The sequence below is a fragment of the Candoia aspera genome, chromosome 3 (genome assembly GCF_035149785.1).
Source record: "Candoia aspera isolate rCanAsp1 chromosome 3, rCanAsp1.hap2, whole genome shotgun sequence".
Taxonomy (NCBI): domain Eukaryota; kingdom Metazoa; phylum Chordata; class Lepidosauria; order Squamata; family Boidae; genus Candoia; species Candoia aspera.
The window spans coordinates 43,193,474-43,265,562 of NC_086155.1; the positions used below are offsets into that span (position 1 = coordinate 43,193,474).

Sequence of the window (72,089 nt, forward strand, 5' to 3'; positions counted from 1 at the left end):
CCCCAGTAGGCGTCCCAGCCTTCCTCTGGTGTTGCTGTGGCTCCGGTCATTCGGCGGTGAGGGGGCGGCGGCGGGTTAGGTGGCTTGAGGCTACTTTTCGGGGCGGGTTTAGGCACACTCCCCGGCGGTCAGTTGGCGAAGCAATCTGCCGTCTTGTGCCCCAGTTTTCCACACCTCCCGCAGGGCCCGCGATTAAATTTCTTCCTTGGGTATGTGGGACCGGCCGTCCCCACGTGTGGCGCGGGTACCTTTTGGCAGGTGTTGGTCGTGTCTTCCGTCGTTGCCATGAGGAAGGTGCGGTGCGCGTGTTCTGCTTTCCCCGCGAGGTGGATCCACTCGTGTAGAGTCTCTAGGTCGTCGCGGTAGAGGGCCCATTGGAGTACGTCGCGGTTGAGCCCCCTTTTGAACATTTCCAGCAGGGTGGTCTCAGACCAGTCGTTGATCTTCCCTGCGAGGGCTTTGAACTCGAGGGCGTAGTCCGGGACAGTATGTGCGCCCTGTTTGAGTCTTTGGAGTGCGCTTTTCGCCCTCACTTTGGCTAGTGGGTCCTCAAAGTAGCTCTTCATCTCATTGATGAAGGCGTGGAAGTTGGCGAGGGTGGGGGAGCTGGACTCGTACAATTGGACGTACCTGTCCGCCGCCCGGTCTTGTAGTTTGATCGCCACGGCTGCGATCTTGTCCACTTCGGAGTCATAGGAGCGTCCGTGCCTCCCCATGAACTCCCTGGCGTTCGTAATGAAGAACGACAGTTTCGCGGGGTTCCCATCAAAGAAGATGGGGAAGTCTTTTGGGGCCCGGGCGTTTTGTAAGCCCCCTCCTCTCACTTCCCGGCCTGTGGCGTCGTCCGCCCGGGCCGTTTGTTGACCATCATCTGGCCCATGGGAGTTCGGCGCCTCGCTCGGGGTGTGGACCTGTGCGGGGACGTCGTTGGGCAGCGCGGGGGACATCAACGATTGAAGCATGGTCCGGAGTTCCTTCAGTTGGGTCTCCATGGCTGCGAGTCTGGCTTGTGCGTCCCCGTCCGCGATCCGCGCCGCCGCTGGGGCCGGTTCCATCGGTGTGTCGGCGGGGGTGGGTCGCCGGTGGGGTTCAGGCACTCCCGTCCGTTGGCCCGCTTCCTCCGCCATCGGCTGGGTTGCTTCTTCGTCCTCCCCCGTGCTTACCGCCGTTGGGTTGCCGCTCCACGCCCGTGGCTGGGGTGCGATGTGGGGCGCGGGGTTCTCCGCTGGTCTCGGGAGGTATGTTGCTCCCTCCCGTGGCCGGGTTGCCTCCGTCGCCATCTCCCCTTGGGGTTGGAGCTGAGGCTCGGGTTGGGCCGGGTGGGCGTCCATGGCTCCGGGAGTCCGCGGTGCCTCTGGCCTCGATCGGTCTTCCTCTGCTTCTTGCCGTGCGGCTCGCCCCCCTTGTCCGCGTCGCGCCGGCCTCATCGTTCCTGGTCTTCTCGCCGTCTACTCCTCCCGCGGCTCGTTGTCGTCCGGTGGGGCTCGGCGAGGCTGAGTTTGTGACTCTCAGCTTTATGTCATGCACTGCCTACCGCCGAGTAACACACAGACACTGGTTCAGTTGAAGCAGGCTCTGGTTTATTCATAGCGTAGTTACAGTTGTAGAAAAAAGCTGAGAGTGACAGGAGCGCGCCGGTGCGGGGTTTAAATACCCCGCGCCGGTCAGCGCCCCCTCACTCGAGGTTACGTCACCCCCCCTTTGTCCAACATGCTGTCTTGCCGGTAGGTGAGGGGTTGCGAGGCCCCGCTGGCACTCCGGGATCGCCCATCATCGGTTTCCCTATTCATCCGGTGATTGCTGTCAGCTGGGCGATCTCCGTTGCGCTAGCGCTAACAGCTTGGGTGTGCCTCGCGATCCGCTTAGCCATTGTATCTTCTCCTTTCGTCTTTGTGAGTTGATGGCTGCTTATCTTGAGCCCCTTCCCCTGTTTCCTCGTTATTGTCATGTGTGCCATTGCGCTGATGTCTTCAGCTCAACGGCACTCATGACAGGGATGCCTCAGGGCTCAGGTATCTCCCCTCTCCTCTTTAGCAACTGCATGAAACCACTGGGTGAGGTGATCTGATGGCACACAGTACGGTATCATCATTATGCTGATGATACCCAGTTATACATTTCTACCCTTGCCCAGGCAAGTGATGCTGTTGTGATGCTGTCCAAGTGCCTGGCGGCTGTAAGGGTCTGGATGGGAATGAACTAACTTTGGCTGAAGCCTGGCAAAATGGAGTGGCTTTGAGTTTTTGGCCCCCCAGGGTCTGGTGATTTGTCATCTTTGACTTTGGACAGGGTTGCAGTCCCCTGGAACAAGTTGGTACGCAATTTGGGGGTCCTCCTGGACTCACAGCTCCTGCTTGATGAGCAGGTGGCAGCCATGGCTGGGGGTGGGGGGGCTTTGCACAGATCTGTCTTGTGCACCAATTGTGCCTTTTCCTGGAGTGGGAGGCCTTGCTCAAAGTCATTCATGCTTTAGTCACTTCCTGGTTGGATTATTGCGATGTGCTTTACATGGGGCTGCCCTTGAAGACCACTCAGAAGTTACAACTGGTACAGAAAGCAGCAGTGCTCACAGTATTGGGTGTTCATAGGTTTGCCCATGTTACACCTTTATTGTGCGAGTTGCAGTGGCTCCCAGTTTCTATCCAGATGCAATTCAAGGTGCTGGTTAACACCTTCAAAGCCCTACATGGCACAAGACCTGGTTATTTGCGGGACTGCCTCTCCCTAAGAATATCTGCCCATCCCACTAGATCAGAGTGGGTAGGCATGCTCCAGGTCCCTTCCCTGAAATCCTGTCACCTAGGGGGACCTTGGAAGTCCTGTCACCTAGGGGGTCTTTGAAAGCGTGCCTTGTCCATGGCTGCCCCTACCTTGTGGAACACCTTCCCCCCAGCAATTTGGCAAGCCTCCACCCTTTTAGCCTTTCAGAAGACCATTAAGACCTGGCTTTTTACTGAGGTGCTGGGATAGGATGGTATAGATAGAAAGTATGGAATGAGGGCAACTGGAGCTTGCTGCAGGGCATCCCAAGGGGACAATTAAGGCACAGAGTCTGTCAGCCCTCCCAGGTAAACCAGACAGGAAACACAACCAGATGAGCTAATTCTACTTTATTGTAAGGCTACATTAACAGAATCTTGCAAGTCTGAAAGTACAAATCTCCCACCCTCCCTATTTACTGCCTGAGTAATTAGGGTGGGTCCTTCCTAAGTTTCTTTCTGTGGCTGTTACTCTGTTGTGGGCTCCTTTCTCTTTTATCTGATTGTTCCCTAGGCAGCATCTCCTTCCCCCTTTCTTCTACGGTCACCCTCACATTCAATCACAGGGTTTTTGTTTTATCGTTTTACTGTTTTAGATTGTTTTATAGTTATTGGTTTTATTGTTGTTGTCAGCTGCCCAGAGTTGCTTAAGACGGGCGGCCATATAAATCTTTTAATTAAATAAGTATCAAAAATATAACTTCTATGAGACAGAAACAACAGCAGACCAGAGGAAATAATTTCCTAAATATTTGGTAGAATAAGAAGGTCTTAGCTTTTGAAGAACTAGAAGTTTCAGTGACAGAAAGAGAGTCACATGGACCATCTAAGGGGATATGTTCCCCAACTAGGGTGCAGAATCCCCAAAGGCTCTGTTCTTTGTGGGCATCAATCTCACTTCATCCAGAGCATCAGTAATCAGAGTTCTCTGTCCCTATGATTGGTTGCAGGGGTTAAGACATTTGCTATAATATTATGGATGCAAGCCACTTGGGAATTTCACTATCACTACTGTAACGGTGGCTTTATTTTAGCCTCAAAACAAGCTGGCTATTGATGCAATTCTTCCAATAAATGCACAATATATTCTGTGCAGTTAGCACCAGTAAGTGACAATCACATTTCTGACCAATGGAATTTCCAAACTGTCTCCAATAACAGTCTTTCATTGAGCACTACAGAACTCTAATCTAGAAGTTACCAAATTATAAATAATAATTCTGAGATCCCCAAACAGCAAGGCCTTAGTCAAAGAAAGGAAAAAAAGAGAGAAAAGAGGAGAGGATTTAGGTGTAATGATATTCCTAGGTGTGATCCTCTAGACTGCATAAAATTATGATACTTTTAAGTTGATTCCTAGCAACTGAACACATGCAATGACCTTGGCAAACCAGGTTCTTATTTGAATAGGCAGAGCACCTGCATCTGGGTTTGTCAAGTCAATTTAATCTTAGTAAATAGCTTCAGTTGGAAGCTCTCTGCAAGAGGCAGGGAAATATTTTGAATTATGTTTCACTGTTAAATAACCAAAGGCAAACACAAATGAAGTATTTCTTCTCTTTAATATGAAATATTTATTTAAGAAGTGGTTCTACTAGGAGCTTTTGGATCAATAAACAGGGTTCCAAAGTTTGTTTTTTGTGTGACGTATTTATTTCATTTCTTCCAAGTAATAATGCAGTATTAATAGAACAACCTTACCATTCTTCATGGGGATGTCTAACATGAGAGGTCTTAAACAATCTGTAACTCTTCTAGGCTCATGCTAGAGGAAGGTGACTGAAGCCAATTTTTCTGCTACTGAGAGCAACTGAAGGGATTCTTTAAACTTCCAGTTATGGTTCTGGAATTTTGTATTTTGAGCATAGTTGTAGCTAAAATTATTTGTAATCCCACATATGCCACTCCTCAAATCTTTTCACTTTTATTCTCTTCCAGTATGGGAAAATAAAGAGCTGCAGATGTTTTTAGAACAGTCAGGAAAAGAATTTGAGGTTATAAGCTGTTAGGAGGTTAATGAAATTGGTGGTATACAGATTTGATGGACCAGTCAATTCTCCAGCTCTGAAATCAGACCTCTTTTTTATTTCAACAGTGCATCTTAGAAAAATCCTCCCATTGATTGAAGTATCACAGTCTAAATTATGTAAAGATGACAAAAGCTTTGAATCATAGTCCATGTTGATAAACAGAATAATTTAGAGCTCTCTCTGATGGCTCTTGAAAGGGTGTCCAAGAGGGTAGCATGCAGAAGCTTCTTCCCAGTGTTTGCAAAACCAAATAAATAAATAAAATAAGTCACAGCTGCTTATCTTAAAATTGTGCTTTAGTGGTAGAGAGGGCAAATGGACACATTCTGAGCATATGTATGGGGTGAATTAATGGAGGCTAAGAATCAGCTTAATCCATTCCCCTGACAAGTCCATGGAACAAGGAGAAAAATATGCCAACCATGGAAGTGGCCTGCATATTTTCCTTCCAGCTTCTCAGCTTCTCCATCTTCTAAGTCCAGCCTAGCACAGCTTTAGATTTTGAATTTCTTATGCCTCAACTTCTCTTTTTCCCATCCCCTTCAGATTGTCCTGGCTAATTGCTGTTGTTATCATTCAGACACCTGCTACAGAGAAATGGCATTTTAGAACAAAAGCTACATTTGCAAGCACATATATACTTAGTTATTGCATTTTTTAGACATATTTTTGCTGCCAAGTCTGGCAAAAATGGATATTTTCAAAGACTATATATGCATGTGTGTATGTGCACAGACATGGGTGTTTGTATTGGTACATGTGTGAATGTGCATATATATGCATATGTATGGTTTGTTCCCACATTTCAAGACAAATCAGGATGCAGTAATTTTATTATGTTATCCCAGTGTTTAATGGATAAAAATGTAAGTATCTGTTTTCTTTTTTAAAGCATCACATAATATTCCAAAAAGTCCTAAAGGAGAATTGCCATTGACTAATCAAAAGTGTTTGCAGGAACATCCCCAGAATGATAATAGAAATTCAGCAGATGAAGATGAGTCTGCTCTAAATGCTGATCAAGGTACAATATTTTCATCTCTCTGATTTAAGGGTCCTTCATTCAATTCATCTGAATAGCAATAATTCTCACCTCAGAATTCCCTCCATCTTCTGCTTCCTTACTGAATAGGCCTACTATTTCTGGGCTGCAAATGTCTGGGCTAAATGGAAACAAAGAGATAACAAAACTCTCACTCTTTGTTGTCATCTAGTAATCATCTGCAGTAGCTTTTCAGAACCAAGCAATCTGGTGCCAACCAGCTGTTTTGGACAACGAATTCTACAATTTTTGCCACTTGCCACGTTGCCTGGAACTGATGAACGTTAAGTCATCTGGAGGGTACCAAATTGCCTATTCCTTACTTAAACAAGACATTTTGAATAATATGCTGCTACTATTTCTTTTCTAATAGAAATAACAAGAACAAGAACAATATTTTTCTTCTCAATAATTCTTGTGTTTTTGTATTTATGCTTCCTTTTAAGAACTTTTGCAGCAATAGCACTCTTTTAGTCAATGCAATTGTTTTATGATGAATGGCTTCCATAGTACAGCCATGGCCTTACTTATCTTCTGTTCATTTAAAGTTCAAACTGAAAAAAACCAAGAGATTTGTATGGGACTTTAAGATGGTATTATAGTTTACATTTTTTAAAAGCTAGTAAATTCAAAATTGATATAAACATATATTTATCAGCTAAGATTATATACCTGAAATGTAAAGCTACAGAAAATAATAAATTAGTCTGTCCTTTTTAAAATTTAAAATATTACATGGGATAGGTATTTCCATTATCAAGACTTCTTTTCAGGTCCCTTTGTATAAAGACAGTTATGCTAAAGTGATTATAAGTGTTTAAACCCATAGAATGCCAAACTAATTCCTCTTTCCTTTTTTCCTCTTTTTTTAGCAGAGGCCTCAGTTACTGTCTATTGTTTGATGAGTCATGGGCCAAATCCTGAAGACTCAAGTAAAAATGACTGACTGCTTTTGAAATAACTTTGCTCATAATATATATAGAACCTATGGAGATACCCATTAGATTATGCATATATGATTAGCGTTTTTGTATTAGCTTCTTTCCCCACCCTATTTTGTAATGTAATCCCTTCCCATGTCCATCCTACTGGAATGAAATTTGCCAAGATTTAGCCGTATGCATAGGAATCTAGAAGTAATGGCAGAATGATTACCCATGTGTGATGATGTCATTGTGCAAATGATGTGATTTGCTTACTTGTATCAGTCTTCAAAATGTGACTGATGGAATTGCATAATCGTATCATTTGTGTGATGTCATGATGCATTGGGGCTTGTGTTATAAACTGCCCAGAGTCCCCCCTTGGGGGAGATGGGTGGTGACAGAAATTTGAAAAATAAATAAATAAATAGGGGCTTGTAAGAGATGCCTCTTGCTGTATGCATGCATGTAGATCTATCTCTGTCATCTCTATCTCTATCTCTATCATCTCATAGAATTAAACCCACCAGTGGTCTAAATCTACTCACACTGTGTTAAACTAAGCCAAACATTTTTGTAAAGAAAGGCAGTTCCTGATTGTAATTTTATTACAGTCTCCTGATTTCTCAAATTGCTGGCATGTTAATAGTTCATTTCCTGGCAACTGAGTTCCAAGGAATAATAACCTAGCCCTCACTTAAGCTGATAAGAATTCATAAATTATTATGCAACTCACCATCAATCAGCTCCCAAGTAGCAAGTCAACACTTTTTCTCTTCAAGTTGCCCCATAAATGATAAGTGCATCCTAAACTAAATAGTTTGTGAAGATTAAGGTAGCACTTGAGTCAAAGGCAGCCTTAGGCAGAAGTGTTCTGATAATCTCTAAAGTAATGGCAAAGAGCCAAATAATTCTGCAACTGCAATTATGCACTCCAGAAGACTTTGCTCTTTTGTGTGTGGTAAATAGCAGATTTTAAGCCATATGGCACAACCCTAAAAACTGTTTCACAAACAATTCATTATATGACATAAACATAATGAGAAAAATCAGGAATAAAACCAAGTATTTCCACTCTCTTGGACTACATTTTTTTTTGTCTCCTGGCATTTTTGATCCAAATTAGTACTGATCCTTATTATTATTATTATTATTATTATTTTATCCCACCCTTTTTATATATAACTCAAGGTGGCGAACATACCTAATACTCCTGCTTCCTATTTTCCCCACAACAACCACTGTGTGAGGTGGGTTGGCTTGAGAGAGAGTGACTGGCCCAAAGTCACCTAGCCAGCTTTCACACCTAAGGCAGGACTAGAACTCAGAGTCTCTTGCTTTCTAGGCCAGCACCTTAATGCCTACACCTATACTATTTTTGTATATAGTAAGATATTTTTTAAAAAGGTGGGTGGTTGACCACTGTTTGAAATGTTCATCAAATGCAAATCTTGCTAAAAGGCAAATGATGAGAACCAGCTAAAGAAGAATTTGGTCCAGGTTGGAAAATATCAACTCTCAGCATGTAAAATAAATATTGTAAAAATGTCTTGTGATAACATTTTGAAGGAACAAAAATCTGTAAATAACAATTAAGCAATCTGGTTTTTTTTCCCTACAAGTCATTTTTTTGGTATAATCATTTAAATCTTTATATGAAAGACATATTTTCAAGTTTAATTGAACATACATAAATATGTGAATATTTTTTCCCTTAAATTGGGAAAATACTACTGCAAATAGTTTTGAAGATTCCTGCATAGTAACAATTTGTTTCATATCTGTTCCAGACCTTTTATGATAAATTATGTAGTAACTACAAATAATAGCAGGGCCAACTGATAATGCGCTACTATTCCTTATATAAAAGTTATATGTAATCGAAAAACTGAACTACTTCAAGTTGTAGAAAAAGGAAAAAAAAAACTTATTTTTAGCCACCTGACAAAATAAGCATTAAGACCAAAAGACGGAGTGCTGTTAATAAGTAATAAATATTGTCTTGGAATTAAACTTACCTTCCTCTAACTGAAGTACTCATTTTCATGAAATAAATAGTTTGTACACAATGGTTATTAAATAGAATAATAATAATAATTGTGGATTTTGCATGTCTTTTCTTGTTTTATAGTTTTGAGGGTTAGAAAAAATAAATGCATGCCTGCATCACATCAGCTGAATACTTAAAGGATATTTAGAACCAAAATATTTTCTATTCAGTGTGAATGTATGATGGCAATGTTTACTGAAGACACTAATTGTGGAAAGTACATCTTAAACGCCAAACAGAAAACCTGATATTGTTAATATGGTATCTTTTTAAGCATCAGGTACAGGAGATGTGATTTATGGTAAACAGAAACTATTCTTTTGTTCATTCTTGTGGTGAGAAACAGCTGAGAGGTTTCTGTTACAGAAATTCCTTGTCCATCCGGTTGTTTCACTTTCTCATAAAGCCAAATGACAGAAGAGGCTGAAGTTCATGTCTCGGGTTCCAGAGACAGCCTAGACAGAGAGCTGTTAATAATCTACTACAGTACATTATAAATCTTTCTGCTGCGGTGTGTGATACGTTGGACTATCATTTGCCCAACATTTCGTTTCCCAACCTGAATAATAGCTCTAGTTAGAGGCAAAGGTGTCTTTAGGGAAGGGGTAAAAAAAGTAAAGATGGCAGCCACAATCACATGATTGTAGCCCTGCTTCTTGTTTGCAGGGGTCACAACACATGCAAAAAGGGGGCAGGGCTTCAATTGCATGGTTGTAGCTGCCATCTTGACTTTTTAAAAGCCATTCCCTGCAGACACCCCTGGTTAAAGACCACTGGACATTTCTTTAGCTCTGTTTTTGTGGCAGCAGTCATTGTATGATTGATGGCTGGGCTTTCATAGAACACTGACATTTTTGCAATTTGTATAATGTTGTGTTGCGTTGTGGTTCAGGGCCCAATTCACTGAAAATTCAAAACAGACCCCAATCAATGAACTTATATAGTGTATATAAGGATGGATATGCGTATGCGAATAACTATATTCTTCCTTCCCAAAATAAGATTCAGAGAATGATGGATTTAATGTGTAAAGCTGTAGGGAAAAATGGTCAGTTTTAAAAAATGTGTTAGTATTTTTTCACCTAATAATTATTTGCAATAACAAAATCATTATTTTTATATATTTCTAATAAAAAAGAAAACAATTGTCTAGAGAAATGACCAAAAACAACATTCCCAAGTTATTGGTGATATTTGTTTTGACACTGAAGACTCAAGCTAAGACACAGACCTGTATGGGTGCCTTCACAGCATGGGTGTGTCCGTTGGAATGGCACTTTCCCATTTCAATATTTATTGCTATATACATATATCTATACAGGCTGTTTCTGGCATCATGGCCCTGCCTTGCTTTCACAAAGACAAAGTAGTTCAGAGAAATGTGCTCAAAAAGCAAATAAAAAGTCAAGCACAATTGTCTGCACTGTATAAAAAGCAAATTAACCAGGTCAGAACACAAGGCATAGTCAGGGGACAGGAATCACAATGCAGAACTATGGTAGACCTAGGAGCCAGAGCTGAACAGGCAGGAGCCAAATTAGAAGCAACAAATCATGCTTTAGTACTGGACTGCTGATGTTTCACTAGGCCTCAGCTATGAGACTTAGGAAGTTACACTTGAGAAGCCCTTCTCTAAAATCTAGTATTTATCTGTGTATTACCTCTTCATGACCCCAAGGCACCTGCATTCCCAAGGGCTTAGGACAGCCTCATAAGCTCTTCTGGATATCAGCTTGGCTGGAATTTGTATCTCCCTATAAAAAGTCTGAGCTGTTGACTTCCCGAAACTCAGTTTTGTCTTTGGAGGGCAACTAGACTGTGCAGCCATAACTGGCACTATACCCAATTAGCTAGATGTTCTTCAGGTTCCTGATTTACAGTTCTCATTCAGATCCTCGTGTGTTAGCAAAACAAGAGCAACAAGAAGTTTTGGTTTAATTGGGTTGGAATTGCAGTACAAGTTTTATCTGATGTAACATCAACCCAGTTCACAAATCAAGAGCCCTGCTAAGTATTCCGCTCAATAAGACCTTAGAGTCTTGTGTCTTGAGTTTATACCCAAGTGAATATCATGTGGGTTGACTGCATTCTGGTATCCACATTTCTTCTATGGAGTTGACAAATATTACCCAGAAAAGTTGTGTTTTCTTTCTTCCATTGTTCTTTAATATTCCCTACTGCCATTATGAAATCATTGCTAGCTCAATAACATTGTCAGGGTACAAATCATATCTCCTACACAGAAGTGTCTGCAGATTATATGCACAATAGCTATACTGCTGTATTCATTTAGGAGGCTGATATTCCTTTAAGAAACTCAACAAGTGGATGGATGTGCAGGGCTGGAGCTAAGAGGAGGTCTTTAAACACTTCCAGTTCTTAAGAAATTCAGTATTGCACTAGCTGTAGTTAGTGAGTCCAGGGACAAAGAGCTACAAAGATAGAAGTGTCTCAAGATTAAAAAAAAAAAACATAGTAGGAGAATTGAAAAAAGGAGGATTTGGATCAGTAACCTACTCTGCTCAGTGAAACCTGGACAGTGAGTAATGCTTCTTTACTATTCAATAGATGAAATTATATTACTGCATGTAATAGGGTCCTGCAGAACCAACATCAAAATCCCACATTAAAAAACAAAACAAAACAGATTTTTTAAAAAAAATTACTTCCAAGCACTAATGGGTTAGGACTGAGACTCAATGAATTTCTAGAAAGGATCAGCCTGTACACATACTAAAATATTTAAGACTGTTCCAGAGCTATTTTCTGTAATAATTTTGAGCATTTGTATATAACCATTCTGCATCAGACAACTTTATGAGGAAGTAGCAACTCAGTTACCAGTGGTAAAGGACTTTTGATGTAAGTATTTGCAATAATTTCCACTATGCTTCTTTGAGGTAAGCCTACCACCTTCCATGTAACTCACTTCTAGTACTTCCACTTAGGAATTCAGCCTAAGTGAATAAAGAACTAGTGTTTAAACCATAGTTGCCTTATAAGGCTGATAGAGATTTTTATGGAATCTTAATGTACCTAGTATTTATTACTCTGTCACAGATCTGAAACCTGGTGTCTGGGGAGCCTAAAACATCATTCACCCATTTGCTCGGATGACTTACAGGGGGGATGCTGAAGGGGTGCCTGCTATAGCCATAACACAGAGGTCAACAAGTAACTTTCCAAATGTTATTAGACTGTAGTTCCTGTTATATTTTACTTTTGATGCTATTCACTAGGTCTGGTGAGAGTTGGAGATCACTGTATCTGGAGGGTCATAAATCAACTTCTAAGTGCACATTCTGCAGCCCAGGTCAGCATGTGGCTTACAAGGGGTTTGGGTATAGCCTCCAATGTTTTTCCAGATTCTGGGCATACATGAGAGATTATTTTGTTTTACTCACATATTTCTTAATGTAGATTAAAGCTAAATATCAATTGTGATGCAATAGGATCTACATCGCTACAACTGTGGGTTAAAATCAACTCAATATTTTAACTAGATTTTGTCCTGCCCCCCCCTTTTTTTTTTTAAAAAGTAGCCAGAGTCTCCTACAGTGAGGCCCCCAATATGCATTCAAAGGCTGCAGAGACTTTCAGCCAGCAAGCACTGCACATCTTGCATCAACTCATTTCTGTAGTAATCTAGCACTTGGAAAGAAGAGAGGAGTCCAGCGCTGCCTAGGCTGGAAAACAGTGCCTAAAGATTTGTTGGAAACGCTTAGGAATTTCTCAGAAGGAATTTTCTCAAGCTGCAATTTCCACGTCCCATTCCATTTTCAGTACAAGCGGAATGCAACAGAAACTATAATTGCATGAAATTTAACAAGTTCTACACATTTTAAATGTTTTTGTTGAACTTTCTATAGTATTGTGCCAGAACTAGAATCTACAAACAGAACACAAAAATTGTTGAAGTTTCCACCAAAGATAATATTATATACTAATCTGTTTCCATACCTACAAATACAATCTAGGAAAGGTGCAATTTTATAGTGCAATTTCATCAGAGACTAATTACCCCCAGGTAGTATTTTCATGGCCAAGTCTTGAGGATTGACTAAAACAATTCAAATGAGAGTCATCAGGTTCAGTATTCAATTCAACATCTCAGGGTTTTTTTAAAACAAAAAACTTCCAAAAGAATCTACTATGCTTGGTCTAAGAGTTTATATAATTCTCAGATTATTATATTAAATGAATTAGGTACACACCATTCTTCAAATATTGTTAAAATTTTTGACTTGTGTAACCTAGATATTTTGCAAAGGAATGGTTGAATTGGCAGATTTCTTTTAAAGAGCTATCAGGAAAGTATTAGTTGCAGACTAACACAGCTCTCCTCCTGCACTGCCTACAAAATATGACTATATATCTATCCTTCAGTTCTGTATGCTGGGTAGAGACTATCCAAGGCTGAATATTATTTGCAGGAAGAGAGATCCAAGTGTTCAAATGCTATAGTGCAATATTTTAAACTGGACACTTGCTATTCCTTCTTTCCTTCCATATGACTTTCCCTTTAGGGGAAACACAGCACTTTTAGAATACAATTTGTCTGGAATGAGAGGCTGTGCTACAGTTTCCACCTAAACCCTTTATTTCCCAGCAGCAGGAAGAGAAAATAGAGACACAGGGTAGGCACAACTGAACAAGAAAGTTCCCACCCTCCAAGCCGAGCAGCTGAGATGGAAGCTGAATACTTATTTCAGTTTCAGACTTGGCTTTGGACACTTCCTTCCCTTCAATACTCAAATGATGTTGATAAAGAGAACTCAGTGAAATCTACAAATGCTATCTAACTAATAGTCAAACAGGTAGTGCTTGTGGGCACTGTATGAACAGGAGGGTATGTATATTCCATGTCAGAACAGCCATGGGAAAATATCCCATGCATCTTTCTACAGAGAGGATGTAAAGACCCCGCCTTTGGCAGGTTGTCAAAGAAATATGGGAACATGATGCACTCATTAACACTTCTATTACTGATTGGTGTACTTCAGCACTGTGCGTGATTATCCATACATTTCTCTTCTTCACAGCTATAACTTTGATTCTTCATCAGTTTACTATAATGCATGGCCAAGCAAGCTTAACTCAGTTGAAACCTATTGTCTACCATTTCATTCCTATAGACAGTAAGGGAGATGACCTTACAGTACAGAAATATACAAGGACTGTTACCTAGGTAAAGAGGGCTGAAACATTCTTTAAGGTCTGGAAACCAAGATAATACTCAGAAGCAGCTCAGGTAAATGTCTCTCTCACTCACTGAGGTATACAAAGGAGAGGAGGCATGGCACAGTCAGACTTGCAAGGTTCTGTTGTTATAGCCTATCTCAGTAAAGTATGGTTCTGAACTGGTCTATCTAATGGGGCTGACAATTCCTAAACAATTCCATTTTTATTTATATTCTGTGGACACTATTTCTTTGAATACAACTGGTAACACCAACACACTTCTTTCCATGGATAATTTAATTCCAAGAGTTGTATCACTTCTCAAAATACAATAAATAGAATTTTGTAAGCAAAAGAACATAATCCCAACTTTAAAAAAAAATAGACTGCAAATTGGTCTGTTCCAACACTGATTTATTACAGCCAACTCATGAAACCTAGATAGAATATCCCCTTTGAGACAGGATGGATAATTTGAACTGTTGCTATAATTCTGAGAGAATGAATGTTCTAATTCCAGTTCCATGTATAAGGCTTTAGAACATAAGAAAATAGGATGAATGTTTACTTCTGTTCAGATTTATACTGTTACGAACGAATGACAGTCTCAGCTTGACAGCTGGATGGATACCGTATATCTGAGAAAGAAAGAATCCTTCTTCCTGAACCTCTCAGGTACATAAATACGTTCCTTAACTTTCAAGAATATGAAGTTGGGATTCTGGCATTCAAGAAATGGCAAACACTCCTTTAGGTTTAGTTAATTCTTTCATTATTTGGATTTATTTCTTTGTTTGGGCTTTGGAGACCTAAAATAAAATGATGTTTAGTTCGCATGAATCATTTAGGTGTATTTCATAGTGCAGTGCTAGAAGAGAAAAAATCCTAGTAGCAAAGAAAGGCAATATTGATTTATAATCAATGAATAAGCCATTCACACTGTCATTATAACATCTATGTAGACTTAGCCATGCTTTATAGAAAACTATGACACAGACTTTTGATTTTATAACAAACAGTATTCATAAGTGACAAGGAGGATTAAAAATGTCAAGATAGTAGCTGCAGCTAGGCATTTAAAGCCTCACCCCTTTTAATGTGCACCTCATGGCCACCATCTTAACTTTTTTGGCTGACCCCCAGGTCAAACATGGCCTAGACGCTTGGTCTTGAAATACTACATTAGGCTTCAGGTCTAATTAATTTTAGTGGGATCAACCAAAGGAATCCTAGTGGTTTAATGACCATTTACATGTACACTGTGGTGGAGCGTAAACAAACCAATATTGCAGACCATGCTATGTGTGCAGCATATTACACACATAAACTCCTTTCCTGGATGTCTTCTTTTCCAGCAATAATAATCTTATCAGAAGAGATGCACTGAAATCAATAGGCCTCAGATATCTGTGACAGATGAAGCCCCCAAAACATTTTTCCAGTGGAAAAATAAAGAAGTAAGATATGCTAAACCTTTGGAAAGACTTAGTGTATGCTTAACATCTCCCCAAACCCTAAGAACCCCCTTCATTAAAATATAATGCCAACAAATGGACCTGTCAGCTTGCATGACATCAGTAGCCCTGCAGCTGAAATACAGGAAAATGTCTCACTTCTCAGCCTTTTGGCTAAGTTCATGTGCAATCACTGGCCACCAAAACTTCGGTCACTCTCTCCAGAAATCTAGTGTACAGTAATTACAAGATGTCATGGACATGCTTCTGGATAATACTTACAAGGGTAAAATCGTCTTACTGAACACTCAGATTTAATTGGCAGTTTTCAGCCCTATAGTTGGATTTAAATAACCAGCTATAAGTTGCAGTTCTATAATCTGGTCAGTTTTTTTGCTTAGGCCCTGCAATAAAATAATGAATGATTAATAAAATAATAACCTGACAGTGATACAAAAGTTTCATTGTCTCTTATCTTCTCCTTTAATCACCCCAGCAAATATTTCCTGAATAGTTACAGCAGGAATGAGTACTTATAGTTTTATTCAGGATTTCCTGATTTTGAAAAAAATGTTCATCAGAATCAATCAAGTCTTTTCAGTTTGCTCCCATTTGCATACACTGAATTACAGATTTCATCTCTCCCAGATGGCATGGCCATTGGGAATTTCCCCCAACTATAATTGTAATGCAACACATTTGGAGGACACCCAGGTTGCAGAAGACTGATGTAAGCCAACTAAAATAGTTCTCACTCACCAAAGTATAATCAGAATGTCAGTATTTAAAATGCACAACTCCTCAAGTTAGAAGGAGCGTATAAGTTAAGACCTGGAGGGAAGGAGAGAGGGCATTAATTTCTAGAATACAATGAGCATGTTTTTCTCTCTCTCCTTTTTTGTACGCTAAGGTTGAAACAAAATTTTCTTTTCTGAAGTGATTTGCATTGAAAAAGAAACTCCTCATGGTGCCAATACAGGCTTTGACCTGAATTGCAAATACCACTTTTCTAGAGTTCTTTATCTGGACCATTGCAAAGATGGTCCAATTCCTCCAATTCTGTTATGTAAAAAGCCAGGGAAAGGAGCCCTTTCCACCCAGGTAGGATGATGCCAAGACTACAGACACACTTAAATAAGAAAAAAAAAAAGTAATAGATTTTATTTAGGCTGACCATACGTCCCGTTTTGAACGGGACAGTCCCATTTTTTTAACATTTCCAGACCATCCCGTCATTTTAATATAAATGTCCATTTTGTCCCGTTTTCTTAAAAACCTTACTTAAAAATTTGAAAGTTCCCACAAACTTGTCAGAATTCAGTCTGACTTTGAGTGAAAGGAGGGGGAGCTCAGCAGAAACAGCAGGAAAAAAATGCAGAGCTCAGCCTGGCAGGAAACCTAAAAAGAAAAAAACAGGATCAGCTGATAGGTGGTGATCAGAGGGTGAGCTGATTGGCTCCTGCCTTGAAACAGTGGGAAGAAAAGAACGTAAAAGCACAGCCAGAGGAGGAACGGCTTGTCGGGGACAACCGTTCACTAGACTCTCCAGCTCAGCCTTGCCTCTCACAAACAAAGGAATCCAAAGATTCCCAGCCCAAGAAAACTGGAGACGTTCCTGCCTGCCAATCCAGCCTGTCGCCCAGCCTTGCCCCGTTTTGCCGTCCCAATGTCCCATTTTTGTCACAAGTAAATATGGTCAGCCTAATTTTATTGCATGTAAAAGCATTACCCCTTTTTGTCTAGCAAGGAAGATCAAGACATGATAACCCATGTTGCTGATTTACAACAGGTTGATTTTGATGTTACTACTTGTTCATATCAGCGGCATGGGAATAGCTTACTTCCAATTACTTCAAGATTTAGCAGCCATCTCATGATGAGATTTAGGTTGATTGTCAGGTAAACTTTTAATCCTAAAAGACATAATCATAATCACTAGCTGATCCAGTATGCTTTTTCAGTCATCAAAAATGCTTTATTATTTATTTATTTATTTATTTATTTTATTATCCAATTTGCCCCACCCATCTCCTCCCTTCGGGGGACTCTGGGAGGTTTACAGTAATCAATTAAAACAATTATAAAATCCACAATATAAAATTACAATAATAAATAATATAAATAAAGTAAAAAATAAAAAAGTCCATGTGGCACAAGAATCTAAAGCAGTCCAAGTGTGGGAGGAGTGGTCTATAACAGCCATCCCCATGTAGATCTATTCCCTCTCCACCCCAAGCGAGGCAGTAGAACCAGGTCTTCAGACTCCTCCGAAAGACCAGGAGTGATGGGGCCAATCTCACCTCTGGGGGCAGCATGTTCCATAGGGCGGGCGCCACTGCAGAGAAGGCCCGCTTCCTGGACCCCGCCAAACGAAGTTGTCTTAGAGACAGGGTCTGCAGCATGCCCTCTCTGCACAATCGGGTGGGACAGGCTGATGTAATGGGGAAGAGGCAGTCCCTCAGGTAACCTGGCCCCATGGCATGTAGGGCTTTAAAGGTGATAACCAACACCTTGAATTGGACCCAGAAGCAAACTAGTACCCAATGCAGCTCACACAGCAGCGGTGTTATATGTGCCCTTCTGGGGGCACCGAAAACAGCTCGTGTGGCTGCATTCTGGACCAGCTGAAGCTTCTGGATACTTTTCAAGGGTAGCCCCATGAGGAGTGCATTGCAATAGTCTATATGGGAGATAACAAGGGTGTAAGTGACTGTTCGAAGGGCCTCCCGATCTAGGAAAGGGCATAACTGGTGCACAGCACGTAGCTTCGCAAAGGCTCTCCTGACCACGGCTGCCACCTGCTCTTTGAGCAGGAGCCATGAGTCCAGGAGGACCCCCAGATTATGCACCGGGTCTCTCTGGGGCAGTGCAACCCCATCCAGAACCAGAGATGATAATGTTCCAGATATGGAAGAACCATTAACCCACAGCCACTCCGTCTTACCAGGGTTCAGTTGAAGCCTGTTTTTCCCCATCCAGACCCCTACAGCTCCCAGACACCGCGAGAGGGCAGTCACAGCATTACTTACCTCACCTGGGATGGAGATGTACAATTGATTAATATCAGCATATTGATGATACCTCACCCTGTGGTGATGGATGATCTCACCCAGTGGTTTCATATAGATGTTGAAAAGGAGCGGAGAGAGTACTGAACCCTGTGGGACCCCACAAAGAAGAGGCCAAGGGTCAGACCTCTCGCTCCCTATCACCACCAACAGGGACCGGCCCTGGAGGAAGGAGGTGAACCAGTACAAGACCATGCCGCCCACCCCCAACTCCCTGAGCCGACCCAAAAGGATATCATGGTCGATGGTATTGAAAGCTGCTGAGAGATCAAGGAGAGCAAGGATGGATGCACTGCCACCATCCCACTCCCACCAGAGATCATCCGTAAGTGCAACCAATGCCATTTCTGTCCCATAACCGGGTCTGAAACCTGACTGAAAGGGGTCCAGATAATCCATTTCCTCCAGGACCCTCGGGAGCTGCACTTTTTATTATACTTTTATCTCACCTTTATTGTTAGACAATTCAAGGTAATATACATACCTAATGCTCCACCTCCTATCTTCCCCACAACAACAGTGCTGTGAGGTGAGTTGACTAACAGAGAGTGTCTGGGCCAAACAGCTGGCTTTTATGCCTAAGAGAGGAGTAGACTTCATGGCCTTCTGGTTTCTAAGCTAGCACCTTAACCCAGTGTTTCTCAACCTTAGCAACTTTAAGATGTGTGGACTTCAACTCCCAGAATTCCCCAGCCAGCAGTGCTCATTTTCTGGACTCTGTAAATTTTCACAAATGAGGCAGAACAACAACTGCAATGCTGGCTGGGGAATTCTGGGAGTTGAAGTCCACACATCTTAAAGTTGCTAAGGTTGAGAAACACTGCCTTAACCACTACATCAAACTGGCCCTCCTGTTTCCAAGGCTCTATAAAGCTACTGTCAGCTGCAATATCCTAATCTGAATTGTAGGTACAGGGTTATCACAAATAAAAGGCGTAGTAGCAGTCTCAAAAGGAATGAGAAAAATGCCCTCAAATCTATTTTATTATAAATTATATTTTAGACATAACCATATGTAAAATGATAAAAATGAGTTTGACTCCTGGTGACTACTTGGACATGTCCAGATTGTTTTTGTGGTATGATTAAGCAAGTGGTTTACCAGTGTCTTCTTCTGACATGTTTCTTTCGAGCTCCCAATCTAATCTACAGTTTTGGGATTTTTAGATTGTCTCCCATCATAATCATTACAAATCCTGAGACCAAGCAAGATCAGCTAAGAGAGGCTCCTGATGTAGAATAATCGTTTATAATATGCTCCCTAGATATTTTTTTTCATTAAAAAATAGGTATAGTTGAAAAGTGCAACTTTAAAATTAGTATTCAGATTATTTTCTCCCTGGACATTTGTTTAGAATTGCCTTCTTAAGTGCAAGCAAAGCCAGACAATTTGCTGCCTCAGGCAGAAAATCCAGATGAACTCAATGTGTAAATATATTACAAACAAATATTGTACTCTTTATTGATCCATTTCATATTTGTTGCCTGCCCTGTGATTTAACTAACAGTAGGACTGGTTCTAAATTATGATTCCATCATTTTTTAATATAGGTTGGGTTGTAATTTGTGGTTGGAAACACACCATTACTGCACCAATTTAATCTTGAATCTTTCAATTAGTAGCTTCTCTTAGGGTTGCAAAGTAACTGGATTTCTGTTCCTGAATGGTTACAGTCACTGTATCATCACAAGGTTTGAAATGTGCTTTGAGGAGTAGCATTAACAACTATGGTTTAAGGCAGTGATCTCACCAGACAGCACACTGATATTCAGCAGCAAAACATAGGAATTCAACTATTTTTAATAGAAAAAAGTCATAAGATAGATGCTTTAAGCCTTCGTTATGCTTAACATACCTAACTTGCTTGTTTTTAATAGCCTCCAAACTCCAATATACAGTATATTTGGAAAAATGTATGAATTTTTCAAATAAATATATAAAAAGGCTGAAAATTTCAATTGATGTCATATTCAGGTCTTTTGTGACCTTCAAGAATAATGAAAAATTGTGGACCCTTTTTCTGGCAATGAAACATAACATAATCTAGGATGAAAATATAACTTAGGATGAAAAAGTGAATGATACAGTATAAGTAAAACAGTTTTGTGAACTGGTAGTTACAGTGCCCAATAAATTCTCCTTCCCTTGGCAGTCTATATATAATGTTTACTTGTTTACAATATCTCAATTTTAACCCCTTTTCAAAATATAATAAAAGAGACTTAATTTAACCATATCTTAGCACAATAAAAATCAACAGTTACTATACACAGAACTGTTAGAATCTGTTTCTATTTCCATGGGCGTGCTTGGAAAATGCTTTTGATTTTTGAACAGAGAAGCATGCATTAACATTGTGAAAACATAAACAGACTCTTTTCAGAGCAAGCTTCCATTAACCAGCATACAAATAATTACGCAATTTATTTCAAGGGCCCAAGGGAACTTCTGTATTGATTGCCTATCCTAACATACTCAGACTCACAAGCAAAGGCTTAATAAGATCTGATTTATTAAAGAATAGTATGCAAATACAAAGAAAGCTGAGAATGAGCAAAAGCGCACCAAATACAAACTAAAAACCCTCGGTGCAAATGTAATCCCTCCCCTCGCCCAACCGTTTCAAATTCCCCATCCCAGGTGCTGGCAATGAGTTCTATTGATCTCCTGGGAATACAACCTTGAACACACTCTATAACCCAAACACATTCCATTCAGCTGAATACAGAAAACAACCCCAGTGCAAGGACTCCTCACAGCCCCTCCCAAACAGAACACGCATCAGCAACTTGACATGCGAAGTGTTACGATGTACAATGAACATTGAAACGGTGAACATGACATACCGCCCCCCCAAAACAAAGGAAAACATCAAGGAGCAGGTTTCAAAGGGTAAGCCAGATGAAAGCGCCTAACTAATACAGGAGCATTGACGTTGCGAGCAGACACCCACTCAGGGTGTGTGAAGTGCTTCCAATGGATAAGGTACTGAAGGGTGCCACGAAGCCGGCGGGAATCAAGAACCTCCTTCACCTCAAAATGCTGCTGCCCGTCAATCATGATCAGAGCAGGGGGGGGGAGGCTGGCCATGCCAATGAGAAGAGTGGCTGACAGCCTTGAGCAAGCTGCAATGAAAAACAGGATGCAAACGTTTCAGATTGTGAGGTAAATCTAACTTAAAAGTAACAGGATTCACAATGCCAATAATGGGGAAAGGACCAATAAATTTCGGGGCCAACTTTTGTGATGGTTGTGGGGACTTCATGAACTTGGTGGACAGATACACTTGATCACCAACTTTAAAATCAGGCTGAACATTTCATCGCTTGTCCGTGTGCAATTTGTAAGCAGACTGGGCATCAGCCAAAGCCTGCTGAATCACCGCCCATGAATCAGCCAGTTGAGCAGCCCAATCAGAAGCAGAGAAGGGCTGGGTAAGGGGTTGTGGCAGCTCAGGAATGGGCACGAAATCCCTCCCAGAAACCACACAAAAAGGGGTGTGCCCCGTGCTCTGATGGACCGCATTGTTGTAAGCCACCTCAGCAAAAGGGAGCAAATCAACCCAATTGTCCTGTTGGTAGTTTATAAATGCCCTCAAAAATTGCTCAAGGGTCGAATTTAAAACCTCTGTAGATCCGTCAGTCTCAGGATGTGAAGCAGTGGACAACGCCTGCTTGGTGCCAATCAATTTTTAAAAAGATTTCCAAAACTGGGAAGTGAACTGTGTCCCGCGGTCCGTGACCAAACGGGCTACCGTGGAGCCGGTAGATATGTATTAGAAAAAGGCGTGCCAACTGTTGGGCGGAAGGAATAGAAGCACATGGAATGAAATGGGCTTGCTTGGAAAAGTAATCCTTGACTACCCAAATCACAGTCTTCTTCTGGCTGGGAGGAAGGTCAACAATAAAATCCGTAGAAATCTCCTCCCAAGGGCAGGATGGGCTCGCCACTGGCTGCAAGAGTCCCTGCAGTTTACCCCCTTTTCATTTGGACATGGCACACACCGGACAGGAAGCAACATAGTCTTTCACATCGCGCCTCAGAGTGGGCCACCAAAACTGGCACCGCACCAGGTGCAATGTTTTCACAAACCCAAAATGCCCAGCAACCTTATCATTGTGAGAACGGGTTAAGATTTCCCCCCGCAACTGTTCAGGCACATAGAGGCGGTTCTGTTTCCAAGCTAAACCACCGCCAAAGGAAACATTGTCTCTGTTTGCCTGCAACCAAGTGTCAGATTTTGGTGTCTGGAGAAACTGCTGGTGCAATTGAGAGGGAATTGGCGTCCGCCTCCCTACCGGCGAAACCAGGGCCGGAGGCAGCTGTGCACGGGTTTGGCTGTGAGTGACAGCCTGCAGACCCAGCTGTGACTCCATCCACACAGTACCACACAGTACCACAGTACCACAGTACCACACAGTATCTCAGCAGCATGGACAGAATCTTGGGGCAACCTTGAGAGAGCATCAGCAAGGAATTTTTTCTTCCCCGGAATAAACTTCAGTTGGAAATCAAAACGACTAAAAAATTGAGCCCAGCGAATCTGTTTAGGACTGAGTCACCAGGGGGTGCAGAGTGCTTCCAGATTCTTATGGTCAGTCCAAACTTCAAAAGGGCATCTAGCCCCCTCTAAAAGGTGGCACCATGCCTCTAAAGCTGCCTTAACTGCAAAAGCCTCCTTCTCCCAAACATGCCACCTCCATTCGGTCTCAGAGAATTTCCTGGACAAATAAGCACAAGGCTTCAATTGATTGTCAGAATCTTTTTGCAGCAAGAGTGCCCCAATTGAAAAATCAGAAGCATCCACTTGAACGACAAAGGGTCTAGTGGGATCAGGGTGCTGCAAAATGGGTTCACCAGTGAAAAGGATTTTTAGCTTTTTGAAAGCTGCTTGGCATTCAGGTGTCCAATTGAGCACTGCCCCCGGGTTCTTCACCTTGCACGTGTCCCCCAACCCCTTGGTACGTAGTAAATCAGTGAGGGGCAAGGCAATTTCAGCGAACCCCTGGATAAACTGGTGGTAGTAATTGCTAAATCTGAGGAAACTTTGTAGTTGCCTCTGGGTACGTGGGCGTTCCCACCCCCAGATCGCTTGAATTTTTACAGGGTCCATTTCAATGCCCTTGTCAGATATCCTATACCCCAGATAGTCAAGTCGAGTTTTGTGAAACTCACATTTAGAAAGTTTGGCATAAAGTTTGGCACTCCTAAGCTTGCTTAACACCTGTTTGAGGAGGTGTTCGTGCTCCTCCTCAGTTTCCGTGTAAATCAAAACATCATCTAGATACACCAGTATCCCTTTAAACAAATGATCATGCAACACTTCATTAATCAATTGTATAAACACCCCGGGTGCCCCCACCAACCCAAAAGGTAGGACTTTGTACTGGAAAGAACCCAATGGACAATTAAAAGCAGTCTTCCATTCATCCCCCTCCCGTATGCGGATGCGAAAATAGGCTTCCCGCAAATCCAGCTTGGAGAAAATTTTGCCCTTTGACAAATGGGCTAACATGTCTTTTATTAGCGGCAGAGGGTACTTGTTCGATATTGAGATGGCATTTAACCCCCGGTAGTCTGTACAGAGTCTTAGCGTGCCATCCTTTTTGTCACGGAACAGCACAGGGGCTCCCACTGGAGAATTCGCTGGTTCGATAAATCTCCTGGCCAAGTTCTTATCAACAAAGTCCCGCAGTGCCTCAAGCTCTTTTTGAGTCATTGCATAAATCTTCGGCTTGGGCAGTTGAGCGTTGGGGACCAACTCTATCGCACAGTCAGTTTTTCGATGAGGGAGTGAACATGACAACTTCACACTGTAAAACCACTTCCAAAATGCATGGGTCTTTCAAAAAAAAAGATAATGCTATAACAGGCAATAGTTCTGATGCACAAGAATAAATGATCAAAATTCCTCTGGGTATGGTTAAACCTCTGATTTCATTACCTCCTGGTAGCAACAATAGAAAATGTTGATTCTGTTTTGGCTCTGTTTTTTGATATCATAGAAGTTGGAATAAATCTGTAATCTATAGTGCAATTTGATAATTTTCAGTGTTAGAAGTAATAGTTACATGAAGAAAGCCTCTTTAGAAAGCTCTCATCCTTCCAAAGTCCTACTGGGAATTCACTATGAAGTTTAAATTCAGAAGCTTTAGAGATGAAAGCATCTGAAGGAATAGGGCTATGCAGCACTGCAGGTTTGAGTTTTTTAAAAAAGCTACACTCACATCTGCACACAACCCAAAATTACTTTTTTAGAAGTAAATCCAGAGTTTTGCATCGCCCTAGTGTGTGTACGTATGTAGGCAACATACAATTCTGGTTTAGCAAGTAACTTTTTGTAAACTACAAAAAAAGATTTCCTTTTGCAGGAATTAAGATTGGGTGTGAAGTAATTGGTTACATTACCAGTTTCAAGTAGGTTTAATACTCCAACAAGCTCTGTTAAATGTTTATTAATAGCAGAAGTTAGTCTGGGAACATCAGTAAATGTTTTTCTCATAAATCATTACAAATGTGAACAATGAGATTTTTAAAAATACTCTAAACCACTGCATAGCCAGATGGTAAAAGAGCAAACATGCAAATTTACTTGCTCAGAGTCTGTCTGCCTATACCACAAGTTCCTGTAGCTTGATACACATCCGTGATTTATATTAGTTAGTCAAATGTCGCATACTCACTTTTTCCCTGTTGCAATAAGCAATGATCAACATCCTTGAGATGCCACCATCAGTTTTCTTTCATGCTTGCTCTTTGAATATTTCAGACACTTCAATCTCATGTCTAAGCTTTAATCTCATAAGGGCTACATTCTAAGATAGATTTACATTGTATGTATGTATGTATGTATGTATGTATATGAATGAATGAATGAATGACATTTATTTTAGAATAATTTATCATATTTGTCTTGTCATGAGTGCATTAAGGGAAAATAACAGAATTTCAGTAAATAAAAGTTGACATTTACTGGATGATTGTGATAAATTTTACAGAATTCTATATATATTCTGCAGAAGAGTTGCATATTGTGGAGGTCTGGAGGCACTAACTCTGATCTTTCTAGGGATATACTAGTTGCCTCATTCTCCATTATAGGGAAGCGTCCACAAGCACTATACAGGAGAGAATGTTTGCAGCAAAAGCTAGTTTGCAGTAGAACCAGATTCATGAACGGTTGCAAAGAAGATATATATTAGAGCTCTGCAGTCAGTGTTGGTCAGTGTCCAACTGCACAAGCAATGTATAATCATTGTGTGATAGAACTTATAACCTGAATCCAGCAGGTACATCAAGGGACCCTCCTCATTCTCTTTTAGTCAGTTCTAATGAAGGTATTAGAGAGCTAGTTTGGTGTAATGGTTAAAGAGCTCAACCAGAAGTGGAGGGAGTTGAGTTCTAGTCTTCCCTTAGGCATCAAGCCAGTTACTTTCTCTCAGATTTGAAAATCGAAAAACATCTTGGAAGAAGGTACTGGCAAGCCCCTTCTGATAATGTTATCAAAAAAACTACCTGGACCTGTCCATGAAGTACCAGGAGTCAAAGATTGACTCAAAGGACCCTAGCAAGACAACAATGAAGATATCATTCTGCTTTCTGTTCTCTTACCTGTCCAAGACAGAGCATAAAATTAAGCAGAAGTAGCAGCCACTACATACATTTTTTGTTCTCTTCTAGACAGGTTGAACCAAAGGGAAAAATAATAGTAGAATGGAAGCAGGATTACTCAGGGAGGAAGGACCAATGAAAATGTCTTGTCAAAACAAAAACCAGACCAAACCCCTGCATCCAACATTCAGGGAAAAAGTAAGGAATGACATTATACAGATGACTTAGACTGGAAAAGAATCCTAGATGTTTTTAGTTTGAATTTGGTGCGCTTTCATCATTCTCAGCTTTCTCTGTGATCCTGCATACTATTCTTTAATAAATCAGATATCTTTGAATTCCTGCTCATGAGTCTGATGTTTAGAATAGGCAACCGTTACACTAGAAGACAGGAAAACAAAGGGAAAAAAACCAGGGCTCAGAGGCCAGGAGACCAAAGGGACCCTTGAACTAGAGAGAATTTTCTTTCAAAGGAGAAGAGAATTTCTCAGAAATTTTCATAGGTAGCATGTGGTACTCTTGTCCCTCTTTAGGTATGAAATGGCCAAGTGTGAAGATCTTTCATTCATTGTACAGTAATTCTTCCGGCATTCTGGAGCCTAGCTTCCCACACTTTAATTCAGTCCCAAAGACATCATGAAGGAACTCCTTCCATGGGGCTTTGGCACATTAGGAAATATGGGCAGCTGGGGAGTCTTCGGAGTGATGAAAAAGTAAGTAACAAGAAAACAGCAACTGCAATTGCACCCTCTAGCACTGCCAACAACAAGGTAAGCTCAAAAACACAAGAGAAATGTAGAAGACCCAGCCACACAATCTGAGAATAAGGTAGACAAAGAAATACATCTTTGGGTGAATAAAACACCTAAGAATGTGCAGTGGTCAAAACAATGACCTGAACCTAAGTAAAAAGTAAAACCTAAGAGACAGTAGAGGAAGAAGCCAAAGGTCTAAGCACCTGGGAAGAAGCAAGGACTAATAAGAAACAAGTACATTTCAGTTGATGGAATGCCTTCCAAGAAAGGAACATTATGGGTTGTGAATCATCATCATCATCACCACAAATTTATTTGATCAATGATCAGAATGACAGAAGACTTGGACAGCAACATTGTATTACAATAATATAGCATAATAAAAACCAGTTGAAAAAACATTGTGAAATTTTTATGACATAACATACAACTTTACTCACACTGGGCATAGTATCTATTCTTTGTTACAGCGTATCTAATTATGTAGTAATTTCATAGCTATGACACAAAATTTAGCTACGTAATATGTGACATTAGGCTTATTGTCTGATGAGAGAGAAGCAAGATAAAACTTACCTGATTGTCCTGACATATCAAACAAGGGAGACATGAAAGATTGAAGGCTACCTTGATAATATGTCGAAAAAATAGCATAAAACCAAATTGGATTGACCATAAAATGGCTGTAACCAAAAGGGCAAGGAGTGAAAGCTTATTAGACATTACATTTAAATAATTAGGATCCACTGAACTTCTTATGGGGAATCTTCTGATTTTCTTCAGCTGTAGTGCTTCCTCAGAACATATACCCCTTTATTTATACTGTATTAACTGGATAGAAAGAAAATATTTTTCCCCAAATAATTACTGGGAGGTTGTATTACATTTGCTCAGAAGCTGTTGAAAACAGTGGAATTAGAATGAGGTGCAAATGGCTGCAGAGTTTTGTTCTGCAAATCTTGGATGCTTTTTGAAGATTAGTTTGGGGAGAGGGGATGTTTGCTAGGCCAAAACAAGCTTTTCTCTCTTTTCTTTTCTTCTCTATCTACTTACCTCTTCCCTTCCATCTCATTAAGCTTTGTTTTCCCCTCCCCCTTTCTTCCCCTTCCCAGTTTAATCAACCACTCCCTTTAGCCCATCTCCAGGTTGGTTTTTCTTCCTTCTTTTATGTAGTCTCTGCTGGATGGAGGGAGGGGAAGTGGTAGCTTGTGTGTGCAAAATAAAGGTTGGTATAAGCAAATGGAGCTAAACTGATTTTGTAAATAAGATACATTATTTTACAGGTAATATATTTAATAATTATTAATTGCATTAATATAAATGTCTCCCCCTTGGGTGGCTGGGCGGGTAAGGTTTCTAGAAAGTCATGGTGACCTGGGCATTGCACAGAATTTTTTATCTGTTTGTGTATGTATGTTTATTCTGTAATGGTGGGGATCATCTTAAATTCAAGATACCTTCCTTTCCTGTGAATGTGATGGTCCCTTGATCTACAAGAGCATGTCAACAAAAGAGAACTAGCTATGAAAAGAACTCAGAGTTATATGAATTCATAAAGACATTAGTATAGGAAAAAACACTAATCACACTTGTCGGCAACTCTCATGATGTAGTACATAGGATGTACTGATTCTTTCACAAGACTTATTTGATCAACCATATAAAAAACTCTAGTAACAGAATCAAATGACTCATGTTAAAATATACACTTAAAATGCATTATTTGTTTTATTTATTCTGTTTATTTAATATAATGTTTATATGCCCCCAGCAACAGAGACTCTAGGCAACACCCAGGAAATCCCAATAATCCTAGTTTACATAAAACAAACCACAACAACTGGTTGGCCATGCAATCCAGTATGGGACAAAGGTGCATTGAAAAAAAAAAGTTTTAAATGCAAGTTCAGTTGGAGCCCAGCTTACATCTGGGGGCAGAATATTCCATAATATGGGGGCTACCATGGATAAGGCCTGCCTTCAGGCCTATGCTCCTTTTAGCTTTCATGAGAGAGGGATCCTAAGTTGACCTTCTCTAGATGCTTGGACCAGAGAAGAGAATCATGTTTGGTGAGGTTATCCCTAATATGTATCCTGGCCCCTCACATAACCAGCACTTTTAACTGGGCCCAGAGGTATACTGGAAATCAGTGTGGTGACCTCAAGATGGGCAGAGCTCTGCAATAATGGATTTCCTAACCAGCAGTTTGGCTACCACAGTCTGCGCCAGTTGCATCTTCCAAATCATTTTTAAAGGCATCCTCATGTAGAGTGCATTGAAATAATCCAGCATTAGGTAAGGCCATAATTGGCATATCATCCAAAGCCTGGCAAACCTACACACACACATCATTGAGGCTACAGCCTCCACCTTCTGTTCAAGCAGGAACAGTCTGTGCACAAGGACTACCAAGTAATGGATCAGCTCTTTAGGAGCAGCATGACCATATCAAAAGCAACCACCAGGATTGAAGTTATCAGATAGCCAAGATGTTTATGGATGAACAGAAACTCTGTCTTGCTTGGGTTTAGTCTGAGCTTGGTTCTCCACATCCAATCTCCTGTAACCTCCAGATATCAGGTTCAAAACTTCCTTAGCATCTCAAGACCAACCTGGGGTGGCAGTGTATAACTGAGTATTATCAGCATATTGATGAGACCTCACTCCAAAGTGACTTGCCTAGCAGTTTCATATAGAAGTTAACTAACATGGAACAGTCTAGAAGAATACAATATTCAATGGTACTAAGTGCTGCCAAGATATCTAATTAGTTGATAAAGGGTATGGTCCTCCCATCCTGAACCTAATGAAGAACTCTGACTGAAAGGGATCCATATAATACAATCCTCTCCTAAATCTGTTCCGGAAAGTTCCTTCAAAATTCTGGAGCATATTTTATCCCCTCCTAAGGCTTCTAATAGAAAAAAAAAAAAGTGAGTCACCAAAAATAGAACATTACATTCCACCCCAGATAAGTGTCCGTGGGTTCACATTTATTTATTTTAATGGAGGCAGTAGCTAGGATGGGTATTGAAAGTTTACTTTGGGCTCAACGATTTAAAAGGCATTTTTCATTGCCTAGCAGTTAATCAACAGCCTGAAACATTTAGTCATTGGGCAATATCTCAGCAAGAGGAAGAAAACTCACTAAACATTATTTAACCAAAGAAGGAAATAAAAGACTTTTGTTGCTGGGAAATACCCTTTATAACAAAGTCCATGCTTGAAGGCCAGAAAATAAATCCTTTAGCTTTACTTAAAACAGTCTCTGACAATATAAAGGATGAAAACATCACTCCCTGGACTTGGAACATTTACACTAATACCCAACTCAGTGCTTTTGTTAACAAATAAGGAAGTTGGATAAAAGTTTCACTTCCCTAATAAATCATACACACAGTTCTACTCTACTCTTCAGGCACAAGTGTCCACTGTGGGGGCAAGTGACTCTGCATGCATCTTGACCTCATTCTGCAAATGCCACAAATTATGTGCAGTAATACAATATAATTGTGGCATTATTGTAGCTTTTATCAGACCCCTGTATCTTCAGCCCATTTACTTGGAATGATTTCTATGGATTTTATAAACTAATAACTTTCTTACGTTTAGTACACAAAAAATGCAGAACAAAAGTAAAACCAGAGCAAAACAATTGTAAGTACAAAATAATGGCATGTGTATTTTTAAACAAATGTAAATGCAACTTTCCTAGAGCAACAAGAGATACGCGTCCTGTTGCATTGCATATTTAACCCAGTCAGCGGCTAATCTAGTCTTATCCAGTCTGGTCATCAAAAAACGACCTTTTGTACGTTTCTCCCACCAACCCCTTGAGTAGTACATGGCGTCTGGACCAGGTAATAGGCCTTCCCAGGGGTGACCCCCATTCTATGGAAAACTCCCCCCCATCGCCAAGGTACAGATGGTCCCTACCCTATTGGCATTTTGTAAACCAGCCAAAGCAGCACTATTTCAGCAGGTGTTTGGCTTAGGGTGATTTAAGCTATTAGGAACCTATGAGGATTTTGATTTTTACCGGGATTTTAATAATTGCATTTTTATTCCTATTTTTTTTTATTGTGTGTGATTCTATAGTAGAGTTCTTCAGATAAATAAATATCTCCTGATCAATTATTCTGGCAGTGCATAATGAGCCAAGAGTTTCCATTTTGGGATTTACAGAATCCTTTCCATTTCCTCCAGTCCTGTCTGGAGTGAACATTTGAGGCAAGCAAGTACTCGCGAGGCTTTATTATACCATCACATTTCTTGTCACATTTTCTTTTGTTCCTTCTGGTATATTGTTGTTATTCTTGCATTGTTTCATATATGCATTCCATTTTTCCCCCTCAGATTTTATGCAAATAGAAAGAAAGAAATGATGCTTTTTGCAAAGAGTGGGTACAAGATTACCTAGCTGGCATTCTAGGAAGGAAAAGTTTTTGAGGAAGAGACAGGATCATGGCTGGGACAAATACTATAGGAGGAAAGAGATTCCAGGAAGTTTCATATCTGTTTCATGAAGTACAGCTCATTTACTTCTAAAGAAAATCCAAAAACAAACTTTAATAAGGCTCAGGACCCAGAATGATACGAAGTATGCAAATAGAAGCCCACCATCCCACCATCTGCACCCCATCAAACAGATGCTGAGCACATGATCCATAATACTGTTAGTCTTCTGTGATCTGCCCTTGACATTCCCCTGGATACCAAATCCAAAACAAAAGTATATGGGCCATCCAGGCTGAAGTTACTTAAGGATTACTTTTCAGGAGACATGCAGAATAAATACTGCAGATCACTGGCCATTTGTGGTGGAGGAGTGTGTGTAATAAAACTGAAGTGGGTTTGTCCAGAGTAAATGATTTCTTTATTCTTCCCCATCACCCTAGTTTTATCTCATTAATTTAATTAAAAGCATGAAATTTAATTTTAATTTACAAAAATCAGTTGTGCCTGAGGAAGGTGGTACCCCCCCCCCAAATCTCTCCCTTGGGGAGCACATGCATCTCCTGGGCCAGAGGTTGTCCACCCATAATGTAGCATGACTCATGTTTCCCAAGAGTCCAAGGATATGTAACTTTCATGGGTTCTTGTGATGATTGAAAATGCAAACATTTCTCTTGTAACCTTTATTTGTCTGCTTGAAAAGGGACAAAGAACAAAGGTCAAATCTGATGTAAACTTAGAACAGTTTTAATTTTAAGGAGTGTTTCGGCTCCTCCTCAGGAGCCTAGGGCTCTGTCTTTTTTTTCTTCCTGCAGAGTACCTGTGTAAAAGGCAGCAAGGACAATGCCAGAAAAAAAATAGGGGGGAGAAAGAGGTAGGTGGCAAAGCAGTAATGACAGTAATGGTTCTAGAGACCTTTGTTGCGGTAAATATATCTGCAGTATCTTATCAAAATTGGCTGTACCAGATAGTGGGCAGAGGCATCAAATTTCACTTTGATATAATTCCTGAAAGAGGGAAGGTAGAAAAAGCACCTGTGGGATGGGGAGTGGGATTGGTTCCTAAATTAGAATCCAATAAAAGTTGTTTGGCATGGATCTAGATTCCAAGATAGCCTTTAAGGATCCTACCATTTTGGAAATGAAACTGGCTTTTATTCTGTCCCTTGTATATCTGCCTAATTCTTCAGTTTGTCTTGGTTTAGTCACTGGTTCCAAGAAGGAATTATCTAATTCCGCTATTAAAAAAAAAAATCTGACTGTATATTAGTACGACATCTTGGGTGGTAATAAAGGTTAATATGAAGAGCTAGAGCCTGAAGGAAAAAACACACTTCTGGAAGTTTTTGTGTGTAGTTGATTTCTACAGAATATTAGGAGAAGCATTAGAAGCACTGAAGAAATGGACTGTGTTAGGAAACACTTTGTAGGAAGACAGCAAACGAGTTTTGATGAAGCAAGGTCTTCTCATAAACATGCAAGGAGAACCGTAAGTGCTCCTGTCACGGTCAGTTAGGAAGAAGCACTGTTAGAACAAAATAAATCTGCAGATAGAATAGGTCTCCAACATTCCGGTCCAGCAGGCACCCTAGAAATATCTTTTCCAAATGTAGTATCTCGGTATTACACGGTGGAAGTTTTTTAAAAGTTTCATTTGTTATTAAGGAAAGCTAATAGGAGCTGCATGGATGATACTGATCCACTGATGCTAAATACTTGGAGGGAAACCATGAAGAACAGAAGGGCAAGAGTATAATGAATATGAAAAAAATTAAAAATTGTATAAAATGTAATCCTGCAATTAAAGAGTCACAGATCTTTTATATTGGAGATGCATATCATTGGAATGGTGTCCCTAGACCAATTTCAGTGTAGGCAAAGATCAGCGGTGTCTCTGAGATTCACGAGTGAGGTATAGCCCCTTTCAACTCGAAAAAACTACAACGTTAGTTATTTTCTTTTTTGGGGAATGTAAGAGTCAAAGCTACACATCCCACTGAGATCAGTAGAAAAACTCCCCTATATTGAATTTAAAGTTGCAAATCATAGGAATGATTGGTTCAGACCCTCTGAAGAAGAAAAGGGAATTCTGATTCCAAATGGAAGAATTCTCCCCCACCTGCCTCCTTGGCTTGGAGGCTCTGAAGCTGAGAAAGTTGGTAACATATTCCCTCAGCCAACCAAATTAGCATGGTGCAAAGGGAGCATGGCGGAAGAAGTGTTTATTCAAATTTATTTTTTCTTGTCTTTCTTGCAATAGAATGACTGATTACCTCCCTCCCTCCCTCCTTTCAAGGAAAAAGATGTATGTGTATACTGTATGTTAGCACAACTATGCCCTCTGGTGGCTATCAATGTCCTATTAAAAAAATCAAACTATTAAAAGTCATTTATTTATTTTTAATCAATTAACTGATTAGCCAACAAAGTATGAATATAGTATTATATGCTGAATTGTTTTGTATATTTTTAGTAATGCAAATGATTTCTTTTAACTATAAGACTTGCTTTGGAGAAATAATCTCAAATGCATTGACCAGTCAAGAAATGTGTCTGGGTATGCCAAAACTGCTGAATGCTTTCCCCAAAGAGTAGATTTAGTTATGAATTGTAACAATAATGCATTATTTCTAGTCCACTCTTTTTAGAACTCTGGAAAGTGCCTTATACTTGAGTGAGTCAAATTATGACAAGCACATAAGATATGATTTTAGGGCTATATGCTTGAACCCATGTCATCTGCAATGTGATCATGAACATGAGCTATTACAACATGTATTGACATGTGCATGTAATGTGAATCCTGATACTCACCATTGCCAAATGCAATATGGTTGGTGGCAAACAAGAGTGCAGTTAGTTCTTTATCATTTGTAATTTGTTCAGTTGTTGTTTATTCGTTCAGTTGCTTCCGACTCTTTGCGACTTCATGAACCAGCCCACGCCAGAGCTTCCTGTCAGTCGTCAACACCCCCAGCTCCCCCAAGGACGAGTCCATCACCTCTAAAATATCGTCCATCCATCTTGCTCTTGGTCAGCCCCTCTTCCTTTTGCCCTCCACTCTCCCTAGCATCAGCATCTTCTCCAGGGTGTCCTGTCTTCTCATTATGTGGCCAAAGTACTTCAGTTTTACCTTTAATATCATTCCCTCAAGTGAGCAGTCTGGCTTTATTTCCTGGAGTATGGACTGGTTTGATCTTCTTCCATTCCGAGGCACTCTCAGAATTTTCCTCCAACACCACAGTTCAAAAGCATCGATCTTCCTTCTCTCAGCCTTCCTTATGGTCCAGCTCTTGCAGCCATATGTTACTATGAGGAATACCATTGCTTTAACTATGCGGACCTTTGTTGTCAGTGTGATGTCTCTGCTGTTAACTATTTTATCGAGATTTGTCATTGCTCTTCTCCCAAGGATTAAACGTCTTCTGATTTCCTGGCTGCAGTCAGCGTCTGCAGTAATCTTCGCACCTAGAAATACGAAGTCTGTCACTGCCTCTACATTTTCTCCCTCTATTTGCCAGTTATCAATCAAGCTGGTTGCCATAATCTTGGTTTTTTTGAGGTTTAGCTGCAAGCCAGCTTTTGCACTTTCTTCTTTCACTTTCATCATAAGGCTCCTCAGTTCCTCCTCGCTTTCAGCCATCAAAGTGGTATCATCACATATCTGAGATTGTTAATGTTTCTTCCAGCGATTTTAACTCCAGCCTTGGATTCCTCAAGCCCAGCATGTCGCATGATGTGTTCTGCGTACAAGTTGAATAGGTAGGGTGAGAGTATACAGCCCTGCCGTACTCCTTTCCCAATCTTAAACCAGTCCGTTGTTCCGTGGTCTGTTCTTACTGTTGCTACTTGGTCGTTATACAGACTCTTCAGGAGGCAGACAAGATGACTTGGTATCCCCATACCACTAAGAACTTGCCACAATTTGTTATGGTCCACACAGTCAAAGGCTTTAGAATAGTCAATAAAACAGAAATAGATGTTTTTCTGAAACTCCCTGGCTTTTTCCATTATCCAGTGGATATTGGCAATTTGGTCCCTAGTTCCTCTGCCTTTTCTAAACCCAGCTTGTACATCTGGCAATTCTCGCTCTGCTTGCAGGATCTTGAGCATTACCTTACTGGCATGTGAAATAAGTGCCACTGTTTGATAGTTTGAACATTCTTTGTGTTCAGTACAAAATGTAATTTAAGGCTTTAGACTTCATGGCCTTACAAAAGATGTAGACATTGTAGGAGGAGAGCCAGGTTAGTGTAAGGTGGCAAAAAATCAGGCGTTTGGTAGCACCTTTTCTGACTAACACATTTTATTAAAAGGTATAACCTTTCGTGAGCTGCAGCACACTTCATCAGATGCCCAGGGTGGCTAGTCTGGTGTAAGATTCAAATTGAGGTCAGGTGGGTGGAAAAGGAGAGGAAGACAGGTAATGATGATGAAGTGAGCTACAGGTAATGTAGATCACTTTACTTGCAACAATGTGACTTTGCTGCATTTAGGAGCCCTTTCTTACTGTGCTGGTTGGAGCCCTGGACATCACTGTCCTGCCCTATTGGAACCACTGCTAGATATATGGCCAACTCAAGACCACACGCAGGTGTATTTTTCATGTGTGAGGTCATTCCGATCCATCCTGCTTATATCAGTTTTTTCAGTGGTGAAGTTTTCCAAAGATTCTAGCAGGGCCTCCCAGCTCCATTTTCTAGGATTCTTTTAAATATAAATGGAAGGGATGTTACCTTTAACATTGGGATAGAAATATTTTAAGTCAAAGTTCAAAACCTTTCCTGAGTTGAGGACCCCATGACCTTTTGGTGGTATTTCAGGGTCTCCATTCCAAAGAGGAAGTGGACAGAACAAAATAAACACTAAATTTGATCTGATTTGGGTTTTTAAAATGAAATATAGTCAATGTGATTATTCCTTAGGGATATATTTAATTATTTTTCCTCAACTCCCAATTAAAGTTACATTTTGGGAACAACTTTTGGATTTATCCGAGAGTTGTACTGGAGCCCCAGATTTTGTGTCTGTTTTAAACGAATAAATTAACAAGGCCCTGCCCTGAATAAGGTCTGTGCTATGCTATTGAATTACATTGCTTTTTTGTGTAGCTGCTATACAGTCATTGCTAAGGCTAAACTTCTGTGGTAGTTCATGTAAGTATCAGTGAATTCAGACAAAACCAGTAAATACAGTTAAACAGGCCATCATTTCTGCACTTTGCTTCCCATTTCCAATGTGGATGGTAATCAGGGATAACCTGGGGTGCCTGGGGTGTGTGTTTGGTGGAGCTGTTTAAACAAAGTCAAGTTGTTGGCTGCATGATTGAAGCTCCAACCATTTTTTTACATGTGTAGTATATAAACACATGTTATCATAGTTGCCCTCCTGACTTTTTTTTACTCCCCCTGCAGATAATCCTGGCCAGGACAACAGAATACATATTATTACCTTTACTGTTTGATTTACAGTTCATGTCATTCATCCTCATGCATTTAATAATTTCCCCCTTCTATTTTACAATTTGGGGAGGGTGTGTGTGTGGGGGAAGATTAGTGCAACCTTGAACCCCAGATTCTGCACTTTAGCCATAGCATGTTGTGGAAACCAAATCACTGTGGCAGTTGTAGTAGCTGTAATAATAAATCTCTTTCAGATAACATTATCTGGTGAGGTGACTGCTCTTGGTACAACATTTTCCCCATGAGTTTTCTTTTTCCTACGAATTGTGCAGTTGACTAAACTGATTTCCATTTCATCCAGAGATATACACCTTAGATATTTATTGGCTTCTGATGACCAAGGGTGCCTTTTATTTGCATGGAGACAAAGTTTAAAATTCATATTTGCTCTTTGATCAATACAAAGTCAAGCTGTACAGTTTCTTTCTTTAAGGCCACACAATGCCTATAACAATATTATCAGCATATTACTTTGGAAGCAGGAATGTGTGCTTTTGTTATACATAACTATCAAGTTTGTCTATATTTTTAGGAAGACAGTCGTTTATGAAGTCCTTGGTGCTCTCTGAGCTTGGTTGTTTGTTTGCAGACATTTTGTTGCCCGACTAGGCAACATCTTCAGTGCTAGAAGGGAGTGGCGCCTAGTCAGGCAACAATATGTCTGCAAGCAAACAACCAAGCTCAGAGAGCACCAAGGACTCCACAGTTCAACCTTGAGCTACAGATATTCTCTTCTATTGGTACAGTCATTTATAGCAGAGCAGGATTTGAATACTGTGAGAGACATCTCATTATTTTCAACAGGGCTTCTCTTTCAGGTAAGAGAGCGCAGGACTGAAGTGATATGATACAAAATTAGTGGTTTGGGATATACTGATCATCTTGAATGCAACTACTATACATGGATACTAAAATTTAGGTAGGAGTGAAAGAGAAAATAGCCTCTCTCTTTAAGCCTACCTAGTACTGCTTGTATCTTGAAGAAAGCTCCAGACTGTACAGTCCTCTTGTCAGTGATGTAGATCCTCATGATATTTAATACACATCTTTCTTCTGAGTTATTTAGTTGATTGTGTATGTGTCAGTGTGCATGTGTACACACACACACACCTAAGATACATTATACTTACAAACCTATTTGATTTACTTTAAAATTTTAATCTTTTCAAGGTACGTTGGATCTCAGGACCATCTTTTGAAATGGCTCTCCTGTTCTTTGTCTTGATCTTAACTTTTATCCAAGCTGAATTTGAAAGTGGTGAGTATTTAAACAATCTCCAAAAAATGTAAGTACTTTAAACAAGATGTGGATGTAGTTTGACCCTTTAGCACATACTGTTGGCTTTCAACCTATCACAAAACAAATACACAAGAAATGATCCATACAGACTTACTACATATAAGTTTCATGCATCGTAATGGATCAAATCAAATTAAATCAAATTAAATCAATCTTTATTTCAGTCATAGACCAGAAGACTGGATTAATTTAAAACCTTTGAGTTTAGATAGTTCAGCTTTGGTTCTTTCCTTTTTTAAAATATATAGAATTTTGATTATAATAGTAAAATCTAATACAAACTAAACTTAAAGAAAACAGAATAGAAAGAAGTAAAAAGTACAAGAAAAAATAAAAAAGAGAGAAAAGTAAGAATATAATAAAGAAAGAGAAAAGAAATATATAAAGAAGTGACTTCCAACCTTCATCACAAGTATAAACAAATTTAGTGAATCTTCACTCCTCTAATGTTACAAACATTTATATCTTTATCCCATATCCCATCTCTTATCTATAATATTTCTGATCTTTATTATGTGTTGTAAAAGCCAAAACAAAATCTATTTCCCACAAGAAGTTGTTTGTTCTTTGTAATTAACTCCAAAATCTTACCTCTTATCACACTTGTGGGGGAAGAATGTTCCAAAGGGCAGGGGCTACTGCAGAGAAGGCATGCTTCCATGACCCCCTCAGATGGAACTCTTTAACAGAGGGGTCCGTAGCATGCCTCCTCTGGATGCCCATGTGGGATGGGTCAATGTGATGGGGATGAGATGGTCCCTCGGGTATCCTGGACCCATGCCATGTAGGTCTTTAAAGGTCATAACCAACACTTTAAATTGGACCCAGAAGCAAACTGGTACCCAATGCAGCTCAGGCAGCAGTGGTGTTACATGTGCCTCCCTTGGGGCACCTAAGATTGCCCTCGTGGCTGCATTCTGGACCAGCTGTAGCTTCCGGATATTCTTCAAGGGTAGCCCCATGTAGAGCACATTACAGTAGTCTGTATGGAAGATAACCAGGGCATGAGTGACTGTTCGAAGGGCCTGTCATTCCAGGATATAAATATAGTGGGCCACAAGTTAAAATATATAATACTGTTTACTAATATTTAATATTTATATAAAATATTTAATATTTTTATATTAAATTATAAAAACACCAAAAACAATGAAAAGGCCCCAAACAACCAACATGTATAAACTAATAAACAGACACAAATATTCCAACTGGAATGCTCACTAACATTTATAATGCTGACCATACATGTTTCGGCTTATTAGCCTTCATCGGTATTCAAAAGCATAACTAACAGACTGTATGTAGTTCTGGACAAGTTAATACCAATTAATTAAATAGCATAATTTCTTACCACCATGATAATAATTTCAATTTTCATCTAATTTTTGTAAAATACAATTGTGAATATGTAAAATATTACATTTTTACAGAATCTCTTTGGTTGGAATTCGGCCTTAAATAAAATCTGTAATTTGATGTAATAGACAGTGACGTGCAGTATGATATAAGTATACGTATATTTATATATTCCCATATTATTTCCTTTTCTCAGTTTCAGCTTCAAATGTCCTTTTTGGGCCAAAGCAGATAACTGGATTGCTTGGTGGTTCTGTGAGTATAAAATGTTTCTATCCTCCCAGTACTGTGAATATTCATTCCAGGAAGTACTGGTGCAAGGAAACAAGACGTTGTTATACCCTTATTTCTTCTAATGGTTTTGTTGACAATGATTACAAAGGCAGAGCCTCCCTAACTGACTTTCCAGATAATGGCATATTCATCATAGAAATATCAGACCTGAGGAAAAAAGACGTGGGTCTGTACAGATGTGGCATTGGCTTAAATGACTATGGACTGTCCTTTAGAGTGAATCTGGAAGTTAGTCAAGGTAAAAATACGTTTTCTAACCATCTAGACTTTCTTAGACTATGCATTAAGGTTGTTAGATGAGACTCTTCTCTAGGAGAAATGTATTAGGTTTATTTGTCCCATCTCTAGGAGAAATATATGAGGTTTGTACAAAACAAAGGGCCTTTTCTGTGGTCTCATCCCAACTTAATTTTCCAAAGCATTTTAAATGTATTTTCAGACAGTTCATTCTTATACTGCTCAGTTTTATTGCATTGTTGTTTAATGTTTCATGTTACTTTGAATTGCACTGCAGACTGCAACATATGTATATCCAACTTTTTAAAATAAATGCACACCTTATAATTTCTTAAAATAAATACAACTTGAGAATATAATCAATCTGTATTTTTATGCTTCCCTTCCTTAATAAAAATGTATACATTTATAGTTTAATTCTAGGAAGACACTGTCTGAAAGAGTTGTGATGACAAAATTAGTGGATGGGGAAAGGATTACATCTCAATATGAACTTTAGCAAGGATGGAGTGGAAATGCCTTCAAGTTTCCAGTTGCTTGCTGTATTTTACTGTGGCAAAAATTAGACATTTAAAACTCCAAATTTCATATGCTTGTTTTTGTTACTCTGAATGATTGAAATGCCTTTCAGTGATTTGTTTCCATACCACAGTTGGGCATTAGGAAAAAAAACAAAATATTAATATAGTCTCTGAGATTGCAGATGAAAAATAATGTGTGTATTTTATTTATTACTGTGGTATAAGATAGCATAATGACATTATTAGCACAAGGGCTATGAAATCAGCACAGGGTGCCAGGCCAGAATCAAGAATTGCACTCATATCTGTTCCTTTATATGCACGCATACATGCACACCATATCATATCCATATATGCAACCAACTAATAAAAATATCACTCTTGCACCTTCACCCCACCCCTAACAGTTGGTCATATTCTGCTGCCATTACTAGCAACAAGAACCCACTGGGAACTAGATTGTTTTGTTTCCTGTCATTAACTACAGTGGGAAAACAACGGTGTATGCTGACCAGCTGGCCAGGAAGAAAAGTGTGCAAACCCATTGCTTTTGGAACTGCACTTTTTGTGACCAAGGTCCAGATGGAGCTCTTAGGTTGCAAGTTGCTCACCCATCCTAAGGGAATAAGCTCAGTTTGTAGGGCGCCAAACCAAACAGTTTACCAGGATCACCGGGATTTTGATCCACCTTATGATTTATCAAGCCACTTTTGATGCTACTTATTTGTAGTAGTAATAGTAATAGCAATAGCTTAAATGCTAAAGTAAAATAAGTAAATAGTAACCAAAATGCCAATATAAAGCATTGTGTGAGACTGCAAGACAACTTGGGACAGCATAAGGGAAGACAGAATAAGTGCATCTAATGACTTGTCATTACCTTAATGCAGATCTGGTACTACCTGAAGAAGCTCAACTTTATTATGCTGAGGAGCAAAAAACAGTGACTATGACCTGTGACTTTGGGATTCAGTATGCAAGTGAAAGGAAGTACCTGTGCAAGATGACAAAAACTAGTTGTTACAATGTGATTGATACATATGGAAATATTGAACCATCCTACTTAGGAAGAGTTCTATTGACCAATCTTGATTCTCCTGGATCTTTCAGTGTTATCATGAGCCAGTTAAAGAAGCAAGATTCAGGTTTATATCTTTGTGGAGCTGGGAATTATGGATCAGATGGAGAATCCAAAGAACTGGATCTACATGTCTATCAAGGTAGGTGAAAGAGCTCTTGGGATTCCAAATCTGTCTACAAATACATATCTAATTGAGAATGCAATTATAAGAATATTTTTATAATTTTATGCACTATATTTCTATCTGTAGATAGATTGGCACCTAAACAACAGACAGTGCTAAATGGAGTCGAGGGTGGTTCAGTGTCTGTTGAATGTCGTTATAGTCCAAAAGAGAATGATACATTGAAATACTGGTGCAAGTGGAGACAACATGGGTGCACTGAATTAATAAATAGTAATGGATATGTGCTGGATTCCTATGAGGGAAGAGTTGCAATGCATGATGATCCAGAAAATGGCATATTCACTATCATACTGAACCAACTGAAGAAGAATGACATAGGCTATTACTGGTGTATGACAAATGGAAAAACGGAAAGGAAGTCCTCAGTAGAGGTGAAGATTGTAGAAGGTACTGTCTGCTACAATGTGTCTTAGGAATGCCCTTTGCCTATTTGATGAGTCCTGCAAAAAAGAACCTAAGCCAACTCAACTGTTGGTAAAGCCTTGGTTTTAAATATGATATATTTTCAGAGGAATGCTGTTCCACACGATTAATATTCAGCCTATAAGCCATCTGCTTGACATGTGACTCAGGGCAGCTAATTAAAAAAAAATCAGCAAATTAAAACCTATTGCACCAAAGGCAGTTCACACATTCAGACAATTAAAATGGGCTCATGTAAGCCTAGGGGAAGAGCTTTAAGGCCTTTTGAAAGGCAGATGGGGTTGGGGCCATCTGAATCTTTGGGGAGTGCTGTTCTAAACCCAGATGGAAAGCCAGACTAAACATATGGCATGTTGTATTTATTACACATTTTATTGCAAATATATGGGAGTGGTTAGCAGGAGGATGGGTGAGAAGGGGTAGTCAATCATTTTAGTGATGCTAAAAATTGAGCACTCTGTTTTCAAGTATGTGGTTTTTTATCATCATCATCATCATCATCCATTTTTTTCTTTCTCCTGACACAGGGCAACCTACATTGCTAGCAGAGAAAGAAGTCAAGATTGCTGCTGGCTCCCCACTGACTATACCATGTTCTTATCCATGCAAATATGCGAATAAGACATACTGGTGCAAGTGGACGAACACTGGATGTAAACCTCTCATCTCATCTGAACAAAATCAGACTGGCTTGGTAGTTAACTGTGATAAAGATAGTAGAATTTTGTCTCTGGACATTGACCAGGTGACACCCACAGATCAAGGGTGGTATTGGTGTGGTGTCAGACATGGGCAGCAATATGGAGAAACAGTTGCAGTACAACTGCAAGTCCAAGGAGGTGAGTTCTAATCAACAGGGCAACTACATTGTATTATACCCATTCCAATTTCCAGCTATACATAAAAAAGCCATCTTCAAGTCAAAGTCTTGGAAGTCATTTTCTTGGCAGCCAACAAAGAAGTGTTCCTTCTTTCAGGTTGTTTTTCTCAACTTCCCAGTCTAGCTTATAGCCCTGGTATTTCCTGGTGGTCTCCCATCTAAGTATGAACCAAGGCCAAGTCTGCTTAATTTTTTAAGATTGGCCAAAGTTGGCTGGTGCTGCCACCTAGCTGGGTAGGTTTAAATAGATTAACAGCTAAATCTTAGCCATCTTATGATACCACAGTACTGATGTTTCCCCAGGCAATTATCAAATTAGCTAAAGTTTAACAGAAATGCTTAGGACAGCTTATGGCTAGGATTAGTCTCTGATCTTGACTTTCTGTATGGATATAAGAAAAATACTGGATGTTTCAAGTGCAGTTATGTTTTTGCATCAAAAATCCCTTGTTTGTCTTATACTAAAATATAGGGAGCTATTATAGAAAATGATTTATCAAGAGCCAGATGTGTTAGCCTGTGCCAACAAAAACCATTAGATCAGGTGAGGTGAGCCCCTCAGGTAGTGGAACAAGAAGGGTTGGATCTAGTCCACACTATAAGCCTCTGACCTCTGCCCGCGCTGTTATTATCAGTGGATCTCCCGGTCAGCTGCCCAGAATGGGCACACTGAGGATTTGTCTGAGGAAGGCATCCAAACAGGATGAGGACTTCTCATGAATTGAGACAGCTACCTTTCATGAATTGCTCAAAGGAAGGCCCAGAGAGAGGTACCAAGGCTGCGTGTGTTCCAGGGAGAAGCCTCAGGAAACTTTCCTCAGAATGAGGCATTGGCCTGGATAGAAGTGACATCAGGCAACAGGCAGCGGAGTGATGCACCCCTGCAAAAAGTCTTAATAGTACATTAAATATTAACACATCATTTAATATAAGATTTCTCAGTTTGCAGTCCATTCAGATGCATATAATGGATTGGCCTTGTACCCATGAAAATGTATACCATGTATTCCTTTTAGTCTTTAAGCAGACACAGACCTTTACTACAAATTACTTTCCATATTGCAGGACAAGACAATTTTCCTTCTGGTGGCCTTTAATAAAATTAGAAGGAAGCGTTAGTTTTTGCAAGAAGTATGCCCAAGGCAAAAGAAATGCAAATAGTAAATAATGATTAAAAAGCAGAAAAGTATCTTTCATCACTCATCGAATTTGTATACTTGGCTATGGTATAATTGTTTTCATTCATTAGCTGAAATATGTAGAGGAATATAATTTAAGTGTGATCTCATCTAAGGTGCTGATTTTTTTCCCCTTACTTTTTATGTTCTCATTTGCTTCTGGGTTACCAAATCCCCAAATATTCCTAAATAGTACTTCCAAACTTCGAAGAATCTTTCAGACTCAATGAAGACCACAGTGATATTGCCATTCCTGGAATAAACCCTGTTAATAGTGATTTTCCAGCAAACAGAGCTGATCAGGAAGCTGAAGGTGGAAGTTCAGCAGGCAGGTGAGCTATTTTTAAAATAGTTAATGATGATTTATGAGTGCACATACAGTATATAGAAAAACAAAAGTATTTAAGGGAGAAGCATCCCCATATAATTATTGGCTTAAACAATATTAATTAACAGAGAAATTAATTTGCAATTCCAGAGAGTTGAAGAAGATGTAAAAAGTGGCAGGTTTGTGTGTTTAAGTACAGGGCTACCCCAACTGCACAGAAAGAAACACAGTTCAGGAATTAATCCCATTTCTAGAAGAGAAATATACGACATTGCAAGCAATCTCACTCTCAACCAGATACTTAAAGTCAATCCAAGTTTGAATCATGCTGGTTAAGCACTACTTGCCCAACTGGACATTCTATAGACATGTGGATGTCTACACCCAGAATTCCCTAGTTTACTTGGCTACTACTGAGAATAATGATAATGATCATAGCCTTCCCCAGGTCCATACAGTATAGTCTTTCGTTCTGTATATCGCTGTGGCCATATATGGATATCAAAAGCATTTTTGTACAAACAACACAGAAAGTTGCAATCAGTAAAAAATGAAAAGCAACTGTTTCTGATCTCTGAGGAAGAATTAAAATAAGAGAGCCATGGTGGAATGAAGTTCATTCTTGTAGCATTAAGTTTCAGAACTACTTCACTGTCTTCCTGAAGAATATTATTAAGGCTGTACTGACACTGTATCTTGGCTATGCCAATTCTGCTTCTTTTCCAGCCATGGTGAAAGTAAAAACTCGGTTGTTCTTCTTGCCACTTTGATCCCCTTTGGAGTTGTGTTTCTGCTTCTCATCACAGTCTTTGTTGTAAAGTTCAGATCGTTTAAGAATTCTGGTGAGTCTACACTGAGTGTAACTTCCTTGGAAACTATTTTAATTTTTTTTTCATACTGATTGCTTTGGCATGTTTTTGAGCATCTAATAATACAAATTTATTTATTTATTTGTCTGTTTGTTTGTTTGTTTGTTTGTTTTTCAAATTTCTATTCCTGCCCATCTCTCCCAAAAGGGGGACCAGTATTGCTTTTTCACATAGAAATAAAATTACAAAATAAAAATTAGGAACTTTAGGGTCTGGATTATATGTATACCATGGACTGAACAATTAAAAAGATTCTTTCATTCCAGAAATTATGAGTGGGGCAGGAAGAGAGAGCAGAAAGAATGAAATACTTGTTTTGCAGAAACATTGACAATTTTAGGTATGACTAGTCAAAAGTCAGTCAAAAGACTATTTCAATGTAGATAGGTTTAAAACTTCTCAACCCAACAGCAATAACAGCAGGGAAAATCTGTGGCAAAACAACTGCTCTCATCTAAAGCGCTGCCTGGTTGTTGTGTCGAGGGGGATGAAATGGTTCTTCTATTTGTTCTGTTCCATCTCTCTCCCTCTTATTAAACACAGTGGGAATGAATTAAGGTTACCTGTTCAAGATTGTCACAGTTTATAGGTCTCTTTAGTGCCATATTAGGGGAATGAAGAGGTTTAGATTTACATCTAAGACCTTATCTGACAGACATCTGGATTAGGTGGAGCTTTTCTGTCCCAAGCTGGATCTGTGGTGGCTCCTTCAAATAATACTTCTGTTGTATAAAATAAATCTTCAGCACTAAGTCTACTATCTACATCAGCCTTTTCTATCCTAGAATTACTACAATATATACTGTATGTATGTATGTATGTGTGTGTATGTATGTGTGTGTGTATGTATGTATGTGTATGTGTGTATGTATGTATGTGTGTATGTATGTGTGTGTGTGTATGTGTATGTATGTATGTATGTGTGTGTGTATGTGTGTGTATGTATGTGTGTGTATGTATGTATGTATGTATGTGTGTGTATGTATGTATGTGTGTGTATGTATGTGTGTGTATGTATGTATGTGTATGCATGCATGTATGTGTGTGTGTGTATGTATGTGTATGTGTGCATGTATGTGTGTGTATGTATGTATGTGTGTGTGTGTGTGTGTGTGTGTGTATGTATGGAGAGAGAGAAAGAGAGGGAATGAGAATCTAAGGTGGAAAGAATTACAGTGAATGAAATGCTGTTTCTCTTTTTATAGATCTTGTATCAGTTGGAAGCTATAGGACAAATATCAGCATGACAGATTTTGAGAATGCAAGACAGCATGGGGCAAAGGACAATGCATGCCTGGAAGAAATTCATGAGACCCAAATAGGGAGGAAGGATGGTAATATTATTTAAAATGTATTCTAATCATGGCTTGATGCTTAACACCAAATATAGTTGTCATTTGTTCAGTAATGAAGTTACGTTATTTTGCCATTTATAGAATTGATGGATGCATGAAGCTCTCTTTTGTTCACATCCAATCCCATAATATCTTATATTCTTTTCAGAGTATGCAAATACTTCTGGCAGTCCTAAGGAGGCTGGTAAATCAAAGAAACTGAAGAGGGTAAGGGCAAACTAGATCATTGTGACAGGATTATAATGGATTAATAAACATTATTATTATTGTTGCTGTTGTTATTATTATCCTTTTAGAGCTTAAGTTAATAAACAGGAACTTTTCTTTTTATCAGCTACTTTCATATCCTAGCTCCTTCTAGTTTTGTCAAGCAGAAACTTTCTCATGATTGTCCCTAAGTGCAGAATTTTCTGTACTTTGGAGTAAAGTTGGCTATCTCCTTCCCTCACTTTTGGAAGGAAATAAAGTCTTTTTGTTTCACAGTGCTTTTCTGTTTCATCATAGTGACAGGCTTGGAAGTTGGATGTTGGGCCATTAAAAGAATTGCTATGTTACTTTCTTTTTATATGTAATTTTAGATTATAATTTTAAATTAACAGCTGTTTTATTTGATAGTTTAAAACCTTGTCCTAAACCCTTTGTGAGCCATATTGTTTGAAATATTGTACCAAGTATTGTAGACTGAGATACATACTGTAGCTTAGGTTCCTGCAATAGTTCCAGGTTCAGTTCTTGGTGTTTGCTGGCTGGCCTGAAAAAACTTGGATCTGAAACTCTGGAAGTTGTTTCCAGTTAGTGTCAATAATAATGAGCTAAATAAACCAATTATCTGATGCAGTCTGAGTGCCCTAAACTTGTAGGCATTAATTGCATATGGGATGAAATACGATGAACATTAGCATGAAGTTATAGCATTAAAGTTTATGCTATAATGTGTTTGCTAGTATTTAAGGCAGCCGTACTGGCTGGGGAATTTGTGGAGTTGAGATCACACACCCGGAGAATATCTAGTTTGAGGATGGCTTTTTTTAAAATGCACATGACTATTTTGTCAGGTCATGTTATCCTTGGTCCTCATTAAAATAATGTTGGGATTTCTATTCACTCTTTTAGGGCTCCAAAGAGGAAGCTGAAATGGCTTACACAACATTCCTGCTTAATTCAGACAACATTTCTAAAGTAACCTCCCCAGAGCAGTAGAATTTAGCAATCAGCTGAATAGTCTCATCTGGGACAGTTCTGAAGACCAATGAAAATCAATTATGCCTTGATGACTGAAGACAGATCATGACTGGAATCAACAAACAAATTCTTATACTAATTGAGATTCTGATATTTTTCCCAAGTTGTTTCAATTCTATCACTGCTTATCCAGTTAGGCACTTTTGAATCTGGTATGTTGCTTTAAGAGTAAACCGCTTCATTCACACTGAATAATAATCTTCTTAACTTTATAAACCTGACTGTTTTTTGAAATGATGTTTTAAATGTACTTGTTCAGGAATTTTGCACATGTGATTTGGTTATCTTCATATAGAAGGCATAAACTCAAGAGATCCTAATGGGAATTGTTTATTCATTCAGTCACTTCCGACTCTTTGTGACTTCATGGACCAGCCCATGCCAGAGCTTCCTGTCGGTCATCACCACCCCCAGCTCCCCCAAGGTTGAGTCCATCACCTCTAGAATATCATCCATCCATCTTGCCCTTGGTCGGCTCTCTTCCTTTTGCCTTCTACTTTCCCTAGCATCAGCATCTTCTCCAGGGTATCCTGTCTTCTCATTATGTGGCCAAAGTACTTCAGTTTTGCATTTTCATAAAACACTGGGTTACTCAATAAGGGGAAGTGGAAGGATTTTTTTTCATTAGACCAAACCAAGATCAAGTTAATTAAGCATATTGTTTTCCCTCCAGGAAGCTCAGAGAGCATGCATCAGATTATCTTTTTTTTTTCATCTGGACAACTTGGTTCTGATGTCTTTAGGCTGATCATTAATGGCTAGTCTAAGTCCATTTCAGGACTGAGCAGGGATTTTCACCACCTGTCCCTAGCTCTAGTGCATCCTGGACCTTCATCTGGGAAAAGGAAGACAATGAAAACAATAGCTCTGGGCTCCACATAAGGAAAGGGCCCCATGCAAAGTATTGATCTTTTGATTCAAGGCAGTAAAATTTAATCCCAAGTTAGTTACATATTTTGGGTTTCATGGCATATTTTTCTTTTCTTGAGCCATTGATAGCAACAATTATTCCTATAATACAGTAAGAATAAGGATTATACAGGGGTCTCCAATGCATGCCCTATCCTTGGGCCTTCCTTTTACAATCTTACAAAGACCCTGAGTACATGACACTGGGAAACTCCATTGATGCCAAGTGTTAGAATGCTTTAAATGTAAATACGTTTAGGAATGGGACAACCTAGAAGAAGCTCTGAGCAGCAGGTAGAGTTAAATCTCTTACTTTAAGCTAAATCCAAAGAACTGAATACATCAAAAATTGTGCACTCACTGCTGCATCTGAGATGGAAAAAACCCAAATACTAAAATCAATAACATAAATAAATTTAAAAATAATATAGGGGGTACTGAAACATTCTGCATTCACAACATTCTGCATTCACATCAATGCAGGAGATTGATTAAAACCATGTAGAATCACCATCTTCATACATAGATATTTTTAAAGTCAAGATCAAAGGCAAAAGCATTTGATGATGATTAGGATCCCTGGATACTAAATGATCCTCTGCTGCATTTTGCTATCGATGGGCTTTTGAAAATTATATTTTTTTAAAAATTAACCTTTTTTTGTAATGCTAATAATTTTGTCGGAATTTCTTGGAATCAATTACTTTAAGACATATACAATGTTTATTATGATATGATTTCATAAATAAATACCTTGATTAAGAATCTGAGTGTGGCAATTGGGTTTATCTTTATTTCCGGCTTTGAAGCATGCTTACAAATGCCATAAGCCTTCTTCATGTTTCTCCCACCAGGAAGAGACTCAGGGAAGAATACACCAGGTCATAGGATTCTAAAGTACATGGAGACCATTTTCATTTCTTAGACTGTAGAGTCATAGTAATTAAAAGCAATATTAACATAATTAATTAAGCCAATAAAGTTCAGAGTTTGGAGATACAGTATATATGATCACTGCTAGAGCAAGTGTTTATCTTGAACAACATGGAGGCAACCTTGAATGAAAAATATTTCTTGAACAACTCTAAAGAGCCAAGTGCTGAGTTCATCATTCCATATATACATATACATAAACATATAATTATTGTTAATGATTCTAGTTACATTAGTAAAATCTAATACAAACTGAAAGAAAGAAAGAAAGAAAGAAAGAAAGAAAGAACATAGAAAATAGAAAAATAAAAATATAGTGAAGAGGGAGAAAAGAAATATATAAAGAAATGACTTCCAACCTTCATCACAAGTACAAACATTTTTGTAACTCTTCACCCCCTCTTAGTTTACAACCAATGGTCTCTTCATCCCATATTCCATCTCTTATCTATAGACAAATCCATAAAGCATAATAGTTTCAGTCCTGATGTCAGCAGAAAGTCCATTATGGGTTATCATAAATAACAACATACCTTATTTCAATCTTGATCAAATAAACCAACTTTATATTCCTTCCTTTTACTTCTAAGAGTCTAAATCTTTAGCCCATTCAAATAATGTCATAGAATTTGATTTCATTTCTTCTCTGTCCCTTCTCACAAGATTCTTCAAAGTTTCTATTTCCCTTTTGATTTTTAAAACATCAACTGGTTTCTTTTGTACATCCAGTGCAACATCCTCTTCCATGGTATTCTCATACCCTGTCATTTGTAGATCCATTTTCAATGCCATCTCAGTCTTATCAAATAGAACTTGTTCCTCACCTGCCATTTCTTCCAAAACATCTTTTGGACACAGTCTATCCATAGAAGCAGATACTGATATTGTTGATACTACCTTCTGATTCCATTTTTCAAAAGCGTCCTTCAATAGTTTCAATGTTAAAATGTTTTGCGTCATTTTATACATCCCAGTTAATTAGTGATTAATCAAGCTTGTGTATTTTTCTCCTTTAACTGAAATCTTTAGTTTCTTCGCACACAGTCCTAGGCATATATATTTGGAAGATCCATTGGCCCAGATTATGAATTATTTCCTGCACAGCAGCCTTGAAGAACTCACTAGTGTTACTAGCTCAGATTGATTTCTATTTCCAGTTCATTTACATTAACAGTGTACCTCTTTTTATCAAAAGTTCATAAAAGAAATTAGAATAGATTAGAATAGAATAGAATAGAATAGAATAGAATAGAATAGAATAGAATAGAATAGAATAGAATACTTTATTGGCCAAGTATGATTAGACATACAAGGAATTTGACTATGGTGGAAGAGCTCTCAATATATTTACATAACATCAAAAATAAACAATAGTAAAGTAATAATGTTATTTACTATAACTATACAATCAAGAAAGAAAAAAAATTGAAGGAAATAATATTACAGCTATTAACTAACACACACTCATATTTAAAAGGAGAATTAAGGGACAATATGCTGCATCTGTTGTCTAACATATGTTCACATTTAACAGAGCATTACCGGTCACATCTTAGCAGTCTTGAAATATCAAACAGTCTTAGCAGTTTTAGCAGTCTTGAAATATAATAAAGAAATATCATTTTGGTTTGTTCCCTTTGACAAAGATATGCAAGAGATAGAAAATATTTTCACGGTTGTCTGATTAGAACAACATTTACCACTCACCACTGAGAAAGTTGTAGAATCCCCCCAACTGTTTATACTTGCTTGGAAGAAACAAAGTTTTACACAACTATAAAATGGTAAAATATCACAATCATCTCTCAATAAGTGAGAGCACTTCCCCCCATACTCTGCTACTGCTTTTATGTATTTTAATTAGCACATAATTATGCTGTGTTTGCAGAAATATAAACTCTTAATAGCATTACAGGAGGAATGTACAACTTTTCCTTGCAAACCACTTACATATTATTGCCAAAAATTATATGTGTGCATATAATCATCAGGAGCTGAATTTGACTCAAAGGAGTTTACTTTTTTTTTAAACATTACTTTTATTGACAAAACTATAGAAGGAAAGTAGTATACCCAGAAAGTAAAAATGGAGAGTGAAAAATCTGGGTTAATGTTAAAAATGAGGAAGCTAAGTATATCAACCAGCATGCTTAGTGGGTTCAGAGTTGGTGAAAAGTTAAGATAGGGTAGGGGGTTTGGGGAAAAGTATCTCAAGAATAGATCAAGCCAGTGTATAGGAAGGGGAGAGAGCCAGTTTGGTCTAGTGGTTAAGGTGCTGGGCTAGAACCCAGGAGGCTGTGAGTTCTAGTCCCACCTTAGGCTGGGTGACCTTGGGCCAGGCTCCCTCTCTCAGCCCAACTCACCTCACAGGGTGGTTGTTGTGGGGAAAACAGGAGGAGGAAGGAGTATTAGGTATGTTTGCTGCCTTGAGTTATTTATAAAAATAATAAAGGCGGGATAGAAAACAAATAAATAAATAAAATAAAGCTATTTCTGTAAAACCAAAGATGTTATCTTTTCACCATTCTATCACTCCTCCATTGTAAATCTTAGCATACCTGTCCTTGATCACTTTTTGTCCAGATATATTCAGACTGTCTTGTACATCCAGAAAGAACATTTTTATGCAAGGTAAAGTGCCCACTGACTTCAAAACATGGCTCCTTAATATGTAACATAACTTGTGAGTTCTTTTTTTTTTTTCATTTTTGATGTCTTGCAAGGAACTGTGTCTTCAGCAAAGGATCATTACCTTGTCGTGGTGCTGGAGCTTGAGCACCTCAATGATGCCATGAGCTAAACCGTGAAGGGCCACCCAAGATGGGAAGGTCATGACAGAGAGGTCAGACTAAATGCGATCCCTGGGGAAGGTAATGGCAACCCACCCCAGTATTCTTGCCGTGAAAACTAAACGGATCAGTACAATCAGAGACAGGTCGGTATACCATTGGAAGATGAGACCCCCAGGTCGGAAGATGGTCAAAATGCAACTGGGGAGGAACAGAGGATGAGTTCAACTAGCCCCAGACGTGATGACACAGCTAGCTCAAAGCCGAAAGGACGGCTAGCGGCCGACGGTGCTGGTGGTGAACGGCGAATCCGATGTTCTAAGGATCAGCACACCATTGGAACTGGGAATGTAAGATCTATGAGCCAGGGCAAATTGGATGTGGTTATTGGTGAGATGTCAAGATTAAAGATAGACATTTTGGGCATCAGTGAACTGAAATGGACTGGAATGGGCCACTTCACATCAAATGACCACCAGATCTACTACTGTGGACAAGAGGACCACAGAAGAAATGGAGTAGCCTTCATAATTAATAGTAAAGTGGCTAAAGCAGTGCTTGGATACAATCCAAAAAACGATAGAATGATCTCAATTCGAATTCAGGGCAAGCCATCTAACATCACAGTGATCCAAATATACGCCCCAACCACAGATGCTGAAGAAGCTGAAGTAGAGCAGTTCTATGAGGATCTGCAGCACCTACTGGACAACACGCCTAAAAGAGATGTTATTTTCATCACGGGAGACTGGAATGCTAAGGTGGGCAGTCAAATGACACCTGGAACTACAGGTAAGTGTGGCCTGGGAGAACAAAACGAAGCAGGACATAGGCTGATAGAATTTTGCCAAGACAACTCACTCTGCATAACAAACACTCTCTTCCAACAACCTAAGAGATGGCTTTATACATGGACTTCACCAGATGGACAACACCGAAATCAGATTGACTACATCCTTTGCAGCCAAAGGTGGTGGACATCTATACAGTCGGTAAAAACAAGACCTGGAGCTGACTGTAGTTCAGATCACAAACTTCTTCTTGAACAATTTAGGATCAGACTAAAGAGATTAGGGAAGACCCACAGATCAGCTAGATATGAGCTCACTAATATTCCTAAGGAATATGCAGTGGAGGTGAAGAATCGATTTAAGGGACTGGACTTAGTAGATAGGGTCCCGGAAGAACTATGGACAGAAGTTTGCAACATTGTTCAGGAGGCAGCAACAAAATACATCCCAAAGAAAGAGAAAACCAAGAAGGCAAAATGGCTGTCTGTTGAGACACTAGAAGTAGCCCAAGAAAGAAGGAAAGCAAAAGGCAACAGTGATAGGGGTAGATATGCCCAATTAAATGCAAAATTCCAGAGGTTAGCCAGAAGAGACAAGGAATTATTTTTAAACAAGCAATGCACGGAAGTGGAAGAAGACAATAGAATAGGAAGGACAAGAGACCTCTTCCAGAAAATTAGAAACATTGGAGGTAAATTCCAGGCAAATTGGTTATGAACAAAAACAAAGATGGCAAGGACCTAACAGAAGAAGAAGAGATCAAGAAAAGGTGGCAAGAATATATAGAAGACCTGTATAGGAAGGATAACAATATCGGGGAAGCTTTGATGGTGTGGTCAGTGAGCTAGAGCCAGACATCCTGAAGAGTGAGGTTGAACGGGCCTTAAGAAGCATTGCTAATAACAAGGCAGCAGGAGATGACGGTATCCCAGCTGAACTGTTCAAAATCTTGCAAGATGATGCTGTCAAGGTAATGCATGCTATATGCCAGCAAATTTGGAAAACACAAGAATGGCCATCAGGCTGGAAAAAATCAACTTATATCCCCATACCAAAAAAGGGAAACACTAAAGAATGTTCAAACTATCGAACAGTGGCACTCATTTCACATGCCAGTAAGGTAATGCTCAAGATCCTGCAAGGTAGACTTCAGCAATTCATGGAGCGAGAACTGCCAGATGTACAAGCTGGGTTTAGAAAAGGCAGAGGAACTAGAGACCAAATTGCCAATATCCACTGGATAATGGAAAAAGCCAGGGAGTTTCAGAAAAACATCTATTTCTGTTTTATTGACTATTCTAAAGCCTTTGACTGTGTGGACCATAACAAATTGTGGCAAGTTCTTAGCGGTATGGGGATACCAAGTCATCTTGTCTGCCTCCTGAAGAATCTGTATAATGACCAAATAGCAACAGTAAGAACAGACCACGGAACAACGGACTGGTTTCAGATTGGGAAAGGAGTACGGCAGGGCTGTATACTCTCACCCTACCTGTTCAACTTGTACGCAGAACACATCATGCGACATGCTGGGCTTGAGGAATCCAAGGCTGGAGTTAGAATCGCTGAAGGAAACATTAACAATCTCAGATATGCAGATGATACCACTTTGATGGCTGAAAGCGAAGAGGAACTGAGGAGCCTTATGACCAAGGTGAAAGAAGAAAGTGCAAAAGCTGGCTTGCAGCTAAACCTCAAAAAAACCAAGATTATGGCAACCAGCTTGATTGATAACTGGCAAATAGAGGGAGAAAATGTAGAAGCAGTGAAAGCCTTTGTAGTTCTAGGTGCGAAGATTACTGCAGATGCTGACTGCAGCCAGGAAATCAGAAGACACTTAATCCTTGGGAGAAGAGCAATGACAAATCTCGATAAAATAGTTAAGAGCAGAGACATCACACTGACAACAAAGGTCTGCATAGTTAAAGCAATGGTATTCCTCATAGTAACATATGGCTGCGAGAGCTGGACCATAAGGAAGGCTGAGGGAAGGAAGATCGATGCTTTTGAACTGTGGTGTTGGAGGAAAATTCTGAGAGTGCCTTGGACTGCAAGAAGATCAAAGCAGTCCATCCTCCAGGAAATAAAGCCAGACTGCTCACTTGAGGGAATGATATTAAAGGCAAAACTGAAATACTTTGGCCACATCATGAGAAGACAGGACACCCTGGAGAAGATGCTGATGCTAGGGAGAGTGGAGGGCAAAAGGAAGAGGGGCCGACCAAGGGCAAGGTGGATGGATGATATTCTAGAGGTGATGGACTCATCCCTGGGGGAGCTGGGGGTGTTGACGACTGACAGGAAGCTCTGGCGTGGGCTGGTCCATGAAGTCACGAAGAGTCGGAAGCGACTAAACGAATAAACAACAAAAAGGAACTGTGTCCATCTGTGAGTTGCTAGTTGTGTACAGTAGATTATATTTCTTCTTTATTCTTTTCTCCAATCTGTTTTTGTCTTTCTTGTTTTCTTCAGTATAGTTATGGGTTAAAGAGACTCTTTGGTCTCCAATTTAATTTCTATTTTTTGTAACCAAAGGATTGAAATAAGAGAGTGGACTCTTCTCACTGTGACTTTGGATAATGTTTTTGATCGTGAACAATGAACAGAAACCTCAAGGATGCTTTCATCACCAAAAGAATGAAACGTTTGGCTTAACAGTGCAAAAGCCATGCTATGAAAAGCAATTAACTGTGAGCAAGAGAACAGATATTATGAGGAGTATCTGAGACTCTAGAGGGCTCTTCCTTTTTTTTTTAAAAAAAAAACTTTTTATTTAAGAATTTTTCAATACTAAAAAGTAAGACAAACGAAAATCAGAAATAAAGAGAAGAACAGAAAAGAGAAGAAATACAAAGTGCAAAGAAAAAAGGAAAATAATAAAAAGAACAGAACAGAGAAAAAAGCAAGGATAGAAAAAAGAATATTTAAAGAAGTGACTTCCCATAATACCCCTCTTGTCCAATCACAAATCATTGTCATCTCTGTTTAAGTATTGGCAAAAAGTACATAAAGGGTTTCCAGAATTTTATAAAGATAGTTATTTTAACCCTGATCAAATAAATCAGCTTTATATTCCTTCCTTTTGCCTCTAACTGTCTTAACCTTGGTCAAGTTGCTGTCATATGGAGACTCTAGAGGGCTCTTCCAAACTGGACCATTTTCTCTGCCAATAGTATGGATTCAGGATCTCATTACAAGTTAGTTGGCTGGTAGTGACTTGTCATTCTGACAGACATGTGACCTGTCCCTCCAATTCTGTAATGAAATCCAATAATTCTAAATTACCCACACCTTTGGAACTTCTCAACATTTGGATAAATGGGAAAGTGTTCAATAAAATCAATTATAAAACTCCCTAAAACATTTGCTTTGATTTCACAAGTTTAAACAGTTTGCACATGTAAAAACAGTGAAATGAGTAACCGCCCTGTGGGGCCTGAAGAACAATAACAGAAGATTCAGGAGTCCAGAGTGCCAGAAAAACAGTTTTAAATTACAGCTGAAGTCATTTCCTGAGACTTGCTGCGTAGGAGAAAAGTGTGGAAGGTTTATAAATAGAACAGAAGTACTTTAAGGACTTTCTACCTTCCCCAGTCTTTATCCTTTTCTTTCACTTAAACAAATGTGTCAAGGGTAATTAGTGTCATGCTCTAGAACCTGATCCTTCAGAGGCCTGAGAGGCACAGATCCATCTCCTTGGGTGGAATGTTTCCCAGCAGGCATGGGAATCTCTCTGTTCCTCTCCAGTATTGCATCACTTAAAGTTTCAATGAAGACCAACAGCAAAAACAGGAGACCACCATACATAGCTAATGAGCTACATTTGACTAGCTTACCATTTGTGCTATTGCATTAAAGGGAAACAATGACCTGCTTTGATACTTTTGTCTTTGAATGCCTCCATCCAATGAGATGAGTCAAAACCATTATACCGTTCATTTGCTAAATAAAAGAAGCCATAAAAACTCTTTAGTGTCACTGGCAATCCAGTTGTATTTATATCTATATTTGATTTATGTCCTACTTTGATTTTGTAGAACCCAAAGCAGCATACATAGTGCTCCTACCTCCTATTTTCCCCACAACAACCAGCCTATGAGGTAGGTTGGGTTGAGAGAGAACGACTGTCCCAAAGTCACCCAGCCAGCTTCTATCACCCTCACTGTCCACTGGTTGAAATCGTTATAAAAATAAATACTGTACTTTCTTTTTAAGACATAAAAGTGGTCATTAAATAATTTTCTATGCAGATCTTGAGGATTAAAAATATATTTGATTCTAACAATATTTATAAATTTAATTTCTACTTTAAATTACAATGTAAGCATAAATGAATATTCCTTGCCTCATCTACATTGTCCTTGGAAAACTGAGTGGCCCTTATAAAATAATCTAATTTGGCCCCAAATCTCCAACTTTGGACTACTCTGAGTATCCCAGTCAGTTCTTTGGTTGCCAGCAGATGGGCAGAAATGAGGCAAGATGCCTGTGTTTTTCTGATACTTCCTTGCTTTTAATTGAATCTGGATCTGACTTGAACTGGATTGAATTGATCAAATTTAAATAATTGATCAGATTTAATAAAAAGAATATGTGAGTGATGTGCAAAAGTCCATTGAATTCTCAAACTGATTAACAGGGATCCAATTCAATTCAATGCACTGAATCTGCACACAGTTTTGTTACAAATATTTGCAGTCTTATTTCTTTTCCCCTTTGAACTCCTCTGAATTTTTGCCAGTTTTGTTATCATCTGAAAGACTTGACAAATTTTCAGCCCCACCTGACATGCTCCCTCTCTGGAAGTTTTTCAAGTCTGGGATTTCCCAAACTAGTTTCAAAGACAAGGAACAGTGGGACGGAATCCAAAGTCAGATGTCCTTTGAAATTGGAAACTTCTTTCTGGCCTTGGACTGGGGAAACCAATATTTCCTGTGGTTACTAGGATTTCTCTTGTATAGGTTATAAATTTGCATTCTAAATAGGTAACTGCATCCTTGATAGGTAAGTAGGTAACTGCACCCACAATTATAGCAAAGAGAAAATTTGAGATGCCATGCACAAACACAAACTTAAAACAAGAAACTGATTATTTTTTTCTGCTTCATATACAGACACAAAAGTTCTTAGCCCGCTGAAGATGCATTGTGGAAACTAGATGATTTTGCTGACAAGTTACAGTGTTGTATTTCCTACATTTCAGGTTAGTGTGTTAATGCAACTAATGTGTGAAACAGCAGAGTAGTAGAATGAAGGCAGAAATTGCACTAGTTAAGAAGTATGTAACTATTGCTATGGTATTATATCAACTCGGTGAAAGATGGAGGTAAGCAAATATGCAAAAATAAAATAAAGATCCACCCTCTGCAACCAGTTTAGTGGTGTTTGCCTGTTAGAAATGCCCCATGGTTTTCTTTTAAACAATAGCTTTGAGGTACAAGCCCTTATTGTCTGACAGCCAGAAAAGCCATAGATTCAGTCGTAGCACAAAGTTCTGTTGCTATTTCCACTCTCCTTGTCTGAAAGGATGAGGCTAGTGGTGATGATGACAGTCTTCAATCTTTCTGGGGCAAAGGTCATCCACACATGTTTTGAAAAGAAGACATCAATCCTTAGGTATGAAATGTAGCAGCCTTAAGGCAAGAGCCTATTATGACGGAATGCAACTTGCTTGGGACCCTCCCACAGGGAACAAAAGATTATGGTTGTGCAATCATGTCTAACTCCTGTACAACAGGTGGTTTCTAGACTTACAGGAATTGAAGAACATCACTAGAGCTGTGCTGAATCAGATGTAAACTCCAACTAATCTAGCATCCTTTTCCCACAGTAGCCAGAGAGATTGGAAAGTCCACAAATAGTGCTTTTTCTTAATCACAGGGCTGAGCAGGGAGCAGTTTCTGAGCTAAAGACACTGATTCCTAACACTCCTAAAGTCAAGCATATTCCCTTCTTGAGCAAAATCACATGTACCATTGACTAATTCTTATTTTTCAGGATCCTTTTTGTAAATCAACAATCACTTTGTTGTTGGCACTATGGCCAGCCTTCCCCTGAATGGCAAAGGGAGACCATCTTTCACCTGTTGACCAGTTAAAATAAACTCTGTTCCCCCAAAGCCTAAAATCTCAATTCAGATATTAACATCAGGGATTTGACTGTAGTTAGGAAGCAACATAAAGAAAAGCAAGCCAGAAATAGCATGGATATTCATATTAACCCAATTTGATGGAAAGGTACTCATTGCTTATTCTCTATTATTAGGTGTTCAAGTTTTTTCTTTAACATTAATTAACATTCCATCCCAAACTTTGAATATCATCTTGGCTCTCTTTGAATAGAATTACTAATGCACTTCTATGAATGGGTTCATTCCTCATGCTAAAGCATAATATAGTTTCTTTGGTTTAACTTAATATGTTCCATGAATCCAACCACTGAGTTTCTAAACCATGCCTTCTTGTGCTATTTGAATCCAACCAATCATGGTTTGTGTAATAAACAATGGTTAAACAATTATTTATGGCAATGTATGGATCCAATCCATGTGAGATTTCTCTTATAGGTGTTAAAGCTCACCTATAGGGATATTAGATTTGGGTTGCAAAAATCTGGACAACCACTGAATAGCAGCAAAGAGATTCCCAAAACACTTTGCTGCCCACAACATGTTTCACCCTGTTGTCTAAATTATTTTCAGAAATAAATACATTATTATGCACTTCAGTGTTCTGTCCCCTTGTGTCCTTTTGGGTCTCTTTGCTTGTTATGTATGTGCAACATGCCACACAATTTTTTCTTCTTTTTATCCACCTGCACTCCTGTGCAAGACATAATACACACAACGATTCTTTATTTTACTCTTAATAACTATATTGTATAACATATTATATAATAACTAATTCTGTAACATATATCATTTACAAGCAGTATGGAACCCTTTTGTCTTGTATAAATATATATAGTGATTTATATAGTGATTTTGCAAGTACAAAGAAAAAATAGAAAAGAAAAAGAACAAAAAATAGATTGAAATGAGAATAACAACCATTTTTTAATGTTAGCTTTAAAAAAGTCAAAAACATTAAAATAAATCTGCATGTTGGAATATCTTTTATCAGTCTGAAATTTGATGTCACTACTAAAAGGAATTAGCATTTAAATTGGATTATTATGCAGTATTTAACAACTATAACTAGTATCACTCAAATTATAAATTATAAACCAAGATTTTAAAAATTGTCTGATCTATGAAGTTTAATAAATTTATCAACTCATAATAAAACAGCAATCTTACATTGAAGAAAACCCAAACCTTGGATGTGGTATGAATGTGTTTGTAAGATTATAATCCCAAAACATATTATTGACAAGCAGTAGGGAATTCTTAACTCTTGTTAGTGACAGTGCCAAACTACATGTTGCCCTTGGCAATTTGGCAACTTTCCTACCCAGCAGCATCTCTGCAATGTTTGCTGTTTTCCCAGAATTTGATTAACTGCCATCACGTTAGTTTTGGCTTTTAACAGCCACTCACAGAAATGGCTTATCACATAAAAGAAATGGATTACCATTTTTTAAAATCCCAGAATGGAATCCCATTACACAGAGTCCTCCAAACCATCTGAAATTTGGCACCCTTATTGCAAAAGAAAGGGAAATTATGGCTGTAAATGCCATCTAATTATGTCCAGAAACAATAAATGTACAGTACTGGCATTTCTTTCCCCCTTCAATAATTGTTAAAGAAGTCTAGTGCCAAGCCTTGCACCTTCCTACTGGAACAGAAGAGCGGCGGAGCACTTTGGTGGATCTCCTGTAGGCCCCAGTAGACAGTTGGGGCCTTTGGGGGGTTTTTGGACCCCTGTCTGGACCCTTGTCTGGAGGTTGATGGCATGTCAATCTCCAGCGCTGTGGAGTGGGGCTTGATGGCATGACGAACTTGGAAGTCTGGGAGGGGCTGGCCCAAATACTATATGGAACCTAGGTGGTGAAGTGGTCCTGGTGTGACAGTCTTGCTCATTTTAAGAACATAGGGGTCTTAGTGGTTGGAATGGTGGACTGGCCTTTCCCAATTTACTTAGGGTGGCAGAGGGTTTTCAACTGCCCCTCAGTGTGAGTGTGGTACTCCCCTTTGGGGGTGAAAGACTGGGAGGGAGTCTAGAGCTGTTTGGACTGTTTGCAGGAGTATTGTCCCTGAGTGAGAGACAGGTGGTGGGTAGGAGTGGGTGGGGTGCCCCCTATGACCAGTGAGAGAGGCCAAGGGGGGGCACAGTGAGGGTGTGGGGTGGTAGCTGGGTCCTAGCGGCGCCGAGAGCGGGAGCTGGTGCGCTGGGGGGGGCCTACCATCACCCAAGGTTGGTTCAGTGTGAGAGGACGTGTGCATGGGGGAGGAGACCCTTATTTCAATCCAGGGTTTCTGGAAGTCCAGGATTGGAGGCAACTGGGCCTGGAAACTCTGGGGGCTGTGGGGCAGGTTACCTTATTGAGGTGGTGATGGGCTGGGGATGGTATGATGGGAACCAGAGGGTGGGCCATCTTCTGGGAAGATGCCCCCAGTGTTTGTTACCGGTGGTGTGTTCCAGCCCTCCAGGTTCAGCCCCAGGCCCTGGACAGCAGATCCTTGAGGGCCCTGGTATCTGGCTGCTGCTGCTTAACACCAGGTCAGTCAATAACAAGGCCCCCCTCATATGTGATCTGATCATGGAAGAGGGGGCAGACCTGGTGTGTATTACTGAGACCTGGCTGGGCCCGGGTGGGGGGGGGGGTAGCCCTCTCAGACATCTGTCCAGCTGGGTTTCACCAGCACCAGCCAAGACACCAGGGCAGGGGAGGTAGGGGTCATCCAAGAGTCTCTGGTGGCTTTCAGGGGCCCTGCTCCACAACTGGCTGGTTGTGAGACCCTGTTCTTCAAGTTGGGCTCCTGAGAACAGTTGGGAGTGTTGCTGCTGTACCAGCCTCCATGCTGCATGGCAACCTCCCTGCCTGGGCTCCTGGAGGCCATCTCGGGTTTGGTGGTGGAGTTCCCCAGGCTTATGGTTCTGGGGGACTTCAATCTGCCATCCCTGAGGGAGATGGCCTCAGAGGCAGCTTGGGAGTTCATGGCTACCACGGCAGCCATGGGCCTGTCGAGACAGTGGCCTCATTCCAGACTTGGTTTTCTTGTTGGAGCATTGGCAATGTGATCTGAGGGGAAAGCTAGATCTGTCTCTGTTGTCATGGTCAGACCACACCCTGGTGGCCCTGAGATTCTCTTGTGCTGCCCCACTCTGCAGGGAGGCAGGACCCATTCGATTGGTCCATCCCCAGCGATTGATGGACCTGGTAGGGTTTCAGAGGGAGCTGGGGGTTATACCAGAGGATCTACTACACAGTCCAGCAGAGGTCCTAGCCGCAGCCTGGAATAGGGAGGCAGCTGGGACCTTGGACAGGATTGCGCCTGTGTGGCCGCTTTTGCCCCACTCAGCCCGACACTCCCTGTGGTTCATGGAGGGGTTGAGGGTTCTGAAAAGGGTTAAGAGGCAACTAGAGCGCTGCTGGAGGAAGACGAAGACCAAAACTGACTGAACACAAGCTAGAGCTGCTATTAAGCTCTACCTTGTGGCAATAAGGGTGGCGACATATCAATATTTCTCTGCTCTTATTGCATCCGCAGATTGCAGCCTGGCGGCCCTGTTTAAGATAATTCATTCCCTTTTGGGTAAGGTGGATTCAGTTACCCACCTATAGGGCTGTGCGGAGGAGTTTTCTGTGCATCTGCAGGATAAAATTGCTCAGATCCGTTCCAAGTTGGACTCTATGCATGAGGCACAGTCTAAGGAGATGCCAAGGGAGTGTACTTACCATGTTATCTGGGACCGGTTTGATCCTGCTGGGCTCGAGGAAATGGACAGGATCCTCCGGACTGTGAATGCCACCACATGTCATCTAGACCTATGCCCTTTCTGGCTGGTAAAAGCAGCCCGGGAGGTGACATGTGGTTGGGTCCAGGCTGTCATGTTCACTGATTCAATGTAGTTTATACATTGTAACGTTTCACATGCCATGGCGCTGACGCACATTTCTGTTTGGGAGGGACTGCTGTGAGACCTTGTACCAAGCTCTGTATGTGAAATCGGTACAAAGGAATGTGTTTGGGTTATGTTATCTGTTCAAGGCCTTTTCCCACAGACCATCAGAGACTGTTAGGAGCACCTGGGATTGTGAACTTGAGAAGGTTCTACGGGGGGATGGATTTCATTTGCACCGAGGGTTTTTAGTTTGAATTTGGCGCGCTTTTATCATTCTCAGCTTTCTTTGTGATCCTGCTTACTGTTCTTTAATAAATCAGATATCCTTGAATATTGCCTGTGAGTCTGATACTGTTTTAGAATAGGCAATCATTACACAGGCGATGGTTAATACATCCTTGAGAGTGGGGGTATTTCTGTCTGCCTTCAAGGAAGTGCTGGTACACCCCCTCCTCAAGAAACCATCACTGGACCCTACTTCATTGAACAATTTTCATCCTGTCTCCCACCTCCCCTTTTTGGGGAAGGTGGTTGAGAAAGTGGTGGTGCTACAACTCCAGAGGATTCTGGATGAAATGGATTATCCAGACCCCTTCCAGTCAGGTTTCAGGCCAGGATATGGGACAGAGAATGCATTGGTTGTACTTATGGATGATCTCTGATGGGAGTGGGATGGGGGGAGTACATCCATCCTGGCTCTTCTTGACCTCTCAGCAGCTTTTGATACCATCGACCATGGTATCCTTTTGAGACAGCTCAGGGAGTTGGGGGTAGATGGCATAGTTTTGTGCTGGTTCACCTCCTTCCTCCAGGGCCAGTCCCAATCAGTGGTGATAGGGGATAAGAGATCCGACCCTCAACCCCTCTTGTGTGGGGTGCCGCAGGGTTCAGTTCTCTCTCCTCTTCTATTTAACATCTATGTGAAACCGCTGGGTGAGATCATCTATCACCATGGGATGAGGTATCATCAGTATGCTGATTATACTCAATTATACATCTCCATCCCGGGTGAGGTAAGCAATGCAGTGTCTGCCCTGTCTCAGTGCCTGGGGGCTGTGGGGGCCTGGATGGGGAACAACAAGCTTCAGTTGAACCCTGGTAAGATGGAGTAGCTGTGGGTTGACAGCTCCTCGACATGCAGGAAGTTATCTTTAGTTCTGGATGGGGTGGCACTTCCCCATTCAGACCTGGTGCGGAAACTGGGGGTCCTCCTGGACTCATGACTCCTGCTCGAAGAGCAAGTGGCAGTCGTGGCCAGAAGTGCCTTTGCACAACTTCATGTTGTGCATCAGCTACGCCCTTTCCTGGATCGAGAGGCCCTCCGAACAGTCACTCATGCCCTGGTCATCTCTCATATAGACTATTGCAATGAGCTTTACATGGGGCTACCCTTGAAGAGTATCTGGAAGCTTCAACTGGACCAGAATGCGGCCATGTGGGTAGTTATTGGTGCCTCTAGATCGGTACATGTAAAACTACTCCTGCATGAGCTGCACTGGGTGCCAGTCTGCTTCCGAATCCAATTCAAGGTGTTGGTTATCACCTTTAAAGCCCTACATGGGGCCAGAGTACCTGAGGGGCCGTCTCATCCCCATTACATCGTCCTGTCCCACCTGGTCATGCAGAGAGGGCATGCTATGGACCCCGTCAACAAGGGAATTCCATCTAGCGGGGTCCAGAGGTGAGCCTTCTCTGCAGTTGTGCCCGCCCTTTGAAATATTCTGCCCCCAGAGGTGAGGCAGGCACCTTCGCTCCTGGCCTTCTGGAAGAATTTGGAAACCTGTTTCTGCTGCCTTGCTTGGGATGGGAAGGGCAACAGTTCTTCCTGGGGGTGGTTGGCACCGTAGTGCTGTCTCCACTGAATGAGAACTTTTCGCCACAATGGATTTTATATTTATCTATTTATAATGATAGTCTGTATTGTAAATTATGTTTTATGGTTTTAATTTATTTTGTTGTAAACTGCCCAGAGTCCCCCTTTGGGGGGAGATGGGCAGTGACAGAAATTTGAAATATAAACAAACAAACAAACAAATAAATTGAAAACTGGCACACTCCATCCATTCAGAATGAGCTGCTTTGCCTAAAAGTTTAATTTAGTTTCTGTTAAAAAATGAAAAGTAATAGAGAGCCATGTTAGTCTTTGGTGGCAAAAAAATCAGGAGTCTGGGAGCAACATTCCCATATGACAAATGGGAGCTGCAGCTCACTTCATTGGATGTTTACAGTAGCTAGACTGACGTGGGATTTCAGTTGGAGTGAGGCCAGGTTATGCATCTACATCACCAGCCTGTTTTTCCCTCCCTTCTCCCTGGCCTCACCCCAATATAAATCCTATGTCAGTCTAGCCACTCTATGCATCCAATGAAGTGAGCAGCAGCTCATGAAAGCTCAGGCCTTTCAATAACTTTTGTTAGTCGGAAAAGGTGCTCCCAGACTTCTATATAGTCCCAGTGACTGTCAAAAGGACAACTGAAGGTCCCGATTTTTGGAAGTGTTTTTTTTATTTTCTCCCCAACTTGAATGAGGCTGTTTGCCTTGAAGTGAATGCACCCTAATTCAAATCATCCACAAAATCTAAAACTGTGCAGAGGCATCTGCAGGATCTAGCACTTCCACTGCATGAGGAAAGCGAAGTTGTGCCATCATGGAACAAGCAACATCCCTTTCATACATGCAAGCACTGTCATGACACGTGTTCAAAAGGGCCAGAGTTTATGTCACATCAGCATGATGCTGCTTTCATCATTTTTCCCATTAACTGTCCCCAGCTATGGATACCTTTGACTTGGTCAAAAGTGAAGAAGACTGGTTTCAGCAAATGACCTGGCAAGGCCTTCTGCTGCCTGCCATCAAGCCATCATTGTATTTTCTCAACATGGCATTGCTGTGGAGAACCAAAGGAAATGCCAGCAGAAACTTCTAGACACCCCCTTGTAACCTACAATTCCTACAATACCCAAGAGTGATATCTGAGAGTAGTACAATATTGGGAGGCTCGTGAGTAATGTACTGTATATCAAGACTCTTTCAATACCCACTCAAGCATTGTGGTTGCCACCCAGTACTGAGTAAGTCTTGTGGAGGGGAAGGCTAGCAAATGCCATTTTGCAGAAACCTCTTCAGATCTGTATCTGCCCTTCAAAGTGTCTCCTTTACTAGGAGCTGCAGGGGTTTTTCCCCCCTCAATATGGTTGCCAGCACAGTATATTCCAGTACAAGAGAGAGAATAGTCTTTGCAAATTGGTATTGACATGCCATAACATATACCTTGATTTCCTTTCTTGCTGTCATGGTTTTTCCACAGCCTATATCCAGGTAGTGATGTTACGAGGAGGAGCAGGAAATACGTCCCATGGGAAATACACCAAGCTGGCTTAGTGAAAAGCACTGATTTTTCCCAGTAAGAGTTTATAGTACTTCCAGATGATTCCCCTATCTTGAATTAGACATCTTTCTAGCAGAGGCATGTCATTTCAAAAATAGTGATGCAAACCAAAGAAATATTTTGCCTACTGGCATGTTAGGTAATCTTTTCTAGCAACTTGAGTTACTGACAGAGATGGAGGAGGAAAGATATTCTTAGCTTTTTTAATATATTTTTCTTCCTTCACAGACCTCTTTATGCTAGGAGCAGGTTTGTCCATGTTTGCATCACCATTATTGTATCATCATTATTATTGTATCATCTAATCAAGAGTTTTCTGACAATTGCACTGGCAAAAAGACAAACAAGTTTGCCATGACATAACTGGACTCCTGTTTAATGCATAATCATAATTCAAATGTGAGTGTTTTATAAAGATTTGAACTTGATATGAGCCACAAATGCTGCCTAGCTAATATGAGTCTTTGCATATTTCTCAAGAAATAAATCCACTGTCTAATGGGGTTCATTCCTAAATTAGTTGACAGAGAAATCTGGGGTCTTTTCTGCTAATCAGGCATCCGAGTAACCTAAAACTATTTTTAAAATAATCCATAAAAGCATTTAAAAAACAAAGCTTAAATCCATGCCTAAAAATAATAGAAACAATAAAACTACGAAAATAGTTGTACAGCTCAAGTGATAAACTAGTTTTCAAATACATCTGTCTTAAGATAGGTAACCAAGACATAACCAGGATATATTTATTTGTATTTGTATTCATTTGTATAAACTAGTATGCCACCTGACTCCCAATAACTTTGGGTGGCTCACAACAATGAAAACAAAGAAATTACAAGAAAACCACTAAAAGAACAAAGAGAGAAGAGGTGGCAAGAACGGCAGCCCAGATGGAAACAAGGAAGGAATCTCACTCTCCCTCACCAAAGGCCTGGGTGAAGATCCAGGTCTTCAAGCCTCTTCAAAACACCAGGGGGGGTGGGCATTTGGATCATGAGAGGAACCTCATTCCAGAGGGCAGGTTCTGCTACAGAGAAGGAGCACTTCTGGGTCCTAATAGATGACATTGTTTCATTAAAGGAACTTGGAGCATGCCAACCCTGCCAGATCAAACTGGCCAGGCAGATACTGTGGGAGGCAGAAGGTCCCTCAAGTAACCAGGCCCTATGCCATGTAGGGCTTTATAGGTAATGACCAGCACCTTGAATCACACCCAGAAGCAAATTGGCAAACAGTGCAGCTCATGAAGCAAAGTGTTACATGGGCATACCAAGGTATGCCTATCACTGACTGTGCTGCTGTGTTCTGGACCAGGTGGAGCTTCTGGGTTGTCTTCAAGGGCAGTCCACAATAGACTGTGTTGCAGTATTCAAGCTACAATGTGACCAGGGTATGAGTGACTGCCTGAAGGGCCCCCAGTCTAGGAAAGGATGCAACCAGCACTCCAGATGAAGTTGTGCAAAGGCTTTCCTGGCCACAGCTGTCACCTGCTCTTTGAGTAGGATCTATGAGTCCAGGAAGACCCCCAGATTGAACACCACCCTTGAAAGGTTGTCATAAGATTCCTCTGAGAAGGCAACTAATACCCTATTTAGTCATTAAGCTTGGAATTAGGCTTGGAATCACTTCTTGTCTCTTGATTCTGGAACTAGAGCCACAGCTTATCATAGGAGTGAAATTGAAATTTTCCAATCTCTCTGGACAAGGTTCTCTTCCTTGTTTCTTCTCTGACATCATCAGTTTCTGCCTCCTCCTCACATCTTTAATTCCCTGCCTCTATCATTTTGAATTAGCTCCTCTTTTTTTGCTGTCTAATTAATTTGGCTGATCTTAGAAAGGGAAGGTTAGATTTGGTTACTATTTGGATGGGAAACCAATAGAAAATATCAGAGCTGTTAACCAGGAAATTAAAAAAATAAACCTGTAAGAAGGTAAAGAATACCACTTCCATATTATTGCAAAGGGAACTCTATAGGTGTGTCAATGAAGTCATTACCTACTCCACTTGAACTTAATTTCTCAAACCAAATCTTACTATTATCTTCCCCTGACTCACTACACTGTAGTTTTCAGTGCTGTGTTTTCATATCCACACTGCTTCTGCTAATACCTTTGATTGGTTCCCATTTATGCCACCTTATCTTTCAATCTGCATTTTCAATAATGAAATAATTTCATACATGCTCTTTACAATCACTTCAGACATGAAATATTGCCTCATGGCTTTTATAACTTACATATTTAAGATTTTAAACCTCCCGTGCAATACAACTAAAAGTAAAAAAGGCATGTGCCTTCCTTATACTGATAATCTACAACCCTGTTCTATGGGAGACCACTGGAACCTTTCTCTTAGTTAACTAATCACAGGTTGGATTTGGAACAGCATTTGAGGAATAGAGCACATTACACATAAGAAAGGATAGCTCAAAATCATAGGCTTTCTGAAGTACTATTAGTTATTTATCTATCTATCTATCTGTCTATCTATCTATCTATCTATCTATCTATCTATCTATCTATCACATTTTTATATATGGTCTTGAAAATATAGAAGTGAGTATCTGCCCAGGATTACTCCAATCTCTAAACATATTGTTTCTTGCTATTGTTTTACACAATCCAGTGTTCTGGTGTAGAAGAGAAGTAGTAATACACATAGTACTCAACACCTTAACAGTTTCCTTGTTCATTTAAAGCATTTAGTGCATAATCTGTGGCCTCATGGCCCCATGGAACCTCAGAAAACCTTAGATGTGGCCTCCAGATTTTAATTTCTGATACGACAGAAAGTGGGAAATATTAAATATGTTGGGAGTGGAAAATACTAACTGATGTCATAAGGTACACCAGAGTTGGCAACAAATGCCATATAGGTCTAGAACTACTTTCATAAGAACAGCTATAGTAACAGAATCTGATGTGTTTCCTTCCTCCCTCACTTTATCTTCATGTGAATTAGGGAGAAGCCTGTCTGAGGCATTTCCTTGTTTCTTGGAATGGGCTCAAACAGCGCTTGTCTGATCATTGCCTAGGTAATGGATCTTCCCACTGTTCTTCAAGGGCATTCTCTATGTCCTCTACATATGTATTTCATTTACTTTTAATGTCATACATTTTAATATAAATGACAACAAATTTAGTTTTTACGTTGACCCTACCTATTTTTTGGAGGGTGGGTCATCACACCATTCAAAAGCTCTGTAGCACATGGATCCAAAGATAGAACACCCCTGATTTATATATTCATTATATTTGTAGACCACCATAAATTGTGACACAGTGGGTTACAACTGTAAAATATAAAACCCCAAAATACAATCAAAATTATAATGAAAATAACAATGTAACAAAAATAAGTAAAGACAATAACCATTACCACAGTCACAGACACCCGGTACTGGGTGACCTTAACTTCCCAAATCCCTGCAGAACAGCTCTGTTTTGACAGCTTTATAAATGGGTGCCAAACTAACCTCTGGATAGAAATTAATCTATAAATATTAGAAAGAAAAGAAAAGCCACTTACAGGCCCCCACCAATCTCATATCTCATACTCAGGAGACATTCAGAATCTCCAGACATTCAGAATCTCCAGACATACATGTTGGGTAGATATACTGGGTGGGTTGGTGCTACCTGGAGAAAACAGTCCCTCAAGTACCTAGCAGACAAGCTATGTTCAGCTTTAACTACTAAAACCAATACTTTGAATTGTACACAGAAACCTACTGGAAGCCAATGTAGCACCTGTAATATAGGTGTTTCATAGCTGTAATGGGTGTCACCCACCAGCACACAGGAAGCTGCATTCTGCACCAATTGCAAATTGTGAATAGTCTACCAAGGTAGCCCCATGTAGAATGCATTGGAGTACTCTATCCTGGTGTGATGGAGGGTATGAATTCTATTAATTACATAGAATTAGACTGAATGTTGCACTTTAAAAAGTTCTATATACATGAAGCATTCTACCTTCATAAAATTTTGCAAAGCAATAAATCTTAATTATTGGAAACATGGAATGAGTCTACACAGCTTTCTAAGAGCTGCATTCTAGTTATGAATTCCCTCTAGCAAGAGGTGTTACCAAATCTAAGCTTATTTTGGTTTATAGTAGTATCTAGTATATTTTGGTTTATCTTTCCAATCATCCTACATGAAGAAGACACTCAAAGACGTAGAGGTATCTCAGAATTGCTTCAGGCATCGCAGGAAACATCATCTATGCCACGACTCATGTGTTTCTGTCAGCAAACTTCTTAATAATATCTGGAAAGAAATACTTATAGGAGACAGGCACATCGTCTCTCTGCACGTTAAACCTGAGTCTCTGCCAGGTGAGTTTTCTTTCGATATTACAACAAAACACAATAAGCTGAATGGATGAATTATAGAATCATAACAATTTAGAAAAAAACAACAACAGGCAATTTGCAGTTGCAGAAACAGCAAAAGAAATGAAACACACAATCCCAGACCCCAGCACAATTGCCAGCAAAATAATTAAAACAATAAACTGTAAAATTATCTCAGTACCATACACAGAGGGGGATCAAAAAAAGTCACTTTGATAGGATCCACAGTAACATTTGCAGGGGGAATCAAAAAGCTCATGTTGGTCAGAGCAGTGCAGTTGAAGCACGGCAACATCAACACATATGGAAAAGGGGCTATGAGAGATGGTGAGAAAGCTGGGGGAGACTTTGTGGAATGTTCATCTCAGAAAAGGCAACTCAGTCCTGCTGCTGAGGTGCCAGAAAGCATTTTAAAGGGACTCTTCTTCAGCTAACTTAGGCTTGTTAGCTTGGGGCTTGGGAATTCCTATCACCATTTTCAAGACTGTGTATTTACTCCAGAGTAGCATGAAAGAGAGCTCACTGAAATCCAGATTGTTCTTGCTTCCTTGGTCTTTCCAGTTACATAGGGCTTAACTGGGGTAGGGTTTCAAATGCACTGCCACAACCACTATCTTCGCTCTTTTCATCCTCAGCTCCAGTGGATGCCACTGCGTTATCTGCTTGGTTAGGGAACGGATTTTGCAATATTGCCCAAGCTGTGGTCAGCTTCTTCCTTACACCTAAGACTGATAAAAATAAGTTTTTTAATCCTCCCTAAACTTGTTAAAATTTGATTGTTGTCACCAAAGAGCTTTAAAGATATGATTCTTTAGGTGTCCAGGTCTGGAAAGCTTTTACCCAAGGAGGTTGATGGGGAACAAGACACT

The 72,089-nt window shown here is 40.0% G+C and overlaps 1 protein-coding gene across 2 annotated transcripts; it reads left to right on the plus strand.

The window, feature by feature from the left end:
* Nucleotides 1-11,205: 11,205 nt before the first annotated feature.
* PIGR (polymeric immunoglobulin receptor) lies at nt 11,206-48,370 on the plus strand. 2 transcript variants are annotated; one of them, XM_063297465.1, is made up of 11 exons: nt 11,206-11,343; nt 37,962-38,049; nt 39,644-39,979; nt 41,390-41,719; nt 41,831-42,154; nt 42,718-43,029; nt 44,442-44,580; nt 45,303-45,418; nt 46,651-46,779; nt 46,949-47,007; nt 47,914-48,370. In XM_063297465.1, the coding sequence occupies exons 2-11, from the start codon at nt 37,992-37,994 to the stop codon at nt 47,998-48,000; spliced, it is 1,890 nt and encodes a 629-aa protein (XP_063153535.1). In that variant the 5' UTR covers nt 11,206-11,343; nt 37,962-37,991; the 3' UTR covers nt 48,001-48,370. The 2 variants fall into 2 exon arrangements, with proteins under 2 accessions (XP_063153535.1, XP_063153534.1); XM_063297464.1 differs by lacking the exon at nt 11,206-11,343 and adding an exon at nt 32,110-32,204.
* Nucleotides 48,371-72,089: the final 23,719 nt, after the last annotated feature.

Excerpts from the sequence above, each read along its gene's own strand:
- PIGR (XM_063297465.1), top strand. The coding sequence starts at position 37,992 with ATGGCTCTCCTGTTCTTTGTCTTGATCTTAACTTTTATCCAAGCTGAA. Across the intron at positions 42,155-42,717 it reads AGAGGTGAAGATTGTAGAAG|GGCAACCTACATTGCTAGCA; the intron begins GTACTGTCTGCT and ends CTCCTGACACAG. Across the intron at positions 47,008-47,913 it reads AATCAAAGAAACTGAAGAGG|GGCTCCAAAGAGGAAGCTGA; the intron begins GTAAGGGCAAAC and ends TCACTCTTTTAG.